At 43.3% G+C, this 72,089-nt stretch overlaps 1 protein-coding gene and 1 pseudogene across 1 annotated transcript; one reads left to right on the top strand and one right to left on the bottom strand.

The window, feature by feature from the left end:
* Positions 1–16,340: 16,340 nt before the first annotated feature.
* Positions 16,341–39,078, top strand: RBP1 (retinol binding protein 1). Its single transcript, XM_004037747.4, has 4 exons — positions 16,341–17,105; positions 17,606–17,784; positions 37,993–38,094; positions 38,828–39,078. Exons 1-4 carry the CDS (start codon positions 16,847–16,849, stop codon positions 38,879–38,881), a joined length of 594 nt encoding a protein of 197 aa, XP_004037795.1. The 5' UTR covers positions 16,341–16,846; the 3' UTR covers positions 38,882–39,078.
* A 21,294-nt stretch (positions 39,079–60,372) lies between these two features.
* Positions 60,373–65,852, bottom strand: LOC129532702 (actin-like; annotated as a pseudogene).
* Positions 65,853–72,089: the final 6,237 nt, after the last annotated feature.

Raw genomic sequence — 72,089 nt, 5'->3', positions numbered from 1 at the left:
TATTATATCCATGCAATGGGATACTGTTCAGCAATTTTACAAAGGACTAGTGATGCCTGCAACAACATGGATTAACCTCAAAATGAGCTAAGTGAAAGAAACCAGACACAGAAGATACATATTAAATGATTCCATTCACATGAAATTTCTAGAAAAGGCAAAACTATAGAAGCAAAAGCAGGTCAGGGCCTGGGAATGGCATTGACAGCAAGTGGGCACAAGAAAATTTTGGGGGTGATAAAAATGTTCTAAAACTAGATTGTGATGATAGTTGCACAACTGTGTACATTTACTAAGGCTCGTCAAACTGTGCCCATAAAATGGGTAGATATTGTGTTTTTAAATGACACCTTAATTAAGGTGTTTAAAAGAAAAATTCCCCTGAGTTTCTCCTGCTTGCATTTGAAGTGAAAACCCAGCTCCTCATGGGGTGGCCGCCTCCCCGCTGCAGCTCTTTCTGTCTCTGCTTCATCCATGGGGCTTCATCCATGGGGCTTTCACCCCACCCTCTTTCCCATGAGTGCTCCAGCAGGTGCTGTTCCCTCTGCCTGGCACGCTTTCTTGCTTCTCCACTTCCTTGGAGTAACTCAGAGTCTTCTTCAACTCTCTACCTCAAGTCACGTCTCACAGGAAGTCTCTCTGGCTCTGCCCACTGCAGTCCTAGCTCCCTGCCCTTCTCCTTGGGGACACTCATCACTCCTGAAACTATTGACTCTTCTCCTAAGTACAGCTTCTGGCTCATAGTGGGTGCTCAATAAATATTTCATAAAATAATGTCTGAATAATCATCTGAATTGTTCTGAGAAGTCCATGATAAACAAACCTGTTTAACTTTGTGTAAACCAGTGTTTCTGAGGCATGTTTTCACAAAGAACCCCCACCTTTTTTTTTTTAAATGGAGTCTCACTCTGTCACCCAGGCTGGAGTGCAGTGGTGCGATCTTGGCTCACTGCAACCTCTGCCTCCTGGGAAGAACCCCTTTTTATACACATATACTTGATAGTATGTGCAACACAATATTTAGAAGAACAGTTTAGTAAGTTACTGTGTAAAGTTTTTTTCTAGTTTTTTTTTCCTGCTACAAACAATGCTGCAATAAACACTCTTATGCATAAACCCTTAGAAGCCAGTGCTTTTGTTGGATAGATTCCCAGTAGTGTTTATTGCTATGTTAAATGGTATGTGTACATTTTATTCTAATAGATGTTACCAGATTGTAGACAGTAGATTTTAAGTAAGTTGATTTTTAAAAAAATAAAAAGCAGAATCCCATAGAGCTGCTTTAAAATTCTCATTTCCTTATTCCTTTCCAGAGAATCTCCTTCATTATCTTTGATACAAACATAAGCAAAATCCATTTCTTTATTTCAACAGATAATCTATGATGAAGAATTTCAGGAATTTATTTGCCACAGAGAGATAGCAATTCACGGGCAAACATTGTTCCTCGCATTTGCTGGGTGCCTAAGTCAAGGATTATTTTTAATTATTGGCAGAAAGGAACTCTTCAAACTGCCTAAATAAAGGAGGTGGGAGCATCAGGTATCATAAGAATGTCAAGAATGGAAGGACCCAATGACAGGACATATGATAGGTTTCAGGAGAACTGGGAAAAAAAGAAGAAATTGAAGTTCCCTCCTCTCCCCTCTCTCTCTCCCTCCTCCCCCTCTTCCTTTCTCTCTCCCTTCTCTCTCCCTGTCCTTCCCTCTCTCCCTCCCCTTCCCCTCTTTCTCCCTCTTCTTCCCTCTGTCCATCTCTTCCTCTCTCTCTCCTTCCTCCTCTCTCTCTTCTTTCTCTCTCCTTTTCTCTCCCTCTCTCTCCCTCCTTCTCTCTCTTCCCTATCTTCTCTCTTTCTCTTCTTCTCTCTCCTTCTCTCTCCCTATCCAGCAGCCTTAACATCTATGGCCAGATGACCCTCCCCCTTCACCCCTCATCTCAGTGTCATGATTCCAAATTCCCGGAGACATGTGCTGTCCCTGAATGGACTTGTTCATCCTTGCCCATGTGGCCATGACTGGCAGGTCGGGGCCATATGTTTCTTCTTCAAACTGTGGCAGTGACATTTCTGTAAAGGGGAAGAGTAAGTAGGAAGAAGGAAATGATAGGCACCCCAAACAGTTGAGTAAGTGCCCCTTAAATCACAAAGTAACCCAAGTAACCTGGCATTTTGTGCATATATCCTCTTACTCCTGTTTTGCTGGAGGCAGTAGACTAGGATGGCATGCTGGTGGCCAAACCACACCACTGGAGGGAGAAAGGAAAGCTGGCGGGGATGGCACCTACATGTCAGCCACTCTTCACTGTTCTCCTTCCACTGTGGGCATCCAGGACCTGAGCCTGGCTGGTTGGGCAGAAGCTGGGCCTGGATGAGCCTGACTTCCACAGGTGAGGGCAGAGGAAAGGGACTGAAGCTGGCTGGTGAGCCACCACCTTCAGCCCGATTCTGCAGAGGAACCAGGAAACTCCTGCCCAAGAGGCGCACTGAGCTCAGAACTGGGAGCATCGAGCCAGGCATGAGGGCCCAATCCTCTGCAGCCCCAGAACCTTGTCTCCAAAATTCAACTGGCTTCTTGGAAAAAGGATGGCAAATTTGTACAAATGGATGCTTGTGAGGATTGTGTGGATTTTCATCTCATCTCAAGGTGTCATCTCTTCCAGAGACCTGTCTTCCCTAACCAGTACCCTGCACCTCATTCCCATCAAAGCTGGAGGAGAGCCTCTCCTCTGTGCTCCCGAGCCCCTGTACATCTCCAGTCACATCTCCACTCATCCTGGTTGTCCCATTTCCGTGGCTGTCTCCTTGGCCTGACTGTGTACCTGGTGACAGCAGGGGCTGTGTTGGAACCAGCTCAGTGTCTCACAGTATGCAGACCAAATACCCCATGGAATGGCTTCTGGATAGTCTGGTGAAGGCCTGACATCCACTCCCCCTTCCTAACAACATCCTGAGTTCCTTTTAACAGCTTTTCTTCCTCATCTGGTGGAGCATTGCTGCATGCTCATTCCCAGATTTTAAATCTGAAGTACAGCAACAGACTGAAAAAGACTGGAGTTTGTTCTAGTGGCTGTGTTCTAACCAGAACCCAGTATGAGGTCACACTTGTTTTTCTTATTTCCCTCCCAAAAATGTTGTTTACTGCTTGATAATCCATCTAATAAATTTTCTTATTTCTTAAGTTCTCCAGAATCTGTTTCTGTTCCTTGCATCTTAAATAGAAAGAAGGGTAGGGGGATGATGGAAGAAAGGAAGTGAGGGAGGGAGGGAGGAAGGAGGGAAAGTAACTCAAACCCTGAGTGAATGAATGGGTGAAATAAGACCACAGCCTGGCTGGAAAGCCTGCCATCAGCAGGCCAGAAGTGGACAATGGTGATGGTTGCTGTGATGAGCAATACTGTTTTTCTGGAACAGCCAGACCAAGCCCAGACATTCACATCTATGTCAACACCGTGCCAGCCATGGAGATTATTTCAGAAAATTCTCCCCAGCCTTCACAAATGTTATCAGGCCCATGGTGTCCTCTGCCATCTCAGTTATGACTAATGGACATCTACTGAGCTCCTGCTAATAGAGACAGGAAGGCCAAGGCCCTGGGCCTCAGATTGCCCCAGATTGCCAGGGTCAGAGCACAGGGAAGTGGCCAGGGCAACTGAGCTATAAAGATATCTGGGCTCAGGTTCCCAACATGCAGAGAGCATAAGACTCACCTACAGAGCTTGGTAAAGATGCCATCTGCTGGGCCCATCCAGACTCTGATTCAGTAACCTGGAGTAGGCCCAGGAATCTGGGCTTTAACAACACCCCAGGACTCTGAGGCAAATGGTCTCTGTTTAGGAGACACTGAGAATTGAGAGAAGGAAGAAATGCAGGTAGGCGTGCCCTGGCAGCAGCAGACAGCTTGGCCTCTGATGAACCTCTGCAGAGCTCCTAGGGGATGGAGCGTATCTGCCCTTCACCCCCTCCCAAGATAATTCCTCCTAAAATATCTTCAAATTGTGCTGCAGTCACTCGGGTGTCAAAAGCATTCAATAGCTTCTCATCATCTCGAGAAAAACGCCTGGCTTCTCGGTCGACCTTTGAGCCTCTGAATCTCATCACTTCCTTTTGCTCCTGTCTGTTCTCTAGTTGTTTATCCATGAACCCTCTCCCCTGAACATCTTGAGATCTTCTCTGTTGCTGTAATAAATCACTGGCTTCCCACCTCACAATAGTTGCCCATACCATTTCTCTGATCTGGAATGCACTCCCCTCTCCTCCTATCCCCTCTTAGTACTATTCTGTCTTTGGGACCCCCTCGAGCCCCGTGTCTTCCAGAAAGCTCCCCCTCCTAACTCTGCTCCCCCTCCTCTGACCTCACGGCTTATGTTGGTGTCACTCTGTATTAGATAACTGAGGCAATATGGGGGTTCTCTGCCTCTGAATCAGGGAACGTCAGAGAGTCCATGAGGAGAAATCCATTTACATTGCCTGACCTGGAAAGATTGGAATGAAATGGGGTGCAGGCAGATTTCCAGAGCAAGTCTGAGTTGGACTCTCAGGTCTCCAGACCACCGCATCAATTCTCAGTAGCACACCGGGCATCTTGACCCAACCCTAAGCTCTAAGTTAACCAACTGTGTTCTTGCTTCATCACCCCAGTCCTCCCTGAGCCCCTTTCTGTGCTTCTCCTGCCCTCAGGTACACTGTGGTTGCTCAGACATCCAGAGGCCCAAACAAAATGGTTTTCTTAGTTCCTCAGGTGGACCCTAGACTGAGAAACAACCAACTGAAAGGTGTGAATTCAACAAAAATCACACCCTATCCCACACCTCCAAGGAGGCTACCCAAATAATGACTCCACAGTGTGGCAATAACAGAAAACAGTGTGGGCTTTGGAATCACACAGAACTGGGTTAGAATTAAGATTTTTTGACTTGGAACTATGTATGCGGTATTCAGCCAATTACTTACTCTCTCCAAATTTCATTATTTGCATCTGTAAAAGAGTGATAAGAACACCTATCCCATGCTGTGGTTCAAGGATTAAATTAGATAATATATGCAACATATTTGCTACATGGTGACCATGCAAACAGTGGCTGGGATCATCCTCATCATGGTCTTCATCAGGCTTTATGAAAAAAAATTTCTGAACCTTTCTTTTATGCTCATCACAATGTATCTCAGTGCTCCTGTGTCTTGCCTGGGGCCCCTCCACATCCACTATTTGGTCTGTCAAGGAAAATAAAGGCAAGTACTTTGTCAAGGGCCCCGGGAGTCTATGTGCAGATACAATTATTTTAAGATGGGCAGGATTTTGAATATGTTACTCCCTTGAGTCATTACCTTTTGCTGTGTAATGAACCACTCCAAAATTAAGTGATCTAAAATCAGAACCATTTATTACTTTTCATGAGTCTAACAGTTAGCTGGCACCTCTGGGCAAAGATCAGCTGATCTTGCCTGGGCTCACTTACATGTACAGTGGTGACCGGTGGTTGTCTGAGATAATGTGGGTGGCTGAGCCATGTGTCTATCACTCATCAGACCAGCCAGATGTGTTCACCTGGAAGCAGGTAGTAGTGTCCCAAGTGTCTGAGAACAGAAGCTGCAAGGCCTCTGGAGGTTATGCCCAGAACCGATAACAACTAATTGCTTCCACCACAAATTCTACTGGTCAAAGCAAGTCATGAGGCCAGCCCAAATTCAAGGGGTGGGAAAATATACCCCATCTCTTGAGGAGAGGAGCTGCAAAGCATTTGCTATTTATGGCCACTTCTGTAATCTACACAGGCCTTGAGCATTTCTCTGCATCCCTTGTGATTCTCAATCGTGCACTAAAGTGAAAATATCTGTTTTAAAATAAAGATGGATGGACAGTTGGAAGAAAGGACAGAAGGATAGTTATACATGCAATGCTCTATATGAACGAGTGAGTGTGTAGATAGGTGAATGGGTAGGCGGTGGGACAATTCCTGTGGAGGTGTATTATGTGGGTAGATAGAAGGAGGTTGTTGTGATAGAAGGTGGATTTGTGGCTGGGTGGGAAGGCGATCTTCACACCCCACTCTCATCCCTATAGCCCTGGAGCATGGCGACACAAGAACAAGACAGCTGTGCCTGTCATTGTATTAGCCCTGGCCATCTCCTGGCAGGCAGAACCCTCCCCTCCCCACCCACTGCACCCCTACGGTATGCTCCATTCCTGCTGTGCTGGCTGGCTTGCCACAGAAGCTCACTTATATAACTTTGTTTCCATAACCACATTTCTCTCCTCTTCTCCTTTCTCTTGTAGTGACACTCCTGTGCTTAAACCTTTTCAGTGGCTCCCTGTTTTCTACAGGATGGAACCCAAGTAGCTCAATAGCACCTGTAAGGCTCTCCATGGCCTGGCCCCGCCTGTCTCTCCAATATTTTCTCCCAGTGTATTGGACCATCTCATCCCTCCTGCCCCACACTGCTCCCCATTTGCCATGCTGAGCCACATTTGGTTATTCCACTTTCCCTGAAGATGCCAGCTTTCCTATGCCATCAACCACCATCTTAACCTTGAAGCACATTTTACAATCCTCTACTTGTTACATTTCTGTCTCCCACTGGACTTTGACTTCCTCAGGATTGTGTCTCACTCATGGCACCGCCCTCAGCATCTAGCCCAGTTTCAGGCACCCAGAAGGTGCCCAGAAGTGTTTGCTGAAAGGATTCATAAGCCCACAGCTTTGGCACCTTCCTCTAGTTCTTCTAAGTTCATGTTACTGTGTGTCCAGCTCTTGACCAGGTGCTTCAAGGAATACAGAAGGAATTTAAGACAGTCACTAGCCACAAAGCATTGGCAGTCTGGGTGAAGGAGCTGAAGCAGGTGTGAACAAGCACTCATGCATGAGAAAAATCTCTGTCCACCCAAGGCAGTATAAGCAGCACCTCTGGGAGAGCCCAGGGTTCTCCAGATTCAGAGTGGAGATCATGGTGGAGTTGGAACACAAGGACCTTGGTGAGTGGAGGATAAAGAGAAGATGGAGAATATTTGGGTCAGGAGATCTACAGGAAGGGAATCTAAGACTGGACTGTGAGGGCACAGAAGACAAAGCCACCAGCACAAGATGGTAATGAAAAGGGAAGTGGGCATATGGCTGGGAAAAGATGTTGGGGCTGGATAGTGGAGGACCTGCAGGGACAAGGAAGAGAAGGAAACTGACTCCTCAAAACAACCCTGTGAGGATGATGGCTCAGAGACATTATGTGACTGACTGACCCAAGACCACTCAACTAGAGAATGGTGGGCCTGGGACTCAACACCAGGCTGACTCTAAAACCCAGCTCTGTTCATTGCACTGGACTCTATCTCTCCAGAGGCACTGGCGCTTCATAAATATTATTATAATGCTACTGGGAATGTGTTCTCTGTTCTTGAATCAATGTGCTCCTGGCCTATTTCTTATCTTTTTGGAAGTACAGACTCTCCACAAGCTGCCTAAACATCGTGTTTATCCTCTGCTGCTTCTGAGGAGACAGGACAGATACTGAGGCCTTGAGGCTAACCCTGAAGGGGTGACTTTGGCACACTGCTCGAGGCCGCCCCTCTTAGTCATGGGTCAGCATGAGCCGTGATCTGGATTCACTCACAGGGAGGGCCTTAGAGGACTTGATCCCAGGCTTCCTGGAAATCAGTGCATGTTTGACCAGCTGCTCCCCTTTCATCTCTTCATTGTATAATTCTGCCCCAAGAACGTAAAAACATTGCTATGGCAAGATTTGTTCTTTTTAAATCTGGCCAGAGCCTCACTAAGGTGCATTAATCTTTAACTGTTTATAGATTTTTCTGTTTAGAATGTATGCCCTGTGCTTTCATTTCACTTGGGGATTCAAGTTCTACTCCTATATTGATGATGACTTGGGAGACTTATTTTCTCTCTGGGATTTCCTTCTGCAGGCTCATTTATCAGGTCCAGCAGGCCAGGATCCCATGGATCTCTGCTTCATTCCAGAAACAATAGGTAGTTAAGACATTGGGCTTTAGGATCAGACAAAGCCAGGCACAAACTGAGTCCCCGGCCCTGCCACTCTACCCATGTGTCCTTGAGCAACTTATAAAACCTCTCTAAACCTCATGCTCTTCTGAAAATGAAGACCCAATGGAGTTTTATCTTACCCAGGATTCTACAATCAACACAAAACCCATAAATAGTCATAACAATTACTTTTGCAAAGTCTAACTCTGTGCAAGAACTCCCATCTCATCTCACCCTCCCATCCCTCACCCTTTCCCATCTCCCCTTTTCTTCCAAGGCTAACTACCTGCTCTTCCTCTATTCACCTTATAGGACCACCTGCAATTCTCACCATCACCCATTGCTCCTGATTAGCTCAATAAGGGGGTGCGGGGTGAAATACACAAAACTACCATCTTCCTTAAAAGGCAGGAGGTGGGGAAGGCTGTAAATGTATATAATTCATACCTTTTTCAAATTTACTACTGGCCAAAAATACATTTTAAGAATTAAACCAAAGTGAAAACACCAAATTGAATAAATTTTCTGATAAGTCTTAAGCCCTCAAGGCCCAAGTACACCAAGTACTTGAGAAAAACTGCTCAAGGTAAGAGATTAAAAAAAAATCCTCCCTCATACCTCACCACTGGCTCAATGGCCCTATGGAAAGCAAAACAAGCACCTATGTGGATGAATAATCTGCTTACACCTCTCTTCTGTCTAAAACTAACTTGGCAATGGCTGCTCCTAGTTGCCAAGCTTCTCAGATAGCCTGCTCTACCTCCCACTTCAGTCCTTTTATGGGCATGTCATGGGATAGAGAGGCTGACTGGCCACCAGTAGGCAGATAAATTATACTGACCCTTACCCCAACTTTCAGCGACTCTAATATAACGAAATTGTCATTGACATCTCACTTGAAAATTCCTTTAGTAATTGCTTCTGACTAAAAAACATTCTTAGATCACTGTCATAGCATCATAAGGGACAGAATCATGACATTCTCAGTTGTTTCATCTATCATGTCTCTCATAGGTTGAAATGGCCACCTAAAGACTAAAATCAGACTGAAATTCAAAGGCTGACTGTTTCTGATTTCCTATCAGCTATGCCACTACCTGAGATGCTGTTTCTCAGCTGATCCAAGCCCTGAGCAACCAACCTGTTAGGCATCCATAACTCCACCAAAGTCCCCCTAGTCCCACTATCCGGGTTGATGGGCCTCTGAGACGCATAAGGTCTTCACCCCGCAAGATAGGGCTGTCAGGACACAAGGCAAGTTCTCCCTGGCACAACCTTGGAACTCATGTGTGGGCTTCTACCAGCCAATGGGTAACCCCTATCCCCAGTCCACATCTATGCTTGCCCTACTGACACCACAAGATTCCACAGGACCCATGTTCCCTCCTCCAGGAGGCACTTCTCTTGCAAATGGATCGATGTCTACAGGGCTGCAGGACTGGAGAGTCGAGACTGAGGTATATTTGCAGAAGGATGTTAGTCTGGGCGAGTAGGCTGGGATAGAAAAAGTAGGTGTTCTGTTTTTCACAAAACTGCCACAACTAATAGCAGTTGCCTCATTGAGTGCCTGGATCTGCCCACTGAACCATGTTGTCATCACTGTGGGCAGGATCCTTGCCAAGTTCCACCTGCTAAACCACCCTTTCCAAGGTGCCCTAGCCATCTAGTGGCAACCCAGAAGAGTCTGCCACATGAGCCTGTGGTTGAATAGCAGGAAGGCATGTGAAAGATGACCCTCCCTCCCTAAAACTGGACCCTGACATAACTAACTGGGGAGCCTACCAAGATGGTGGATAGATATAGCTGCTTATGGGGCCACCTCCCATCTTCCCAGATCCTTGGAAACCCAGCTGTACTCAGAGCCTGGTACATATGGCATTTCTGGTAGCATGTTACACTGAGCAGCCATTCACATGACATACATCCAGGAATAAGAACTGCAAGTAGAATTTATAAATACAACTTAATAAAACAAACCCGGAAGTCATATTTGTGTTGAGTAGTTGCATCCCACTCTGATAATTATTCACATGTACAGAGGGGATTAATTGAGGCTTTTATAATGCTAGCTAAATAAGAAAATGACTACTCACTTCTTGGTATCAAAACCCTCCCCCAGTGCAAATGCAAATTACCCCAAGATACCCTTTTTCACTTGCAAAAATCCAAGAGTTTGAAAACATCATCTGATGGGAAGGCTGTGAGGAAACAGATGTGTTCATACATTGCTGGTGGAAAGGCAAAATAATACAATCCTATGGAAGGAAATTCAGCAATATCTAGCAAAATTGCGTTAGGTATTTGCCCTTTGACATAGCAATTCCATTTCCAGGAATCTATTCCAAAAATACACTGGCAAAAATATAAAAAGATTTAACCCACTCACTGCAGCACTGTTTTTTACAGGAAAAGACTGGAAATTACCTATGTATCCATGAGTACAATACTGGTTCCAGAACCTATAGTATATCCACATAAGGGAGCGCCATGCAGCTGTAAAAGAGGAGGAAGAGGCCGGGCGTGGTGGCTCACGCCTGTAATCCCAGCACTTTGGGAGGCCGAGGCGGGTGGATCACGAGGTCAGGAGATCGAGACCATCCTGGCTAACACAGTGAAACCCCGTCTCTATTAAAAATACAAAAAAATTAGCCAGGCATGGTGGTGGGCACCTGTGGTCCCAGCTACTTGGGAGGCTGAGGCAGGAGAATGGCGTGAACCCGGGAGGCGGAGCTTGCAGTGAGCTGAGATGGCGCCACTGCACTCCAGCCTGGGCAACAGAGCGAGACTCCGTCTCAAAAAAAAAAAAAAAAAAGAGGAGGAAGCTCTCTGTATATTACCGTGGAGTAATCTCCAGGATGTTTTACTAAGTTAAAGAAAAGTGTATGTTATGCTACTATTTATCCAAAAAAGCAGAGCTGTATATATATATTTAAATTTATATCTTATAATGAAAGAATAAATCATAAAATAAAAGAGATAACCAATGGTATTATATAAAACTTTTTTGGATCCCAATTCAAACAAATACACTGAGAAAAAAAAAGAGGTAATTGAATACCTGCTGAATATTTGATGACATTAGGAATTAATATTTTTTTCTAGTCATGATGATGTTGTGGTTATATTTCCAAAAAGTGACTCCTTCTTAGAAGCAGTCATCCAAAGAAGTTGCATTGTCCATGCACTGCTATGCAATTATATGTTTTCAGCAAGATAATCTCAGAGGGACCCACAAAAGTGCGCCTTGAGAAGGAACTACCTTTGAATACCCACCAACCCAGACAGACAGAAGCAGATTATTACAGTGGAAGTAAGAACTTCCCAGTCCAATATCACTACCCCCTCTCCTTGTTTAGTACAGGAGGAAAAAAAAATAAAAATTTAAATTTAAAAAGCCCAGCTATCTGGGTAACATAAGAGAAGCAAAATGCAGAAAAATAATTTCCTATAGCTTTCTAGCCCAAAGTCATAAATTGGGACAGAAAGAATGTTGAGATCACATTAAGGTCTTGCTTATTATATTGACTGACATTTTTATTACTGGAATGAGATTTTTTTTTCCTTGATATGGTAGGCAGAATAATGGCTTTCCCAAAGTGTCCATATCTTAATCTCAAATAGGCTGGCTACCTTTTTAATGGCAAAAGGGACTCTGGAGATGTGATTAAAGATCTAAGATGGAGAGGTTATCCTGGATTATCTGGGTGGGCATAATGCAATCACATAGGTATCTATACAAAAGGCAAGGGAGTCAGAGAAGAAAATGTAAGGAAGGAAGCAACAGTCCAAATGAAGTGGCCACAAGCAAGGAAATGCAGACAGCATCTAGAAGCTAGAAAAGGTAAGGAAGAGATATTTCCCTAGAGCCTCCAGAGGGAATGCAATTCTGCCAACACCTTGATTTCAGTCCATGAGACCCATTTCAGACTTCTGACCTTCAGAACTGTAAAAGTTCTTGTTGTTTTAAGCTTTTAAAAAATGAGTTCTTATCTTTGAGAGATACTTTTTGAAATGTCCCCAGATGATATGATATCCAGTATTTGCCTCAAAATAATTTTGAAAATTGGGGAGTAGGTGGTGATATAGATGAAATGAGATTGGCTATGGGTTAATAATTGGTGAAGCTAGGAAATGAATCCATGGTGGCTCAATATATTATTCTCTTTAAGTTTACATACGTTCAAAATTTCCTATAATAAAATAAGAAAGAGAGAGAACAAAAAAAGGAGAGAAAGAAACCCATCTCTTGTACTGTATGTCATAATCTGAGAAACAAATATGTGATTGTATGAAGAGGGTCAGATAGAAAGTAGCTGACCCACTCTGCAGAACCATTTTCTACACAGAAATAAATCCACCAGCCACCCTTGAAAGTGGGTTGAAGATTGTGGGGCCTGTAGACATGGTATGTCATTTGCATGTTTGAATATTCATGAACTCATCAAAGAGGAGTGTCCTCAGTAGACCTCAATGCCCCTCAGCCTCTGTGGCCTCTTGACAAGCTCTCTCACTCCCCTACACAGGAAGGCAGCTTTGTTGGGCCACTCTCATCCTTTCAGACATTAACCTCACAGATGGCATGGTAATGGCTCGGAGATTGGAGCAGGGTGATTCTCCATCACATAACTCCGGAGACATATTTGAACACAGGAAAAAGGAAGATTTTAGAAGTCTCCAAGATAACAATGAGCCCTTGAGAAGAAAAGCAGGGACATGGTCTGAGAGACAGGGAAGCCAGATGAGAAATATTTTCTTATAAGTTGTAGAAGTATCAGGCCACCTTTCCCCTGCTAGGAGTGAATCTCTTGGCATGGGGCAGACCTGGCAGACAGGGTGGGATGAGACTGCAAGTCACCCCCTACCCCAGGATCTTGAGAGAAATATCTTCTGGGGGCTGGGGACAGAACCGCAGGGTCTGTTTCAGGACTCTCCTCCAACCCCATTGCCTTTGGGAAGCTCTGCCACCCCAACAACTGGGGACCCTGGCAAGCTGCTTGATCTGCAGTGATACAGGCATAGTACTGCCCACCTCACAAGGCAGGCGATTGAGGCATCATTTCATGGACCTATTTTTCTTTTTTCTTTTTCTTTTTTGAGACAGAGTCTCACTGTGATACCCAGGCTGGAGTGCAATGGCACAATCTTGGCTCACCACAATCTCGGCTTCCCAGGTTCAAGCAATTATCCTGTCCAGCCTCCCAAGTAGCTGGAACTACAGGTGTGTGCCACCACACCTGCCTAATTTTTGTATTTTTAGTAGAGACGGGGTTTCACCATATTGGCCAGGCTGGTCTCAAACTCCTGAACTCAAGTGATCTGCCCACCTCGGCCTCCCAAAGTGCTGGGATTACAGGGGTGACCCACCATGCCCGGCCCATGGACATATTTTTCTGAGCTCTGGTTTGTTCCTGTGGAGTTGACTGATCAGCTGAAAAATGAAAAGGCATATTTCCTTCCTATCCTCACAGGAAGGGCCTGCAGTGCCCCTGAGCTTCCCTCACTCAGGAGGTCACGCTGGAGATCCTTGGCTGTCTCCTCTCCTCCCCAACATGAAATTGTTCTTTGTGCCTGTCTAACTCACTCTATACACATGCCAGGGTGGTTTCCCACTGGCCTGGCTCTTCTTTGTGGCCTTGGGAGCAATTTGAGCCTCCAAGAATTGGTTGTAGATCTCTGCTGCTCTTCTTTAAAGCTATTGAATAAAGCGAACCCCATTAGAGGTGCCTGAGTATACTGACATCTCTTTCTCTCAGTCATTTACAAGTCGGCCGTTGCTTTGGCACTCTGGCACTCCATTGCTCACCTATCTCCTTGGTCACCTGGACTATCCTTCCTCCTCTTCATCTCTCTGATCCTGGCTGTCCTCAAGCTCCAGCTAGAGCCTCACCCCATCCAGGGAGCCCTCACTGATTGCAAGCCCACACAGACACCCTCCTTCTTCTTTACATACTGTGTTCAGTTACTCTTTCTTTGCTTCACACATCCCAAGTAAGATTAACCCAGACAGAAAGGAGCTCCAAAAAATACTTTTTGTTTCCAAATCGAGAACCAAATGGATTAAATCAAGCACAACAGCATGGGCTGAGGAAGGATAACTTTGATGGTAGCTGATGCTTCTGAAGAGCATTTCCCATTTCAACTCATTAGACTGATCTTAAAGCCCCAGAAGAGGGGCACAAACCAGCACCCAGGCTCTCCCTTGCCTTTTCCCTCCCTTCTAGGGCTCCTCTGGCTCAAACAGCAGTGGATCTGGAACAGTACTCAGTGCCACGCCCTGTAGATTCCTCATCCTTTGCTTCTCAGCACCCTGAGAGGTAGTCAGAGTGTCCCCATTTCACAGATGTGGTGACTAAGCCACAAAGAGATCAAGTATCTTACCCCAAATCACTCTGGTAGACAGTGACCCAGCTAGCAAGAACAGGCATTCTGCCTCTAAAGCCTACACATGCAGGCTACCCTTTGCTGCAAGAAATAGCACAGCCACCAGGGGCTGTGCCTGGGAGGAGACCCAGAAGGGCAGGAGCGTACTGACCCATTTGGAAGACTAGACAAAGAGGTGGACAGACAGAAACTGAGTGAAACTAGCTGAATTAAGTGCTATATGTTCAGCTGACCAGGTCAGAAAAGTGAGGTCAGGTGAGCAGAAGTTATCCAACATGGTCAGAAGAGGGAGGAGTGGCAAGCTTGTGGTTATTTGGGATGGACAAGAAGGACTGGAGAGGTGGGCAGGCCTCTGCCTCGAGCACGAAAGGGCCATTCCAAGCATGGCAGGGAATAAGAACAGACTGGCCTCTGCTGTGTGCCAGGCACTGTGCTGAGCATTTGGCATAAACCATCTCAGGTGATTCAGCATAAAGGGAGAAGTTTGGGGAGGATGAGAAATCCGGCTAGCTGGGCTGGATGGCATCAGAGAGCAGGGAGAAGAGTTTAGACTAGTTGGAAGTGACCAAGGAATGGCCAGTTCACTGCTTAAGCCTTTGACCAATGCTCCATTCTGGTAAGTCAGGATAACAAGAAAGCCCAAAGCATGGCTGGCCCTGGCGAGATGCCTTACAGAACCTGGGCCAGGCCCCATCCATCCTTGCGAGGTGTCTTATTGCACCTTCAGGTTGGAAAGACTGGGATAGGTTGCCCTGAGTGCCCAGCCAAGATGAGCCCTGGGCTGGCTAGGGAAGGACACAGAGCCAGTGCTTGTGTGAACAACTAATGACCTGACCATCCAGAGCCAGACAAAGAAGCAGTGGGAAACAAGGGCCTAGAGCTGGCTCTCAACCAGGGCTGGTTTACCCAGCACCCACACCCCAGTGCCTTTGACAATGTCTGGCGACATCTTTGTGTCTGGGTGCCACTGGGATCTAATGGGTAGAGGCCAGGGATGCCACGAAATATCCTACAGTACACAGGACAGGCTCCTGTAACAAAGACTTATGTGGCCTAGAATGTCAGTAGCACAGAGATTAAGAAACAAATCCTAGTCTAGGGAAAGAGGGTGAGAAGCGCTGAAATCCAAGTTGCTGCCTGGGAGGAAGCTGTCTCTACCCTGAGGAAGAGGCTTCTTTTCCTAATTCAGCCTGCACTGTGAGAACACATGTGAGCCCCAGGGAGGCACCCTGGGGAAGGTGGTGCTAGAGGGGAAGAAAATGTTATCTGCTGTCACTTAGGCTGTGATTTGTGCAAAAAGCGATTTAAAAGAGGTAGTCAAAAAGAGGGTCAAAAAGTCAGCCCATGTGATTATGTCATCTACTTGGTGGCAAATGCAGTTAAACCACTATGACATACCCACACAGGTGACAAAGGAGATGTGATCAAAGATTTTCATTGCAGTACTGCTTTTAATAGTGAAAGATCAGAAACAATATAGTTTGTCCATCAGGGGACAACCTGGATAAGCAATGGAATACTCCATAAAATAATGGGGATACTTTCTATGTACAGCTATGGAAAAGTCTCCAGAATATATTAAGCGAATAAAGCAAAGTCCAGAACACCGTGGAGTACAGTGCTGCCATTAGGTGAAACGGGAGGAAACATTAATAAACAGTATATTGCTTACATTTGCATAAAGCAGCAGTGGATCTCAAAGTTGATTGTGCATCAGAATCACCCAGAAGGCTTTTTTAGCCACATGCGCTTCAAATAACATCAACCATTTTACTTATTTATTTATTTATTGAGCCAGAGTCTCACTCTGTCGCCCAGGCTGGGGTGCAGTGGCACTATCTCGGCTCACTACAACCTCCTCCTCCCGGGTTCAAGCTATTCTCCTGCCTCAGCCTCCCGAGTAGCTGGGACTACAGGCGCCTGCGACCACGCCCGGCTAATTTTTTGTATTTTTAGTAGAGACGAGGTTTTACCGCGTTGCCCAGGCTGGTGTCGAATTCCTGACCTCAGGTGATCCGCCCGCCTCGGCCTCCCAAAGTGCTGGGATTACAGGCGTGAGCCGCCGTGCCCGGCATCCTTTCTTTTATTTTCGGGAGAGACGTGGAAAGTGCCCCAATTTTCTCGCCCGTAGTTGAACCTCCCAGCTTTCCTGACCCCAGCCACCACCGGCGCGAGGCTTTAGACAAAGGCCTGTAAGTGGCCTCTTTCCTTAATCACGCCAGCACAAACCCCAGGAGATTGTTTCCCAACTCCCGAGTGGCTGCTGAGTGTGAGAAGTTCATGGCGTTTGAAGGAAATCCCCAGGAGCCGAAGAGTTCGGCCAACAAAGCAAACGTCCCGTCTCCCGTCTCCTCTTCCTTTGTAGGGGAAACGAACTGAACGTCTGAAACGAAGGTGGTGCGGCCTGGACAAACCTGACCCTTCGACATCCCCCGCCCCTGCGCCCGCCCTCGCTAAGCGGGGAGGAGCGACCGCTACAATGGATCCTCCCGCAGGCTTTGTGCGCGCTCGGAATCCAGCTGTCGCCGCCCCGCAGAGCCCCCTGTCCCCGGAGGGCGCTCATTTCCGGGCCGCCCACCACCCGCGTAGCACCGGCAGCCGCTGTCCCGGCAGTCTCCAGCCGTCCCGCCCGCTCGTGGCCAACTGGCTCCAGTCACTCCCCGAAATGCCAGTCGACTTCACTGGGTACTGGAAGATGTTGGTCAACGAGAATTTCGAGGAGTACCTGCGCGCGCTCGGTAAGCGCTGCCCGCTGCGCCCTGGGCGCCCCGCCGAGCAGCTCCGGGCCGCTCCCTAGAGCCCTCCCGAGACGCTGCCTGCCTGCCTCCATCCCGGCGAGCCGCGGTCCGGTGCCCCTGGACGCCAGAAAGGGCGTCCTCGGCCACCGCTCCCAGGGCAGCCCCCAGGCTGCACACTGGAGAATTCGGGGTTGTTAGGTTAACCGGTGGCAAATGTCTGCTCGTTAGCCCTGGAGGTGGGTAATTTCATTAGTAAATCTGGGGCTGGGTTTGTTACTTTTTGTTTTTAAACGGTTAACATAAGAGCAGAAAACTTTGTTGGGGGCGGCAGGGGAGGCACAGGCAGGCTGTGCGCAGAGACAACGCAAAGCCAGCGGGAACCCTAACAGTGTTCGCGGGCGGAGAGGGCTCCTGGGGCCCCGCTACCTTGGGAACGGTTCTCTGAGTTTTCCTGCCAACTCTCTGGTGCTCTCTCTCTCCCCGTTCAACCCCCACCGCAGACGTCAATGTGGCCTTGCGCAAAATCGCCAACTTGCTGAAGCCAGACAAAGAGATCGTGCAGGACGGTGACCATATGATCATCCGCACGCTGAGCACTTTTAGGAACTACATCATGGACTTCCAGGTTGGGAAGGAGTTTGAGGAGGATCTGACAGGCATAGATGACCGCAAGTGCATGGTGAGGATTCGCGTCCACCCGGTGTCTCCTGCCCAGGGGGCCTGACCAAGGGCTGGGCTAGTTCATCCGAGAGGGGGCAAGGGCCTGAGGGACTGAAAACACTTCCCACTCTCAGCCCCCATGGTGGGCAGCACCAACTCATGAAGCATCCTGCTCTATCTACACTGGAAGGTGATGGTTATGAAGGCTGCCATGTGCTGTGTCTCCACTGCGTTCAGGCCCTCTGCCCGGTGCTTTATGCACATGGCTTCACCTAAGCCTCACACAGCCTTTGAGGGAGATATGAATATGCCCATTTTACAGATGAAGAAACAGTCTCAAAGAGATGACGTAACATGTCCAGAGTAGCACAGCTAGGGAGGGTCTGGAGTTCAAAGCATGTCTGTTGATTTCGTTCTCTGGCTGACTATGGGCTGGTGGAGGGTAGGAGGAAAGAAAAAAGAAACACAGGTAACCCCTTTGAAGTGTAAACTTTCAGTATGACTTAGTGTGAAGTCACTCCAGGAAGCTGGGGGCGCCTTGATCTCTGCTGGAAGCCCCCTGATCTGCCCATCCTTGCCCCAGAGCTGGGATTTGGCTCCTGGCCATCCCCTGCCCCACCCTGTCATCCAATGCCTACTGAGCATTCTTTGAACTTTGCAGCTGACACCTAGTCAGTAAGTCAGTGCCCCTCCAGCCCAGACCAGAGGAAACAGCAATGGGGGAAGAGGGAGGGCCAAGAGCTCCCTCCCACAAGGGTGGGAAGCTCCTGACCCAGGACATCCCAATTAGTACTGCCACAGCAGACGCCGGAAGGCCAGCCCCAGGCCTCCATCAGCATTATCTGGTTGCTGGGAGGTCAAGGTACTCTTGTTCTCCCTTTTATAGTCTTGGGTTCAGAACTGGCTTATGTTCATCCCAGGAGCCGCCTTGCTTATTGATGGGGTCCTCACCCACCACCTCCCACCATTTACCAAGGGTCTTTACTGCTGGTCTGCTGTGTGTCCAGCACTGTGCTAGTCATCTTACAGCACAGCACAGTGAGGGAGGGATAAGTAACCCCATGTTATGCAGTGACTGAGGCTCAGAGAGAGGAAGAGACTTGTAAGAGATGAGACTTGAGCCCTGGGCCTTCTGATGTTGAAGCCCACAGTCCTGCTTTCTGCCAGCTTCTCTGCTGGTAGTCTGTGCAGAAACAAGATAGCTGAGGTCTGTTAGGATTGTAGTTGAAGGGATGCCCATGTCTGGGAATAGGCATCTGGAGCCTGGATGACTCATCCCCCCACCTTGTCTATTCATCTGAAGGCAGTCAGGACTGGTATCTGAGTCTGCTGTTTGGAATGATGGGAAAGAGGGAGTAGTCAGCAGGGAGTGGCCTTGGAAGGACCACTAATGGGAGAAAACACCATTGTTGCAGAGAAATGTCAGGTTGTGCCTTTAAAAATCTCAAGGACTCTTAATCTGCAGGAAAGACTCACAATAGGAAAGGAGACCTTCAGATCGCATCTGCCTTTCCCATTACTGCCCAAGACCTGCTCCCCGGCACACCACATGGAACTTTGCTCCTTAAGAATAATCCTTACCCCCACTCACTATTGTGGAACTCACAGATCACATCGAACCTTTATTTTGGGTCACCACAAATCTGGCATGTGCTGGCTTGTACTAATTATCTTCACTCTTTCCTTCCTTTCTTCATCCATTAACACATGAAACATTTATTGATCACCTAGTAATACTAGCAAATGCAGTACTCATCAAGTGCTTACTATCATGCCAGATGCTATTCAAACGTTACATTAGCTGACTTAATCTTCGCAACACCCTTTCAAGCCTCATTTTACAGATAAGAAAACCACTGCAGGATTTCTTGCTGTGTGACCTTGGGGAAGTGCAGAGGGAGGATTTTAGTTAACCACTGCCCTGAACATACTGCTTCCCTCACGGGCTGGTCACCACGGCAGGCACAGGACAGCAGAGCATGTCACAGGCCCTGATGTCCAGGAAAGCAAAGTCTTTGCAGTGGAGGCAGGCACACCAACACTTGCAACACAGTGTGGCAAAGAAAAGCACAGGGTGGGAGTGAGGGGATGGGGACTACCCAGAGAAGGGGATCCCAGAAGAATTTCTGAAAGAGGTGACTTCTGTGCTTCATTGTAAAATAAAGCAGGGAGGTGGAAGGGAGGGTTTTGGATACAAAGGAAAGGACAAGGGCCACCTTTTCTTCTCACTACAGCATCAGCGTCAATCGCGCATCAAGCAGTAGTCGAGCAGACCGTGGAGATTCAGCCACTGGACGAATCCAGTGAAACTGGTCTAGGATGCATGGTTACTATCACTGCCCCAGGACTCAGAGATGCCCACTCTCAAGTAGATAGCCATTCACTCACCTGTTGTGGCCTGTTGGGAGATGGAACAGCCCGTCTGCTCTGCTCAAGCCTTCGCCTAGCCCCATGCAGTACAGAAAATCCCTTCTCTCTGGGCTGGCCGCTGGGTGGTATGCTGCTTTGGACTGCCGGAAGGACATGGCTGGATGGGGGTAGGATGATAGAATTAGAGCAGCTGTCAGGCCTGAGACTTGTGAATGGAGGGGAGCTGGGTACCCAGAGGCTACCAGCTGGGCTCTCTGAGGGCCACCAGGGGTCCTGGACAAGGTGGTTGCCAAAGATAACTTTCACTGCTACCCCCTCTGCCTCACACACTGGGCACCCATCAGCCAGGAGCAGTGGCCCAGAGGAGTTTGTTCCCAGCATATTACAGGAGTCCCATTCTCACTTGGGATTGGTCATTCATCTATTTTTTTCATTCCTCTCTGGACACCACAAGCATCTCATGGTGCTTCCACTATCTTTGCAACCCCTGTGTCAATGAGACAAATCACACACAATTCCTGCCCTCATGGAGTTCAGTGTAAGAAGGAGGCAAATTGAAGCAGCCAATCATGACGTAGTGGACACTGTGCTGATATAGGCAGAGAAGCACTCCCTGCTTGGTCTGAGAGGTCAGGGAAGGCTCCAACAGGAATTGGAGACTGAGCTGTGGCTTAAAGGATAGACAGGAAGTAGCCAGGCAAACAGAAAGGGGTTGAAAGAAAGGCCAAGGCCGAAAGCTGTCCCACACCAGGCCCTGGGCTTGGCCCTGGGGTCGCAGAGGCAACAAGGCCTTCTGGACACCCAGGCTGGTGGAGGAGACAGGCACATCTTCAGGCCATTACAGCTCAATGCTTGATGGGAGCACGGTGGGCTGGGGAGCACACAGCTGGGAGTAGGAAAGCAGTGGTCAGGGAAACTCCCAGAGGAGGTGACAGCTGAGAGGGGCCTTAAAGGACTAATTAGGGCAGATGTGGAGAAAAGGATAAGAGCTTTCCAGTAAGCGGGAACCACATGTACAAAGGCCCAGGGTCAGAAAAGCCTGGCTGGGAGGGAGTTTCAGAGGTGAGAGAGGAGCAGTCTGTGAAGACTTCAGCATGCCTGGAGTGCAAGATGTGGCTGGGAGAGAAGAGAGCCAGGAGAACCTGGCAGGGAGACTTGATGTGACCCTGACAGGCCTCTGTGAGTCCTTGCTGGGAGAGGTGTGGCCAGGCTGACATCCCTCCCCAAAGGGCAGAGGCTCTCACTGGCTGAGAGATCTCTGATCCTGCCTCTTTTCCATGGGAACCTTATCTGTATTCTAGAACTGCAGCCAGAGGGTGAAACCCAGCCTGCAGATGTGTTTTGTTTGGCCTGTACAATGTTTGAAAAACTTCAGAGTCAGTTGCCAATAACTGCCAAAGATTGTAAGATTTCACAGAAAATCCATATTTCTGGCTGTTCTTAACAAAAACAACAAGAAAAGGAAGGGCCCTGGAAACACTGGGCACCTGTTTATTCCTGCACTGCGTGGATCCCTGGAATATGCTGCAGCTGCTCCCTTTAGATGTTACATTTCCTAGTTTACCACAGTCTTCAGCCCATCCTGTTACCTGAAGTCAAGGATCAAATGGCCATTTGTCGCTGTTTGCACTGTGGGTTCCTTTAGAGCTGTGGATCCCAAAGCAGAGACAGCAGCAGCAGCATCACAGGGAACCTCTTAGAAATACAGATTATCTGGCCACACCCCTGGCCTACTGAATCAGAAACTCTGGGAGTGGGGCCAGCTATCTGTGGTTCAATAAGCCCTCCAGGTGGTTCTGATGCAACTAAAGCTTAAGAATCACTGCTCTGGAGTAAAGAAACATACTCTGTTCCTGTGTCTCTATAAAAAAATGGAAAAACTGTAAAATTAGGTGTAGAGGGCCATGGGCATGTAGAGGGCCAGTTTGGCCCATCACCTGAGTCCTATGGACATTGCAGTCCATGCCCAGAACCACCTGAAATAGCTCTGTGTTCTCTCCCCAGGTGGAGGGGTGGAGGGACTCAGATCTGGGTGGCTCTGCATCACTAGGCTCACATTTCCAGTCTGATCTAATCAGATTTTATGTGACCGCAAACAGCAGGCACTATTTTGGTAGAGATATACAAAGTCTGGGCTCAGCTGAACAGACACAGGGCTTTTCTCCATTGCTTCCTGCATGCCTTTGTCCATAAAAATGTGCGATCAGGCCCAGCAAGGAACCAGCAGCATTTGTTGAATATAACACATATGTGCTTTGGCAGGGTGGGAGCTCTTGAGAAAGGAAGGTGCTCTGACTTCAGATAGTGTTTTCTCACTCCTGAGGAAGCGAGTGCCTCAAAATGATTTGGTTCTTTGTCTCAAAGTCCCCCCAGCATGAGCAGGTTTTGTGGGAGAAGACTGAGCCTCGGCCAGGAATCACAGCCGTGAGCCTGGCTCTGCGGGGGTGGCAGAAGGGCCATTTGTCATCCCCATGTCCAGGTCAGGTTTTTCCTGGAGGAGATGGCTTTGTTCACTCGGGGAACTGGCGCCTCCCCCTATGGCTGGAGCCTCAGCTTCATATCCATCGTTGAACTTAGGATGACCCCTCCACAGGGCCTGCCTTCTGCTCCCAGCCCTCCGCCCCTCTGTCGCTTTCTTTGTTTTTATTATAAAAGGAAAATATTCAAATAGCACAAGAAAGTATGGGCTGAAAAGGGCCCCTTCCCCCACTTGGCCTGATTCCCACTTGGTGGATCTGTGCGGAAATCTTCCTCAGACTTATAATTGATCTATCTATTGATTAGGCAGTTGGTCAAGGTCTCTATCTAAAACCAAAAGAAAGAAAGGAAAAGAAAAAAAGGAATCCACTTCTCTACATATTTTTTTAACTCAGTGATATTTCTTACACATTTTTCCATATCAGCACTTACAGATTTTCTAAGTTCTTTTTTAACCGTCTATGTTTCCTTTCCTTCCCTCCCTTGACTTCCTTACTTACATCCTTCTATCTCTCCACCCATCCATCCATCCAGCCATCTAATTATATATGGTAATACATGAAATCCACCAAAGTACTGTTGACACTTTGGTTTAAACTCTTGCCAGCTTTCTGATCCTATTCTTGACCCATTAAAGAGATTTTTTGATTTGTTTTAAAAAACACACACACACACACAATGCCACTGGCTAAATTAACTCCCTGGGCTGCAGCGCTGAGAATGCCGTTGGATGTGGGAGCCTCTGAGAGCTGCCCCTGCCCAGATCAGGCACCCGGCATTCAGCTGGGCCCTTTCCAGGCTAGAAACACAGGATCTCTTTCATGTCTTAGCTAAAGTTCTCCGACCTTTGAAATCGGTGTCAGCAGCGTGCTTTTGAGGATTACAAAAAGAAGAATTAAAGCAACCCAAATAAAATTCACAAAGTAGCTTTCAAAAATCACACTGCTTTGTTGGGTTTTGGGTTTTGTTAGGCAGGAACAAAGGAAAATAACATGTACTAAATCTTTACTAAGTGCCATGCCTGCCCCAATTGCTTTTTGTACTTTTTCTCCTTTGGTCCCCACAACAAATGCTGTTCAGTAAGTATCATTATACTCATTTCACAGATGAGAATCTGAGGCTCAAAGAAGTGAAGTGCCTTTTTAGCCCAAGGTCACCCTTGGGCTAGCTGGTGGCAGAGGAAGAATTCTAATTAGTCTGTTTATAAAGCTCTCTACCCCAAGGTCTCCCACAGAGCTTTGCTGAAGGCCAGCACCTCAGTTCCTTATTGTGAGCCTTCTCACAGTCTGAAGGTAAACCCAGGCAGTTTTGACAAGGCCTAGTATGAGTGAAAGGAGCACCGGTATTAGGGTCAGAACATCTATTTGAATTCTTCTCGATTATCTGACAGCGGCCTTAAATGATTAGACACACTGCCTTTGTTTTCATATCTGCAAAACGGGCATCGTAATTGCTGCTCAGCATGTCTCACAAGGCAAAGTTGAGGACCATAGAGATCGTACAGGGCACATGAGCTTGGGAAGCCACAATACTATGTGAGAACAGGGCCAGGGCCTGTGATACCCGAGACTGAGGGGCATGGCATAATCACTTACGATGGCCAGGTATTTACTGAATGAATTACAGCTGTTTGTTTTTCTGACCAACATTGTTCCTCCACCTCCCACCCAAGAGAAGCACTGTTTTCTTTATGGTGGGAATTACTCCTCCTCAACCTTTTGGGTCCTGGTGGGGCTGCAAATCATAGTACCCTGTCTCTTCTGGGACGAGCACCGTCTGCCAGGGTGATCACAGTGTCCCGTGGCCTGTCACATACTTGTGTATGTGGCCCAAGCTGGGCCAATCACCATTTCCTGGGAGTTAATTTAGGAACCCTGAGAGACAGGTGAGTTCTATTCCATTAAAGGTTGATGAGCTGTTATGATGTAAGCTTGGTGTTCTCTGAGGCCAGTCCCCTTACCCCACCTTCCTTGGCTGCATGGAAAAATCCAATTGAAGGAAAGTAAAAGATGAGGCCAATAGAGACAGAGAGAATGCAACATTAGAGGGTTACTAGAGTTCCTGACACACCATTCCTAGATTTTCCATGTACTTAAACCAATACATTTTTTTCTTTCACCTTAAGCTATGTGAATTGGATTCCTGCCACTTGCATCTGAAAACATCCTAAGACATTCAAACTCCAGATATCAAGCGTTAAGACCCACATAAGTAGTTAGAGCAGTGGTTCTCAAATTTAAGCATGCCTTACCCCTAGAATTTCTCATTCTGAAAGTCTGGGGTGAGGCTTGAGAACTTGTTTTTCTAACAGGTTCCTGGATGATGCTGATGCTGTTGGTTCAAGGACCATGCTTTTGATAACTACTAACAAAGAAAAACAAGGAAGCAGGCTGGCCTGTGCCTAGTTTCCTGTGATTTTTCTCATCATGATTCAATGTAATAAGCCTGTGCTGGGGTAAAATGTGCCTAGTTCTAGGGGATGAATGAGAATAGGTAGGTGTAGCTCCATCCCAGGATCAGGGTAGTGGGGGATGAAGACTGCCTGGGGACATCAATCTTGCAGCAGCCCACAGTGGTTTGCAATTGAGGGTCCAAGTAAGTGATACCAATAGTGTGTGCAGCTGGACAGGTGTGAGGTACAACAGAGCAATTAGGAGCTTTGACTTTGAGATGGACCTGGATTTGAATCCTGGTTCTGCCATACAGCTGTTTCCTTGGCAAGGGTACTTTATCCCTCTGAGCTTCAATGTGCTCATTTGTAAAAGGAGCCAAGGGTAATACCCACCTAATGGAGTTATGTGAAAATTAAATATGGTAATGAATTATTTCTGTTTCCTGTTGCTGTGTAACAAACCACTCTGAAACTTAGTACCCTAACTCAACAACATTTATTTTGTTCACAAATCTGCAATTTGGACAGGGCTCAGTGGGGATGCCTTGTCCCTGCTGCCTGCCCTGCCAGTGGGGAGGTAGAGGATCCACTTTCCAGATGGCTAACCCACACTCACTCTCTGCTGGCTGCCTGGGCTTCCTCACTACGTGGCAGGTAGTTTCCAAGAATGCAAACACCATAGGGTGCCAGCTACCTTTAATACAGGGATTAGTGAGCTCTTCCTTTCTTCCTTCCTCTTCCCACCCCTTCCCTCTTTCTTCCCTCTGTCTTTCCTGAACTGAGGGTCCAAGGATAGCATAGGAATACTCTGGGAAAGAATGGTATAAACAAGATGGGTGTGAAGGTGGGGATGGCATGGAACCCAGGCTCCAAAACCTACCTTTGCCAGCTTTACAGTGGAACTGGTCCTGCACTAAGAAAATAAAAAATAATAATAATAATCTTCTCACAATGTGCAATAAATCAGAAAATCATCTTACTCTTTGACTCAGGGACCCCACTTATGGGATTATATTCCAGGAAAATCACTCTATTTGTACAAAGGTATCTGTTAGTCACTCTGTGATAATAATTCTCAACAACCCACAGAAGCATAACCACTATCTCAGGGCCTACTATGCGGCAGGCCCTGCCCTGTCATTTTATGTTTATTTAATCTCCTAACAATCCTGGATAGGAGGTGCTACTCTCCCATTTTACAGACAGGGAGCCAAAGGTCCTGCCCAGGTTCACATTACTGGTTAACCATAGATTTGTGATCTCAATTCAGATGTCTCTGATTCCCTACTTTGTATGGTTTTTATAGAACAGGCTGTCTCCTGCTGGTATACCTAAATATCAAATAACTATGGGTGGTTAGAAAGACTGTGGCTTTTTAATTCCATAGACCACTATGTAGCCGTGTAAATGATCACTATGAAGATAAATGAAAAGTTTTTATAGGCATTCAGTCACCAAGTTCCATAGATTCTGCTTCTTAATGTCTCTTCCTGTTTTTCTTCATTCCCACTGCTCTGAATATCTCATGCCAGTAATAATAATAACAATTAACATCTCTCGTGCTTACTGTGTGCCAGGCTCAGCGCTTTCCATGGATTATTTCATTTAATTACTGCAGTATCTTCACGTTGATCTCCATTTTACCATGCTCAACACTTCAGCCCATCCCTCCCTTTCTAAAAAGGGAATCTGATCATGCTACTCCCCAGCTCAAAATTCCCAAGGGCTTCCCAGTGCTGATGGGTAAAAGCCAGATGACACTCAGGCTCTTCAGATCATGGCCCTGCCTGTCTCTCCAGCCCTATTCCCTCCCTCACTCCTTATGCTTGGCCCCATCCCATCATTTGTCAGTGCCTTCACTTGCCATCCTCTTTGCATCCCTCTACTCACTTCCCTGAGGTATTTCTTTGCCTCTTCCTCTGGGAGGAGAATTACCCACTGGTCAAGACCCAGCCCAGGCTTATCTGCTCTGTTGATCCCATCCTGATTCCCCATCCCACCACTGTGCCCTTCCTTTGCCTTGCAGCCTCTCTCTTCAGGTGCTGCTTTTAGGGCACCTGTGATGCTAGTTAATGTGTCTGAGATTCTACACAGCAGCAGCCACACCATCATGGGCTCAGTGGGCTCCAATGTGTTCATTAAATGAATGTTAAGTGAAAATAGCAGAACCTCAGAAACATAAATGGTAGTCATTGACCATATCACTGCAAGATGCAATTGCCATTTAATAATAGCTCATGTTTATTAGGTATTCCATGTGCCAAAAATTCTTCTAAGCACTTTCCATGCATTAATTCTTTTAATCCTCACAATAATTCTATGATGAAGATGCCAAAATTCTTCCTATATTATACATGAAGAAAATGACTCAGTCTGACTGAGTTGTAACTGGTTCTGCTCTAGAGCTAGACCAGCCGGACCAGCCAGACTGTCATCTTTGGGATCTCATTTCTGCCCCTTACAAAGTGGGTGGCCTTATGCAAGTTACTTCACTTCTCTATGCCTTTACTTATCTGCGAAATGGGGATAATTATGAAATAGGGGATACCTGCTTTGTGGTAAGGATTAGATGAACGGTGTGTGGGAAAACCTACAGTGCAAACTGCCCCATCAGTATGAGCTGTTATTATTAATCCTCTCACACTGACCTGTGACCTCCAGAAGACAAATTCTGGGGGTGGTCACATGTATGAAGGGATACCTGGCAAACCAGAGAAGAGCTAGCAGGATTATGAGAGTGGAAGCTGGCCTGAAAAGGCACCTGCCTCTCCATACCCACAGGGAACAGGATGGACTAGGCCAAGAGCAGAGAGGAATTATTGCTTACTGCGCATTTTGTGTGTCCTGCACTGAAATAGGTCCTTGAAACCCCTTGTTTCATTTCATCCTGATGGCTCTGCTCTGTGGCTGGGCTCACTAGCCCCATTTTGCAGATGAGGAAGTGAAGGCTCAGAGAGGTGGAGTAAATTGCTTTGGTCACCCAGCAAGAACGAGGTGAGAACCTGCAGTTCAGGTCTGCCTCTACCCAAGGCTATCATTGGGTCCCTCCTGAATGCCCAGCTTGGCAGGCAGGCAGCTGTCCCATGACTGGGCCAGACTAGGCCCGCAGCATGCCAGGTGATATTCAATGGCCATAATATTCATGCCAGCAAAATGTTCATGTGGGAACAGTAGGCAGACCATGGGCTCAGAGCTGGGCAGAGGGGATTTAAACCATGTCTTATACTATTCCTAGTTGTGCGCCTTTGAGTATAGAGCGTAAGCACTCTAAGCCTTAGAGACTCAGGGTCAAATCACTCCAATGGCTAACCCCTTTCTATAAGGCTTACCTGTGAGGAAGAAACAGCCACATTGCTCGGAGAAAGCGTGGTGTTCACTGCAAGAGTGCCACTAGAATGCTTTCTGCTATTCATTCATTCAACAAATGGTAACGCACATTTTCTCTGCCATGGATTCTAACATGGGGGCTGGTATCCTGCAGTGAATAAAAGGATCCCAGACCCCAAGGAGTTCTTCATCAAGAGATCCTGACATGCTTACTCTTCCCTGGTTACCTGGTTACTGATCTAGCACCTCTTATCTTCTGGGAGCCATTTATTTCTATTTGCCTTGAGAGAGAGAGATATATATAAAATAGAGGCCAGAGATTCCTGTGGAAGGGATGAGGACTTCAGTGCCCCTCCTAAGCACTCTCTGACAGGATGTCCCCTCTCTTATTCTTATTCTCCCACCCTACCCCCAACTTCCACACCCCTGCCTGTGCTGGTGGAACTAATAACACACCAATTGCTTGTACTGGCCCCAGGTAGCAGATCCAGCACTGCCTGCCAGGTAGGCAAGCATCTGGATTTTCCATGGCACCAGGTTTGGCCAGCTGGAGCACGAAGACATACTGTGAGGAAGAAGAGAGGCTGTGAGCAATCTCCCCAGTAAATTCTGGGTCAGAGGTACAGGGTCAGCCTTCATGGGAAGGGTCAACCCACAGAGTTAAGCTGGGCAAAACCTATGTAGAAACCTCCCTCATGCAGACCCTGCTGTCCCTGATTTTCCTGCAACTGCCTGGGCTTGTTCCCTTTGCCTGGGACTCCCTTGTTCCTCTTCTTCCTCTTTCCACTTTTTTTTTTTTTTTGAAACGGAGTTTCACTCTTGTTTTCCAGGCTGGAGTGCAATCGCGTGATCTCAGCTCACTGTAACCTCTGCATTCCGGGTTCAAGCAATTCTCCTGCCTCAGCCTCCCAAGTAGCTGGGATTACAGGCACACGCCACCACACCTGGCTAATTTTGTATTTTTGGTAGAGACAGGGTTTCACTATGTTGGTCAGGCTGGTCTCAAACTCCTGAGCTCAGGTGATCCATCCGCCTCAGCCTCCCAAAGTGCTGGGATTACAGGTGTGAGCCACTACACCTGGTTCTTCTTTCCACTATTTGCTAACTCCTGTGGTGTTTTCTGGCATCACTTCCAGCATTATTTCTAGCCTTACCTCTTCCAGGAAGCCTTCCCTGATGGGCCTCTGTCTCTACCTTAAAGGCTGTCAAGGTGCCTTCTGACTTCCATAACCTCCAGCACTTGTCTACCAGTACTTACCATTCTGCTGGAATTCTCTGTCTTCTTACCTTCTTCCCAGATAGTCTGTGAGCCCTCAAGAGCAGGCCACTGACCTTACTTCCCTCTCTCCAGCACCTACAGCTGGTGCATAGGAGGTGTGAAACCCATGATTGCTGAATGCTGTTCCCTTGCACAGAACCACGTGGTGAATTCCTATTGCTCAGTCAAGGGTCAGTTTAAATCAGGGAACTGCAGAGCACAGTCATCAAGAGCATGAGCTCTAGAGCCAAATCTCATCTCCCCACTTCACTTCACGGCTGGGTGAACTTCAGGCCTCAGTCTCCACATTTGTAAAATGATGAGAAGCATACCTGCTCTAGGAGGTTGTCAGGAGTCAACTGGTATGACATATACTTTGCCTAGTACCCTGCCCAGCACATAATGTTGGGCATTATCATTATCATAACAACACATGTTGTTATGATATTGATTATGGTGACTGATAATGACAGCAATGCTATCACTCCCACCAGGGAGCCTTCCCTGACCCCCCAGGCTGGGTTGCGGGCCGTCATCCATCCCAGCATATAGCACAGAGGTGTCATTGCCTTCTCTCCAGGCTGAGCTACCCCATGGCAGAGCTTCTGTGCAGCCCAGCCTTAGGGCCACCCTAAGTGCTAGGTCCCTGGGATGAATGAGTGCAGTTCCACAGGGCCCTGTGACCTTCTCCAGTCCTGTTCCCAACTCCTTATCCAGAACCTTGGCCTTGAGCACTCCAGTGGTTTAAACTGACTCTAGGAACTTTCTGAATTGTTTAAGGAAAAATAACTGTAACATGTCAAGGTTATTAGTCTTAACATTTTCTCATTTTGTCTTAAGAATTGTGTTACCATTTGCTGTTAGCTTTTTCATGGTATTAGAATTGCATTCTTTCATGCTCACAAAAGCCTTGTTGTGGCTATACTATTTATAGTGATTGCTTTGAACACCTATTATGTCTCTAATTACTCGTTCACATTTTAAGGCCTTATTAATTTAGTTTTAATCTGCTTTTAGAGTGAAACTGGCTTTTCCTCTTGAATGTGCTGACTTTTGATTCCAGCCCCCCAGGAATGGATCAGAGAAGAGGAGCCGCTACCCACCCACTCATCAGCCTGGCCTCAGGGGCAGCTCATGGACTTTTTAGCCAGAGAGAACTGGGTTCAAGTTATGGCTCAAGCCCTAACCCGTTGGTGATGGGCTGGTTACTTATAGAAGCCTAATTTTTATCAGCTCTAAAGCTTGAAGATTTAGTGAAACATTGTGGAAAGCTCCCAGCACAGTACCTGGCACCTGGCAGGTTCTCTGTCATCTCCCCTACTTTTCCCTCCTGATCACTTATTTAACACAAGCACCAGATGCTGAAAACCCTCTAATTGTCCCAGGAACACACATACCCTCAAAGGGAGAAGCACACTTTCAAATCAAACTCCAGGATTTGCATCTTTTAGAAATTTACATTATGCGGAGAAAGTATCTACTCACTGTCTGGTTTTGAAATTTTACCCCAAATTGAAAGAGCATGGGTTTTGGCGTCAGACCTGGGTCGGTCCTGGCTCTGGCCTTTGCAGGCAGTATCACCACGGGCAAGGCTTCACCTCTCATAACCTGGCTGTGGAACCACAGAAACAACAGAATTCAGTCCCAGCCCTCCAGAGGTGGATCCGTAAACAGAGGGACTACTAGGGCTGGGTGGAGGGCTGTGAGTGATCCAACATCCCCTGCTCTTGAGAGTGGTGTTTTGGCATGGGAGTGTTAATGAATGTCACAAGTTTCTTGATACCAAATAGAGTTCCTACCATTTGCAGGTCATACCGGTCACTGCCAAGAGATGGTTCTATTTAGTGAGAATTGTCTGGCACTCCCAGTATAAGTCACCTAAGTGGGGCAAGTGGGCCTTGAAACATCCCTGGGAGACACTCACTCAGGCTGCCTGTGGGAGCTGGGCTTTTTGTGTCACTCTCCCATGCAGCAGTGACGGCTGGGGTTTCTAAGTGGTCAGAGGAGCTGGAAAATGGCTTCTGAAGTAACAGTCCCTTGTCATAGTGGTACAAAGATGTCTTCATTCATCTGTTGGCACATGTCTCTCTGGGTAAACTGCCGGCAAGGCCAAAGTGATGGGGGTTATTATTAGTTTTTAATAGAAAAGTTAGACTGGCTTCACTTTCCAACCAGCTTCCCTAGTTCCAGCCCATTTGCAGACTTTTGGGTGGTCTGTGGGATGAAAATTTCTTGTAAGGAGGTGAGCTGAAGATGGACATCCCTCCTGGTTGCTCTTGGATTGTCTGGGCTTCATTTCTAAGGTGGTCCCAGAGCCCATGTGGGGGTTGGGGGAAGCAGCATTGTCTAGCCCCTTTGGTTTGTACCCATGTTCACCCCACCCCCACAGCCACCTGCCTTTTCTGTGGGACTTGAAAAGCATCAGGAATATCTTCCTACCTGAAATTCTTCCATTAGACCCTGATTAATTGGATTAATCTAGGAAACCAGATTAAATGACCATTTAACGACCCTTTCAGATCTGGCTGAATCTTTGTCCCCAAATGTTCACTGCTCCTGATCTAGCAAAGAGAGCTGGCTGCTGACTTCAGAGGGAGGTCATGGAATAAGTTACTGGGTCCTAGGGAAAGTTGTTTTCATAAGTTCTACTTTGTGTCACAAGAAAATGAATTATCATTGTTTGTTAGGCATTCACCTTCCAACATTACTTATTTCCTTTTCCCTGTCATTTGTGTTTAAGTGATAGTCCCCCTCCTCGGCTCCACACCTCCTTTTTCTGTTCTTATGACAAATCAGATTCTCTTTGAAATAACTAGTCTGTTCCCACAAGATAAAAAACTTAAAATGAAAAATCCAGTCCCACCAAAAGTTAACATGGGGAGAGTGGGAGAATTAAATCACATTGCTGAGCCATCCCAGCTATCAGTGGGGGTCTTCAAACAGATCTTCTGCTTAAACAAAGACCAGTTAACATATAAAGGAAGCAGGCATCGTGGTGCCAGCAGGCAGCCCCTGCAGGTCTCCTCATGGATCCCAGTATCCTAGAAAGAGAAGGAGCTTCCAAAAACTTGGCCATGGTGAATAGCATGTCAATCACTGCTTCACAAATCTCCAACTCTTAAAAAAAAGGCTTTCATTATTGTTCAACATTGACAAGGAAACCCATCTTTATCTAAGCTCTGGGCATCATGATTACCATTACCTAGTGCCTGCTATATGCCAGCCCTATGCATTTTCTGTATATTTTCTCAAATCCTCAGAACAACCTGGTAAAGTAGGTGCTTTGTTTATCTAATGCCATGTAACAAACCAGCCCAAAACTTAATAGGTTAAAACAACAACCTTATATTCTCATGATTCTCTTGGTTAATTGTGCAGTTCAGCTGCCTGTGGCTGTGTTCAGCTGAAAGCTCAGTTGGGGCGCCTCAGCTCTTCTCCAAGTGGCTTCTTTCCCATCCTCCAGGGCTTCTCCTTGTGCCCTTTCTCTTTGGCAGAATATCCTGGACTGCCTAAACATATAGCAGCTGGGTTTCAAGAGGGGAAGATTCCAAGAGGACAAGCCCCCAGCATACAAGTGTTTATAAAGGCACTACTTCCATCATGCTTGTTCACGTCTCACTAGCCAGAGCTATTCACGTGGCCAAACCAAGCCGATGTAGGAAGAGAGTTCACAGGGGTTTGAATATCATGAGACTCGGGAGTCACCAGTGGAAGAGTCTACCACAGTAGGTATCGTTTAGCCTTCTTTTGCAGTTGAGGGCACAGAGACTCAGAGAGGTTAATCCAGTTGCCCAATGTCATCCAATAGTCAGGAACAGAGGACCCAGCTCTCTCTGATACCATGTTCTTTGCTGCCTATACTAAGTCAACCTGATATAGGTTGAGGTGGTATAGTAGGAGGCGGGCAGGGACCAGGAGCCAAGTATAAATGGCCAGTAAGCTTCCAGGATTCTTTAACCCAGAGGACAGCCTGACCAATTCCCTGGCCCACCTGCCCTCCTGGATCGTTCTACCCAACAGCACAGGCAGCAAAGACAGGCACTGAAAACATGCTCCAGGCCACAGTCTGGGTTTTTCAGTCTGATATTCTGGCCCCATCTCCCCACCACCCCCCAACAACCTTGTTCCTCCTCTCCTTAACTCCAGGATAGTCTTCTACAACACTGGCTTGTTGTCATTTCTCCCTCATCACCTCCTACCCCTTGCATCCTTTTTCACTCTGCCTAGAATGCCCCTCCCATTTTTAGAAACTCCTTTGAGGCCGTGACAGCCTGGGCACTTCTCTGTGGGGACCTCTACAGGCAGAAACCTTTAAGACCTCTTTCTGACTCCCAGCACCCATACCCCCACAATGGTTGGAATGAACTTAAGGGTGTTCCTCCAGGAGTCTGCTCAGAGTCTTAGCACCATGTCCATGTGTTTTTCTGCAGCCCCCAACGATTTTAGCCACCATCTCATGGGCAACTGGCAGGTGCCCTGCCCTAGACTGGGAAACAAGTGGGCACCAAGTCATGCAAAGCCCATGCTCCAGCCCAGATTCTTTCTCTCATTTACTAGGTGACCAGAGAAAGTCATGGAACCTCTCTGAGCTCAGCCACCCCTCTACATCCAATACAGACAAGAATAATCTCTGCTTTGTCCAACTCCTAGCACTTTAGGAGGCCAAGGCAGGTGGATCACCTGAGGTCAAAGAAAATAATCTCTGCTTTGTCCAGTATCAGAGTCAACAGAAGCTTGGGGTTAAGAAAGGCTTTCTGGGAGACTGATGCAGTATGCATGTGATAGGGATCCTTCCCTTTAAGAAGCCTGGTTTGTAGGGCTCTCAGAAAGGCTCCTCTACACCCCAACAGACTTCTGCTCTCTCTATCCCTCAGTCTGTCAAGCTGCCTGAAATTCTGCCATCTGTCATTCTTTTGGGCTAAGGTATTATTATTGTTTATATCCAGATGGCCCCTGTTAAAAGATGCCAGCAATCTGGAAATGGTAACACAGTAGCCCCAGGAGCAAAAGCCTGCTTTACCATTAATAAACATCTCTCTCATGGTCATTCTCTGACCCTGGTGTTGGAAGGTAAATAGGTGTGAGCTTTCTGGAGATAAAGTTGGCAATACTCATCAAAAGCTTTACAAATATGCACACTCTTTGATGCAACAATTCCTCCTCTGGAAATTTCTTCTAAGGGAACAATGTGTTCAAAACTATGTATACAAAGAAGTCTTATTTATAGTAGCACAGAATTATAAATAAATAACTTAAATGTCCAAAATAGGTAACTGGCTAAATAACAGTATGTATGTACAATCAAATACTATCAGGGACTGTTTTGTGGGCCTGTGACCAAGGCAGTCCATCAGGGCCCCAGGCTCAGAAAGCCCCTCACTTGGTTTAATGCTCTGCTGTCACCAGCTTAAAATTCTTAATGATTTTGAGCAAAGAATCCCTCATTTTCATTTTGTGGTGGACCACACACACACTATGTAGCTACTTCCTAGAATATTACGTAGCAATTAAAATAATGCTTACGGAGAATATTTGTTGAAATGGGAAATTGCTTCAATAAAATGAAGAAATGAGGATACGAAACCATAAATGATGCAATCCTAATTTTGTATAAAACAGAAACATGTAGATAGATAGATAGATATAAAAAAAAAGAGTGGATGGAAATTTACCATACATTGTAACATATACAATGTTAGAGCAATTATCTCTTTTTTTTTTTTTTTTAAGACGGAATTTTGCTCTTGTTGCCCAGCCTGGAATGTGATGACATTATCTCAGCTCACTGCAACCTCCACCTCCCGGGTTCAAGCAATTCTCCTGCCTTAGCCTCCCAAGTAGCTGGAATTACAGGCATGCACCACCATGCCCAGCTAACTTTGTATTTTCAGTAGAGAAGTAGAGACGGGGTTTTACCATGTTGATCAGGCTGGTCTCGAACTCCTGACCCCAGGTGATCCACCTGCCTCGGCCTCCTAAAGTGCTAGGATTACAGGTATGAGCCACCACGCCTGGCCTAGAGTAATCATCTCTAAAGAAACAAAACTACATGTATTATTTTTATTACCATTTTCTTCTTTGGTGTTTTTTTTTTTTTTTTTAATTTTCCAATACAAAGACTATGACTATACTTCCTGACTAATATTTCCAGAAGAGGCAAAAATGTATGTCATAGCTGAAAACAAGCAATTGTCTCTTGTGCCTCTGAGTGAATCTGGAACCCTTCATATGCACAGTAGCTTTCTGGATAAACACATGAAGAGAAGATCAGTTGATGAGGAAACCAAGTGTTCTTATGAGCTTCTTGAAGCTGAGGACTGATTTCTGGGTCCCCGCTTCCCTCTACAGGCCTGGGATGGAAGGAGCACGGATAAGTGAATGGGTGTCCTGTCTTATTTATGGCATGAGGTCATGAGTAGTCTTTACCCATGACATGTCTCACCACACATTAACCACACTATGTTTTGCGTTCTCTCTAGCCTGGGACTAGACTGTGCCCCGAGTGAATTTCTGGATCAGAGAGAGGATCTGCCCCCCAAGTCCTTTTATGCCCCATTTCTCTCTGGAGCAGAGACCAGACTTACTCTTATGCAAAGCTGGGGGAGCACATGTGGCTCCACCAGCCTCCCTCGTGCATGTGTCGCATTGCAGGCTTCACCCCAACAGCAGGGGGCAGTAGTGATCAGCAGGCCCAGGTGGGAGGCCTGGGGTGGGGAGGTCCTCCTGCAGGGAGGGGCCCCACTAACGCCACACCCATCTCCCATAAGTCTCCTCTCCCAAATCCTTTATTCGGCTGTTGCTGACTGTCCTGACTCAGCTGAGCATGGCAAGGAACACAAGGATCCTAGAACCTTAGCTCTCTACATTCAAGGCTTGAGTTAATGTCCCCATGTGACAGATGAGAGCACAGGGGCCCTGAAAAGGGAAGGATTTGCTGAGAGCCACACAGTGAGCAAGGGGCAGAGTGCTGAGCACTACTGTGGGGAGGCCAGGCTCATAACACAGAACTGCCCCATATGGGACGGCTATTCAAAAGAAGGTGGGCAGCCCCAAATATGAGTGATGCCCACTGCGCTTTCTGTGTGCCCACATCTGCGACATGTGTCCCAGTCTAGGGCACACTCATGGCTATGCTGGGATGTCAGGACCACCTTGCCTCTGAAGTCCAACACTTTTTTCAGCCCCGTGTTGCTAGGTGGGCCTTTCCTGCTCCACTAAGACTGAAATCTCCCCAGGACACAGACTGGGCCTCCTCCTCCTGCCTGTCTTCCCTTCAGCATGCCCAGCACATGGCAAGGCTCACAGTGCTCAGGGAAGATGTGGGGGTTCAAATGTGGGGTGTAGAGGGTGTCACAGTGCTCATCTGTGCTCTGCCAAGCCCAGGCTGGGCTGCGGGATCTTCCTCGCCTTCCTCCTCAGTTCCCTGGTGCCCTCCTGATGAGCTCCTAAGCGTACTTCCTGCTGTCCCACCTCAAGCCTTCACCCGGTGGTGGGCTACTGGGAACTCTTCTCCACAGCACCTCCTTTCCTCTCCTTCAGCTCCATTCTTCTCTCCTTAGAGCCCAGCCCTAGTGAATCCCACTCCCTGGACTCTCACCTGGGCTCCCACAGCCTCTGGCCTGTAACCCTGGTGACCATGAACACTTCAAGAAGCAATTTAGTCCATTGGGGTGGGGACCTTCAGAGCCCTACAGATCTGTGTTCAGACCTGGTTCTTCCACTGAACAACATGGGTGAACTTGGCAAGTCCCTTAACCTGATCTGTGAAAAGGAGATGCTAATCCATGCTCACGTGGATAGGCATGAGGCTTCAGAGACGGCACAGAGAGTGCCTGGCAGAGCAGGTAGGCAGCTAACAGCTGCCATTTGTACCTTCACTGGGTTATTTATATCTAAGGTCATTCTCCCTGTGAGATGAAGAGCACTTTGAGGGCAGGGGTGGGGTCTTTTTGGTGTCCCAGGACTTAGCATAGGTTGAAACAATGAATGGATGAATGAAGTGTCTGGGGATGGTCAGGGTACACTCTGAGAAGTCTGCCCCTCACCATAAGATTCTGGAAAACATCCTTCACCCCCCACACCCAGCTGTGCTCAGCCCTCAGGCCCTCCTCCCCACCTTAGCCCCATTCTCACTGCTTGCAATGACAGCCCCACTCCAATGACTTTTTCCCTCCTAATTACCCTTTTAAATAAAATTTATGAAGGTTTTCATACATTTTAAAACTGATTTACACACTTTAATAAAAGCATGTGATGGACAGGGAGTATTAGGCTGCAGATTTTCTACAATGAAATTGACGTGAGCACATCCCAGATTATCAAGTTTGGGAGCTGCCCCCTCCCCCAGCCTCCAGGAGCTCCCGGCTTGCTCAAGATTGACAAATGTGTCTCTTTCTTGGCAGACAACAGTGAGCTGGGACGGAGACAAGCTCCAGTGTGTGCAGAAGGGCGAGAAGGAGGGGCGTGGCTGGACCCAGTGGATCGAGGGTGATGAGCTGCACCTGGTAGGTTCCTGGGCTGGGTCAGGCTGGGTCCCCAGAGGCCCTGTTCATTGTTGAGGTCCAGATGGACCTTGGAAAAAGGCACCATGGATTGGCCTTGGTTCTGTTCTGAAGCTTCTCTTCCAAGGGCCTGGAAAAGATGCCTGCGTGACTTTAAAAACCAAGCAATGTATTTTCAAGGTCTAGGCTGACCCAATCATCTAATTAGAGGGACGAGGTGAGGAGTTATACCCATTAAGCATCAGCAATGGGCTTTTGCATTCTATAACTCTATTCTCTCAGAATAGGAATATGGCTCTTATTTTAGAGATGAGGACCTGGGGGCTCTGAAAGATTAGATTACATGTCCAAATTGCACATCTAGAAAGTGACAGAACAAACATTTGCTCCCAAATGATGTATATATTCACCATGCCAAATTGTATAGGCCAAAGCCAAGAAGGATTCTCTAAGCTTCTCTAAGATATGATCTCAATCTGGGTCAGCGGGAGGTGATTCGGGAGGGGAAGCGTCAAGGGGTCCTGTTGGTCAGCTCTGAGCCACATCCGTTCCTCTCAGCCAGCTCTGTCTGTAGGGTGCTGCAGAGCACTCCACTATACAGTTTAACTGTCTTTCCAAACAATTGGTTACTTAAACCAACTCTTGGGGAAAAATAACAGCCAATGAGTATTTTTAGAGTTCTTGCCGTAAGTGTGACTCTGCTCTGGCCAATGACCAACATCTGCTTTTGTTTCAGGAGATGAGAGTGGAAGGTGTGGTCTGCAAGCAAGTATTCAAGAAGGTGCAGTGAGGCCCAGGCAGACAACCTTGTCCCAAGGAATCAGCAGTGTGGATGTGTGGGCCAGGATCCCCCTCTTTGCACAGCATGAGGCAAAAATGTCCAGCCACCCCCAGGCATCTGTTAGCAGAGTCTGTCTCTTGGCTTTGTCACTTTTCCTTTTCTTAAAACAAAGCCATGCCAATAAAGTGATCTGTGTTCAAAACGTCTGTTTGGGGGAAGTTTCACTGCCCACTGTGCTCACTTTTTCTCCAGGGCTTCTGAGGCCAGCTTCTCCTAGTGCCACCCATGGGCAGAGTGGATAAATTCAGCCACATGTCCTGAAATTGCACCGTGTTTCTCTCCAGAGGCACAGGCTTGGGTCTAGAATGGGAGGTGGGAGAGTGGCCTGACATTCAATCATTTGTGTATCAAGTAGCTACCATGTTATGTATCTAATTGTGGCCAAAGTATAGTGAGTGCCACAAAAGCAGGAGAAGATACCTTCCACCCTAGAGATCCAACCAACAGAGAATGTCTATATAACTGCACAGTACACCAAGGAGATGCTTCATCATTATTTGTGAATGAAATGGAACTGGACAGAATTTTAAGCCCAAAGCATAAAATTACTTAAACATAAGTAATTACCTATTGGATTTAATTTCAGAGACGTCATGAGATGTCACCACCCTCAGACCATCCACCCCATCTATGGGCTGGTATCAGCCCTTTCTTTTCACTATTGTAGATGAAGCAGAACTTGCAATTCCCCCTGAAAGAGACAGAGCAGCCTCATGTTCACACTAAAGTGTAGGAGATTGCTAGCTGCACCTTTGCATAAAGAAACACAAACAGGAGTGAGGATGTGAGAGATCGTGGATAGGGAAAACAACTGGAAAAGAGAAGACACATGGAGGACTCCCTTCGTGAATCTGACAATCTGCCCAGACTATGCCCTACTCCTTGACAAGAGTTAGGAGTCAGACCAGCTGAGTAAAAATCCCAACTTCAGCACTCACAGGGCAACAACACTCCTCTGGACTTCACTTCTCCAGTCAGAAAACCACAAAACGAACCTGCCTCACCTACTGCACAGGTGGGTTGTGAAACTTATAATCTGCAAAGCACTGGACCAGTAGTTCTCAGACCTGGCTAAATGTTAGAACCACTTGGAGAGTTTTCAAAATTCCATATGCACAGGCCACTCCCTACAACCAATTACATCTAAATGTTTCAAAATACCAGGCATACTATGTTGTTTGCTTATTTTTTGAGCGGGTCTTATTCCGCTGCCCAGGCTGGAATGCAGTGGCACGATCTTGACTTGCTGCAACTTCCATCTCCTAAGGCTCAAGCAATCCTCCTGCCTCAGCCTCCCAAGTAGCTGGGACTACAGGTGTGTGCCATGATGCCTGGCTAATTTTTGTGTTTTTTGTATAGATGGGGTTTCACCATGTTGCCCAGTCTGGTCTTGAACTCCTGGGCTCAAGCAATCCTGCCTCAGCCTTCCAGAATGCTGGGATTACAGGTGTAAGCCTTTGCACCGGCCATTACTTATGTTTTTAAGGTTCCCCCAGGTGATTTTAATATGCAACTGGAGTTGAAAACCGGTGCCCTAGACCAGTTTCAGGGTTCTCAACTGGGGGGTCATTCAGTGCTCATTCCACCCCCAGCTTTAGAGATATTTAGCGATATCTGGAGACATACTTTATTTCGCAACTTGGGTGCAGGGCACTATTAGCATCTATTTGTTAGTGGCTACGGATACTGCTAAACATCCTATTATGCACAGGAAAGCTCTCACAACAAATAATTATCCCACCCAAAATGTCAATAGTCATGACATTGAGAAACCCTGCCTCACACAAATGTAAGAAATGCTTTTTTTTATTATAGGAATCATTTCCCTAGCCTAGAAAAGGAAATGAAAACTCAAAATTGCACAATATTCTGTAGACCCCTGCACCGTTGTGGCCCTGGTCTCTGTCCCTGAGGTTGGAAAACTCAAAGGTAAAGAGTCTTATAAAGACCATTCATTCATCACACACATATTTAATGAAGATCTATTATGTGCCAGGCACTAATCTTCTTGGGCATGCAGAAATGTTTGAAACACCGCAAGTTACCATCCCATCCCAGGTATTGCAACTTCCATCACACCTCCACCCCCAATGCATAAAAGCCTCACCCAACAGTTAAGTTCTGATGGAGGACTCAAAATTACGGCCTTGTTAGCCTAAGTGTGCACGGAATGTAGGAGTTGTGGCCCTACCCTCAGGAACCTCTGGTCCCATGGGAAGATTCAGTCCCACGCTGATTGAACAGCTTGAATACTGGGACTGATCTTAGTGGGCAGTGGGGAGCCACAGGAGGTTTTTGAGCAGGAAAGTGACATGATCATCCTCTGAGCAGAATTAATCAGGCAGCCATTCTCTCAGTAGTAAGAAAAAAAAAAAGAGTGAGGAATACCAGTTAGCACAGGACAGTCACATTTAATTCGAAATTCACTTCATATGAGATTAATCTTCCCAAAGAAATACATGTAAAGTAAGAGGAATGTTTCCTATTTTACATAAATCTATAACCACAGAAACAGACTTTTGGCTTTAATGCTGCTTTTCATTTTCTCAGCACTATCCAAAATTTGCAGAGGGCTTGCTCCTAAGTTGGCGGCAGCATGCATCACGGGGGTCGTTCGGGCTTATTGGTGGCATGTTAGCACCTCTCACCTCTGGTCCAAAGCTACTGATGTTCACTCCATTTTTGAAACACTACTGCAAGTTCCACACTTAACCAGCACTTGGATGCCATTGTTATAGGATATAAAAAAAGATTTTCAATTCTAACAGCACCTGATAACATAACTGGGCATTAATAAAGAAATGACTCTGTGAATTTCCAAAGCATGGCTGTGATGCCCACGAGGACTGACAAAGGATGGAGGTTGTGTATTTATCAGCTTACCTGGTACCTCTAGGCTGTGGAAGTAGAGTTAACCACATCTGACAATTCACTGGGCCTGCCACCTTGAAAAGTACAGGATTTTTGACATTTTTGAACTGAAAGTTACAATATTTCAAAACATACTCTGAGTCTTTATTTTTTATTTATTTATTTTGAGACAGAGTCTCATGTGTCGCCCAGGCTGGAGTGCAGTGGTGATCTTGGCTCACTGCAACCTCCGCCTCCCAGGTTCAAGCAATTTTCCTGCCTCAGCCTCCCAAGTAGCTGGGATTACAGGCATCAGCCACCATGCCCAGCTAATTTTTGTATTTTTTGTAGAGACGAGGTTTTGCCATGTTGGCCAGGCTGGTCTCAAATTCCTGGCCTCAAGTAATCTGCCCGCCTCGGCCTCCCAAAGTGCTGGGATTACAGGCGGGAGCCACCACGCCTGGCCTCTGAATCTTTATTAATATATATACATTACATAACTGCAAGTTTTAAAAAAGTAGGACTGTCATGTGAAGTAACTCTGGCAGGATGCACTGAAGCTGAGCCCAGTGCAGTAACAGGCCCTCAGTGAGGAAAGGCAGAGCGTGAAGTGGTTGAGTGTCCAAGCTCTGGAGGCACAGGGCCGGGGTTAAAATCCCAGCTCTGCCACTTCCTAGTTCTGTGAAGTTAAGGCAAGTCACGCAAACTCTCTGTGCCTCAGTTTATTCATCTGTAAATTGAGGCTAACTACTCCTCATAGATGTTTTGTAAGGATTAAATGAATCTAATACATGTAAGCAACTTAGAGTAGATATATTTTATTTGCAAAGAGATTTGAACAGTGTCTGGTATATAACAAGCCGATTTACATGTGGGGTTTTTTTTGTCTTTTTTTTTTTAAACGGGCCTGAGAGGCACCGCGGGGTGGAATCCTCATGACTTTTTGCCCACAGGGCATGGATAGAAACTGAAACCCAGGGAGAGCCAGGGAAGCATTTAACAGAAATTGAGGAGGGAGATTAGTGGGTAGCCTGGCTAGGGCGGGAAGCCCCCAGACACTGTCTCAGTAGCAAGGAGAGGGGCTAGGACAGAGCTTTTACCTCCTGAGGATGCAAACCCAGCTGCAGGTTGTCTGCCACCCCTCTCTCTACACACACACAAGATACTAGTCAGGACATTGGAGCTTCTGATGCACAGACACCATGACCCGAAATCACAGAGCTGGTGGGAGGACAGACTTTGGACCCTAAACTCCCAAGACTCCTAAAATGTTCCCTGGGCAACCTCCAAAATCTTTCCACAAGAAAAACATGGCAAACTGAATCCCAAGGGCCTCTCTGGAAGCCCTAATGTATAACTTCTGTCTCAATTAACCAGGGCACGACTATTGCTCCTTTCAGGAGCAAATTAAACAGCTCAACACTGCGACTGCACCTGTGTAACTCTCCTAGCTGTTCCCTATCCATGCCAACACTGCCAGGAGCAATTTCCCACACCACCTCACCCCCCACCTGCAGATCTGGGTCTCTCTCAACTCTGAGTCCCCAGGGCCTTCTCCTCTTCCTCAGCCTGGCCCCACATCCCACTCTGAGCTGAAGACCTACAGGACTGAGTCAACTTAGGTAGCGGGGACTTGCTAATCATCCACTTCAGCAGAATGGGCTTCCCTCTCCAAGGAAGTTGGGACAAGGATAGGGATGGTTGTTCCCTTGTTTAAATATATATGTGTATATATATATCTATATATATATATACACATATATATTTGATTCACTCTGAGAGGGACACTTAACAATGACATTTCCTATCCCCCCTCCAATTATCAAAATAAACCCTACCAGTCCTTCAGAGACAACCAACAGCCCAGAAGATCCCCCTTGTTTGAGCGCTGAGCCTCTCAAAGGTGATCCTGGCCACGTCTACTTTCTGAAACAGGTGCCCCCAATAAAGAAATACTAGATCAGAATTACAAAAGTTGCAGATTATTTTAAGTGATTACATATAACAAATTAAATACAACATAACATAATTAGGTGGTGCTAGTTCCAAGATAAGCATGGGACTTATAAAATTTATGAATTCGTAGTGTAACTGGGGCAGTCTGGTCCAATCATCATGCACAGTTTACAGGCGGAGAACAACTTCATTCTGTCCCATCGCTGTCTCTCTTCAACCTTTGTGTGTAATTTCATTTGGAGATAATATCAAAAGTTGCAAAGTCTTTCATGAATGTGATATCTGGGCCAAATAGTCCCTGCCTTCAACACTGCATTCCCCATTGGAGGCCCTGTTTGAGCTCCTAACATTTAAGTCAGTCTTACCATCTTAGACACATCTAGTAGTCATTGGTCTTGTTTGTGGCTGCCCACCATCTTTTGAACAACTCTCCCATGTTTGGGGAATTTCCTTCCACCCAGCTAGGAATTCCATCTCTCCTAGGTATTAACAGCAGGATGAACTCACTTTTTCAGCTGATCTTGCAACCATGCTTCAGGCATAAGGCTGAGGTTCCCCTAATTAGATGCACCCCAGTGAAGAGATTTGGAAAGAGAGCCATGTGAGGAGGGTAGATTATATGGATTTGATCCTTTGGAAATGGTGGCAGCAGAGGAATGGCTTTGGGACAGCACCAGTGGTAGAGCTTCTGATTCCTGCTGTCCAGTGTCATGGGCATTATCTACACTGGCGGTGGACACTGGGTAGTACTGCAGTGTAGACTGTGTATTGCTCCCTGATGCATAGCCTTTAGGCTTGATCCTAGAGAGCTGTGGGATACCTAAAATTCTGTAATTCCTTTTCCACTTGAGCTATAGTGCGTTCTGTTTGCAATAAAGCACACTGACTGCCACACCTTTTGATGGGTATCTGCCTATCTCATAGCCCTCTTCTCTTCCCTGAGACCAGCCTCTCATACCCATGGTGCCAGGCAGGAGAGGAAGCTGCTGCCATGTCTGTTCTTTCCAGCCTGGCCCACAGCCATAGCTGATTGACCAGGTTAGATAGACACCTGAATCATGACAGCCAAACAGCTCTCCCCTGGAAATCTGGAATCAGAATTCAGAGATGCTGGTGAGTCTCTGTTGTTGCTCAAATTGAGGATCCAGAGCCTGAGTTTTGGTGGGGCAGGAGGGGAAAGGAGTGTTCTGTTGACCTGTGTATACCAAGGCAGAAAAAGCTGGTCTGCAGAGAGAAAAATAAAGCAAATATGCAGAGAGAAGCCTGCAATGGCAGTTTCCATGTTCCTGGTGGCTTTTTAGATTGTGGACACAATAATCCTTTGTCAGGCCAAGTGACACTTCCCACTGGAAGACCTTAAGACTTATTCCTGTAGCTTCATATCACATTTCTCTTTCAGGCTTAAGCCAGTAGAATTTTGTTACTTTAAACTATAAGAATATTTTCTAAAATAGCCACTAATTTGGTAATTATCACGTACCTCTTGAGATTTCCCAAGATGGTTGTCTTGTATTGCTATTTTTTTCTATAATGTTTATATAAATATAATATTATATATAATATACACTTACACTTTTTATTATATGAGTCTTATACATACAATAGCTTTGTTTTACACATAATCATGTGAGTTTGTGGGGTGGGGAGGCTACACTTAGCATATCTCTGCCATACATACCCTCTCACCTTCTTGAAGTAATTATATCAATTTTTTTTTTTTTTGAGATGGAGTCTCACTCTGTCACCCAGGCTGGAGTGCAATGGTACAATCTTGGCTCACTGCAACCTCTGCCTCCCAGGTTCAAGTGATTCTGGTGCCTCAGGCTCTGAAGTAGCTGGGACTAGAGGCGCCTGCCACCACACCTGGCTATTTTTTATATTTTTAGTAGAGACAGGGTTTCACCATATTGGCCAGGCTGGTCTTGAACTCCTGGCCTCGTGATCTGCCTGCCTCAGCCTCCCAAAGTGCTGGGATTACAGGAGTGAGCCACCAAGCCCAACTCAATTTTTTAAATTACTTCAAATACATGATCACTTGTAAACATGGTTAGCTCTAAAGTGTGGAACTTAGAGGGCCAGGAGGAAAAGCATGACACTTGACTTTTACTTTTCATTTTATATCATGTTATATGATTTAAGTCATTTTAAAATGAGAATATATTCTCTTTATAATTAAGAAAAGCTAATACCTCCTAATGAATGAATGAATCAAGGCAGTGATGTCATAAAATAGAGAGGCAACCAGGAGGTGCTTGTGCCTCCTACAACACAGCACCTATGACGTGGTCTGCCAAGAGGTCAACTCTGAACCTGATCAAGACTTTGGATCTAGCTACAAATTTACAGAAAATGCAGAGATAGAGGGACAAATTAAACGACATTATAGGGATGCAATCAGTAAAATGTAGACTGAGAGAAATTCTACAGAAGACTGGTTTCTTCTCGAAATAAATTGCAAGGAACAAAAAAGAAACCAAGAAGGAACCCATAGACTAAAAGAGACTCAGGAGACATATCAATCCATTGTACTATATGGCCTGCATTTGAAGGCTAATTTGAACAAATAAACTGTAAAAACAAAATAAACTTAAAAAAGATAATTAGGGAAATTTGTAAACTGATTGGATATTTGATATTACCGAAAATACTGTACTGCTAAATTTTCAGGTGTGACAATGGCATTAAGGTCATGTATGTTAAAAGTTCTCTTTTAGAAATATATGCTAAAATATTTATGGGTAAAAGGGCATAATGTCTGGGATTTGTTTCAAGATAACTGAGGAGGAGAATAATAGCAGGAATGGAGTTGAAATGAGACTTGCCATGAGTTGATAAATTTTGAAGCTGGGTGATGGGTATATGGAATTCATTCAACTACCTTGGCTGCTTCTATAGATGTTTGAAATATTTCATGATTAAAAACTTTTTTAAAAGCAAATTAAAATAAATAAAATTTAAAATAAATAAGCCTGAACAAAATCAAACTCCATCTGGCTTCACTGTGAATCCCCTTGCAGAGCTGGTTGGCAGGGTTAGGCAGGCACTTTCCACTGTAGATCAAAGTACGGAAAGCAATCACTTCTCCTGGAAGGGAAGATGGAGGGTGAAGCTGCTTGTGAGTGGAAGCTGAGAAGCTGCAGTGCACTCTGGCCATCTGGTCTCCCTCAGCTCACAGGTGCTCTGGTTTCTAGGGCTGCACTGGGAAATGTGGTGCCAGCACCATGACTACAATACATCTCCACTCCATCTCAGCTAGCTTGCTCTACCGCCCATCTGCAGCCAGCTTTCTCTGGCATAAACCATCCACATGGACCTCTGTAGCCATGGGGCTGTTCAGAGATGTGTGGGAATGATGGATCATCTGGAGCCAGATTCAGGTTCAGGTGCCCCAGTAGTCCAGGAGTGGCGGTAGGAGGCCACATCAAGGCAGTGGAATGGAAAGGAGAGGTGTTTGCAAGCAGCAATGCTAAGGGAGAATCCAAAGGACTTATTGAATGATCACATACAGAGAGAGAGAGAGATGGGGAAGCAGAAGAATCCAGAAAAAAATTCCCATCAAAAGTGCAGGGCAGTTTATTTCCTTTATATCCTTCGGTCTTCACCATGAGTGTAGTGGACCACTGCCAATTTGCTTGTTGCACCTCTGTTCCTGAGGCCAACATGGAGGACTGCAGGGCACAAGAGATGAAGAGGTGCTTCCTTATTTAAGCAGCAGGAGTCAGTCCTTCCTGAAGTCAGTCCTAACCCTGTACTTTTTACTTATAAGTCAATAAGCAACCCCAACCCTTAACTAGTATGAGTTGGGGTTCTATTATTTGCAACTAAAATAGTCCTAACATAACAGTCTTGTGAGATAAATATTATTATCCCCATCTTCTTGATAAATAAATTGAATCTCTGAGAAGTTAATAAAATTGGTTAAAAGTATGCACTTATATATGTCAAAATAAGATATTCTTTCTTCCTAACCCATTTTTTTCTTTCCTCATTCATCTTTTATTTGAACTACAGAATAAGAGATTTTTGTGAGCATTGAGGTTATATAACAGGAGGTAGTCTCAGTGTTAACCAGAGAATTTTCCTGTAGACATTTAAGTTTGTTTGTTTGTTTGTTTGTTTGTTTGTTTTTGATACAGAGTTTCATTCTTGTCACCCAGGCTGGAGTGCAATGGCATGATCTCAGCTCACTGCAACCTCTGTCTCTGATTCAAGGAATTCTCCTGCCTCAGCCTCCCAAGTAGCTGAGATTACAGGTCTGCACCACTACACTCAGCTAATTTTTTTTTTTTTTGTATTTTTGTACTTTTGTATTTTTGGTAGAGATGGGGTTTCACCATGTTGGTCAGGCTGGTCTCAAACTCCTGACCTCAGGTGATCCACCCGCCTTGGCCTCCCAAAGTGCTGGGATTACAGGCGTGAGTCACCACATCCTTAAGTTTTAAAACTTAAGTACATTTAAGTTTTAAAACTAGAAGGAACTAAAGCCCCCTCCAATGCTGCCTAGGACTTCTAAGATCTAATCTGGCACCCACCACCCCACTACCACAAACACACCATTCTAACAGATCCTAGACCCTGGAGGTGGGAGATAGGAGGTGAGGGGAGCCGAGTGGTAATAAGACTTAAGTAGATGAAGACAGTGGAGAAGGAGGATAGAGACCTAGAGGAGAAGAGAGCTGAGGTGGTGTTAAAATATTTTGGCAAATTCTTTGACACAGCTTCTTCAAAAGGTGCAGACTAATTTCCTTTCACTTGAATGTGGACTGGCAGCAGAAGTAATAGTGTGTGACTTCCAATTCTAGGTCACAAGAGGTATAGCTTTCTCCTTGCTCTCTCTTCTGGACCACTTGATCTGAAGGAAGCCAGCCACTAGGTCATGAGGACATTCGAGCAGCCCTGTGGAAAGGCACATGTGGAGAGCAACTGAGACTTCTCACCCACAGCCTGTGAGCCACCATTAAGAGAAGATTCTCCAGCCCAGCTAAGCTACTCTTAAATTCTGGACCCAGAGGACTGTAAAATAATAAATATTTGTGTTATTTCAAACTACTAAGTCTTGGGGTAACTTGTTACAAAGCAATCAATAACTAATAAAGGAACTCTCAGATACACAATCAGGTTGGTTTCTGGAACCAGGAAGGACTGCTGTGCCCTGTCTTGTGAACCCCATGTGTCTGGCACACCAGTTCACAGCAAGACTTTCTTTCCACTCTGCAGGGTTTTGTAGGCAGAACTAAGAGGCAGCACTGGGATTGGCACCTGGGTCTCTGTGATGCCAAAGACTCTTCCCTTCTCATGAGGCCACATTGCACAGTCTGGGTGCCAAGAAGCTACAAAAAGGGGACCCTGTAGCAGGTGGCGGAAAGAGCTAACAAACCTCAACTTGTTCTGAATCCTAAAGAATCCAAAACTAAAGGATAGAATAAGATGCCAGTTCTCCTATCAACTTAATTACTTAATTAACTCAGTGGAAATGTGATTAAGGTAGAGATTGAGATGAGATCATACCGGATTATGGTGGTCCCTAAATCCAATGAGTCTCTCTTTATAAGAGATAGAGACACACACACAGAAGGAGGCAATTTGAATATGGAGGCAAAAACTGGAGTGATGTGTTCACAAGACAAAGAATGCCAAGGGTTGCTGGCAACCACTAGAAGACAGCAGGGACCATTGAACAGATTCTCCCCCTGGAACCTGCAGAAGGAACCAACCCTGCCAACATCCCGATTTTTTTCTTACTTCTGGCCTCCTGAACTGAGAGAATAAATTTCTGTTATTATAAGCCACGAAACAAAAACACCAAGACAAACAAGAACAAGAACAACTACAACAAGAGCAATAACCCCAATGAAATAAAATAAATAAATGAGAGCAATATCAGATAACAATTTCAAAATGGCCTTGGGGGATTGAGATATCTCCCTGAAGTCTTTCATTCCTCGGTAAATGTGTGTTGACCACCGGCTCAGTGCTGAAACCATGACCGGCCATTCACTCAGGAAATGTCACATCAGGACAAGGGACTGAATGAGTACTCCAGAGGGCCAGTGCTCCAGGAGCTTGCTGGCATCTAGAGGGCACTGTGAGATGCAGGAATCTAGAAAGACTCCCTGCAAGGGGGTTAAATACTTCCAAAGCTAAGGGGATATTTCTAGCAAGCACAGATACACAACCCCAGGTGTAGCACTGTAGGCTGGTCCATTGTGTGGGGGCATTACCAGAGGGAAGAAATATCTTTCTGCTTCTAAAAGAAGAACCTTAAGGGAGCAAGGCCTTAATCCAAAAAAGTGCTCTTAGACCCTCTGTGATGTCTCAGACACTGTGAGAAGTGGCAGGGGAGAGAGTTTCAGGGAACTTCCAGTGCCCACAGTAGCACCTTAATTCCTGTCATGTAGCATCTGCCCTGCTCATTTTGGTGTTTAAAGCCCCCTGAAGTCCCTTTTCTGAAAATCTGAACACTCTCTTTCTGTTTGAGCTAGGCTTGTCTCCTGAAGTGAATGTGATGGCTCCTGCACGACATTATTTTCCTTCCCATTTTCTCCTGAAAAATGCCTGATCCTTCCCTTTCTAGCAATTCTTACGAACTTGCTCAAAAAGTGCTTCCTCCAAGAAGCCCTCCTTGAGTCACTCTTTTCTAACTAAGTTTACTCAATTTCAGTTGGTTTGGTTCTGCTGAAATCTTGGCAGACAGGGGCCAAGTCAGGTTGCATATCAAGGAACTCTTTCTTACTGACCCATTTGATGACCACAGGGCCTCCATTAGACTTTCTCTAGCCAGGCAGGACCTAGTCTCATGCTGTTCACCTCTCCCTCTCTGCTGCTCCCTGAGTTCTCTAAGTTACTGGGTACAAAACTGTGCAATAAGTTAATTAATAGCCTGAACTTCACACAGTGTGTTTATCAGCCCAACCTTGATCATGCTTACATTTATGGCCCTTCTATGAAGACCTCCAGACCGTGTTAAGAAATATTCCTGCCACGCAGCCATAGGTGGGGACCTTTGGCCCACAAAAGAGGCCACCTCTGAGAGGGTGCTGTTCTTCAGATGAGGTGGGCATTGCATCACCTAATCTGGGGTATGAAGATAATGCTTGCATATGTCTTCAGAAAATCTCTGCTGTTTTGCACTTTGGGACTCTTATTATTTTATAGCCCCTGATTAATAAACCCTCAAGGTTGCTGTAATCAACCACAGATTTTTCCCCCCAAGCCCTACCTATTCTTCAAGACTCAGCTAAAAGCCCTACCTAAGCAAGATGACTTTCCCTTTGCCCTAGATAACCACTGCTGGCTAACATTATATCATTAATAAATTTTATTCTTTTTGTGTTCTACTTACTCCCTTAAAAACCTTTGAATTAAACTGTAAATCAAAATTTAAACAGCAAAATGGTTGGAAATTGGTGATAATATTAAAACTACATGGGAAAACTATTTGCAAATTACATATTTGACAAAGGACTAATATCTAAAACAATATGGAACTCTCTAAACTCACCAGTTAAATAAAAAAAAAATCCAATAAGAAAATGGGCAAAAGACTTGAGTGGACATTCCACCAGTGAAGAAACAAAGATAGTAAACATACACATTAAAAGATGTTTAACACAATTAGACATTAAGAAAATCCACATTAAAACCACAGTGACATACCACTAAATACTTGTTAGAATGGCAAAAATTAAAAATACTGATAATACTAAATGCTAGCTGGTACTAGTGCAGAAATAGACACATAAACCAATGGAACAGAATACAGAACCCTGAAATAAAACTGCACACCTACAACCCACTGATCTTTGACAAAGTCAGCAAAAATAAACAATGGGGAAAAGATACGCTAGTCAATAAATGGTTCTGTGAAAACTCCCTAACCATATGCAGAAGAATGAAACTGGATCCGTATCTCTAATCTATACAAAAATTAACACAAGATGGATTAAAGATTTAAATGTAAGACCTCAAACTACAAATATCTGAGAATAAAACATAGACATGCACTTCTGGGCACTGGTCCAGGCAAAGAATTTATGACTAAATTTTCAAAAGCAAATGCAACAAAAACAAAAATTGACAGTTGGGACCTAATTAAACTAAAGAGCTTCTGCACAGCAAAACAAAACAATCAACAGAGTAAACACACAACCTACAGAATAGGAAAAAATATTTGCAAACTGTGCATCTGACAAAGAATCTATAGAAAACTTGAATAAATTGGCTGGGCGCGCTGGCTCACGCTTGTAATCCCAGCACTTTGGGAGGCTGAGGCAGGCGGATCACGAGGTCAGGAGATCTAGACCATCCTAGCTAACACAGTGAAACCGCATCTCTACTAAAAATACAAAAAATTAGCCAGGCATGGTGGCAGGTGCTTGTAGTCCCAGCTACTCAGGAGGCTGAGACTGGAGAATGGCGTGAATCCCGGGAGGCAGAGCTCGCAGTGAGCCGAGATCGCGCCACTGCACTCCAGCCTGGGGACAGAGCGAAACTCCATCTCAAAAAAAAAAAAATAACAATAATAATAATAATAAGCATAAGGACAATAGGAGGAAGAAATTGCTAAAGCAACAAGCAGAAATTAATGACACTGAAAACAAAAATAAAACAAATCTAAGAGTTGGATATTTAAAAATAAAGACACTACTACCTGATAACCAAACTAAGAAAAAATAAGAAATCACAAATACATAAAACTAAAAATAGAATGGGGAAATAGCCACTGATACAGAGGAAATAAAAGTAAATACAATTATTTCCTCAAAAAATGGAAAATTTTCAAGTAAAATAAGAAACACCAAAACAGGTCCTAGAATAGGCAGAAAATCTAAAGAGACCAATTGCCTTAGATGAAATCAAGAAAGTTATCAAGGAAATATCCTTTCCCACAAAAGCACCATGCCCAGATGGCTTCATAGGCAATTTTTAATTAAATCTTCAAGGGGCAAATGATACTACTGCATTTTTTTCTTTCAAGGTTTCGTGTGTGTGTGTGTGTGTGTGTGTGTGAATAACTTTGTTCCTTTTTGTCTTTGTTCTTTCATTCTCTCCACTTTAATGTTAGCATATTTTTACAAGATGTGCATTGTTCCATGGTACTATATTTTTAACTTATGTAAATGAGATTGTGTTATATATATATCTCATTGTGTTTCCTACATTTTTTTTTGCTCCATTCATTTGGGAGGGGGGTTCATTCATGTTGCTCTGTACACATTTAATTAATTGCTTCTAGTAGTTTTATAATATTTCATGATGTACATCTACCACATTTTACCTCTTCACCTTGCCAGTATGGGATACACAAGTTCCTACAATGTCCCTATACAGGCCACTCATGGATCTATGTGAGAATTGCCTCAAGATATGTACTCCAGAAGTGGAAGGGTCTAGGGAATGCATAGACAATGTGTTTGACTGAATAGGGCCGGACTATGTTTGAGGTGGCTGTACCATCTACACATCCTCAAGCTCCCATATCCTTCTGTCCTGTGTATCACTACCACACTTGGAATTATCCACCTTCTACCTTTGGCTGGTTTAACAACTATAAAGTTATACTTCATTATTGTCTAATTCACATTTCCCTGACTCCTAATAAGTTTGCATACCATTTCACATATTTGTTAGAATTTTGAGTTTTACCTTCTGTGCTTGTAGTAGATATTATTAATATTCATTTGTTGGTTTGGATATTGCAACTGTTTTCTCTCATTCTGTTATAAATTAGCCTTCTCAGTAGTATCCTTTGTTGAACAGAAATCCTTAATTTTCTTTTAGAATGTTAGAAATTTCTTTACTATTATATTTGGAATGTTAGAAATTTTTCTATTTTTTTCCAGAAACTCTTAATTTATATGTAATAAATATATTTTTTTGCGTGATAGTTTGTGCTTCTGAAGTTTTGTTTAAGAAGTCTTTCCTTCTTAGGTACAGAAATAATCTCCTACATCTTCTTAAAATGTTGTAGTTTTACCATTCACAGTTAGGTCTTTAATTCACATAGAATGCACCTTTGTATGTGGTGTTGGCAAGATATCTGGTCTTATTTCTCTCTGTATAATGAACCAGTTTGCTCACTCTCTGTTCCTCTCCCATTGAATCATAGTGGCACTTTCACTGTACACTAACTTCCCACATACACAGTGGTCTGTCTCTGAACTCTGTATTTTGCTCCACTGGTCTGTTTATCTAAACTTGTGTCAATATCATTGTGTATTTATTACTTTGGCTTAGTAGTATATCTTAATATCTGGTAAGATAAATCCCCATCCTTCACTGTTCTTTATAAAGACTTAGCTATACATGGACTTTTATTCCTCCATATGAATTTTAGAGTGAATTTATCATATTCCCAAAAACATCTACATGGAATTTCATTTGGGAATACATTGAGTTTATAGATGAATTTGTGGGCAATATAAATCTTTGCAATGTTAAGTTATCCAATCCAAGGGCATAGACTGTCTCCCCCTTTATTCAATCATCTTCTGTGTCCTTTAATGGCAGTTGTAAGATTTCTCCTTAGAGATTATTGTGTGTTTTTGCTTCTATTAATTCCTAGACTCTTTGTAGATTTCTTGCCCTTATGAATAATTTCTCCCTCTTTTATTATATTTTCTAGTAAGTTATGGGTTGCATAAGGCAATACTATTGATTTTTATAGGTTGCTCTTATATCTGGCAAACTTTCTGAATTCTCTTATCAGTTCTAGTGGATTGGGTGTTGACTGTGATTTTTCCTAGGTAAATGATTATACCACCTCAAATAATGACAGCTTTAAATCTTCACTTCCAACCCTAACCACCTCTTATGTAAAACAATCTAGGACAGAGAGAGGAAAAAGAAAAGCTTCCAAATTTATTTTACAAACCAGTACAGTATTCATACCCCAAGCAGACAAGATAGTCTCAAATTTTAAAATGATATATTAGCCTTATTCATAAATATACATGTAAATATTCTAAATAAATATAACCAAATATAATCACAAAGCACATTTAAAAATATGCCATAAACAATGGTGTTAATTCCTAGAAGGTAAGGAAGATTCAATGTGATTTATTATATTAATATGTTAAAGGAGAAAATCATACAATGCTGAACATCTATTATTGATACTAACTTAAAAATGAATGCTGAGTAAAATAGATATGGATGGCTGACTTCTTAACAAGATACATTAGACTAAAAACTAACAAATCAGTCTTATCGTAAAAACACTACTAAAAGTATTTCCACTAAAATCAAGAAAAAAACAAGCTGGGTAAGGTGGCTCACACCTGTAATCCCCAGCACTTTGGGAAGCCGAGGCAGGCGGATCACCTGAGGTCAGCAGTTCGAGACCAGCCTGGCCAATATGGTGAAACCCTGTCTCTACTAAAAATACAAAATTTAGCCAGGCATGGTGGCGCACACCTGTAATCCCAGCTACTTGTGGGGCGGAGGCAGAAGAATTGCTTGAACTCGGGAGGTGTAGTTTAAAGTGAGCCAAGACAGCGCCAATGCACTCCAGCCTGGGTGACAGAGCAAGACTCCATTTCAAAAAAAAAAAAAAGAAGAAGAAAACAAAAATGTCCACTGTCATCAGTATTATTAACTACGTTTTTGAAAGGTTTAGCCATTGCATTTAGACAATCAAAAGCAATAAAAGTATAAAAATTGGAAATAAAAAGAAAAAACTATCAATATCTGTAGATGATGCAAATGCATACATAGATAGTAGTCTCATGAGGCCGTCTGCTCCTCAAAACTAAAAAGAGTTCTGGAAATCCTCACTCCTTATACTGATATGATCTGAAAGTTGCTTAAGTGTTTCCAAGTCAGATACCTCTACCTAAGAATCAATGCTTTGAAGGGTCAGTATTTGAAGTAACCTTTTCCATAAGACTCTGAGCCTGTCCTTCTTTGTTGAAGACACCAACCCCAGCCTGTAGCTAATAGGAGAAACTTCAATAAGCATTAGAGTAAAACAAAAACCACTCATGAATGACAGAGCTATAATTATTTTATTAATTTTCAAGTGTAAAAGGACTGATGAGAATGTATAATAAAAATAATGCAAGAACAATGCAACAAGGAAAGTTGGTTGATTGGTGGCATGCAAAACAAAGATAATAAAGCCATTCACTTGAAAAAAATGTAAACAAATATCTCCTAGGGTAATGATTAAGTCTACTTTTTAAGAAATTAGTGAATGTCATATCCACTTTATAAAACTAGATGAGTATATTTTATAGAGGAAAAATTATTGAGCTACAACATACAATAATCCTTAGATTTAGCATGTAAATTGCATACCAAGAATATCAAGAAAAGAGATTCAGTAAGTCTGGAGTAGGGCTTAGACTTCTCTATTTCTATAAAATTTTGTGAGTATATCTGTGCATTGAGAACCACTGGCCTAAAATTATTTGATTCAAGCTTTTTAAAAAATGAAAAAAGGCTGTGGCCAATTAATATTTTAAACAACAATTGAAATGCACTATTGCTCAATATCATCAGGTAAAACACTACTAAGACTCAGACAAATATAGGAAAATTCAACAGAACTACTTTATAAGACTTTTTGATCAGTGTTTTCCTTAAAATTGAAACATATACAGAAAGCAAGGCATTGATGAATACCTCATAAGGCATAAAGTTTCTAAAATATTTATATTAATAGCATCTGACCTATGCAAATTTAATCTAGGGAACACAAGACAGATCTTCTGATGTGAAAACTCTTCCATGCAACACACAAAAGCTAATCATTTCCAGTATCTCTTTTTATAAAGTAAAAGAACAAATCTTTTTGATTTTCTAGGAATCCTCTGGGAAATCTCAAAAACAGTTTTAGGTATAAAAGATGTCCTGCAAGTTTTATTTTATTTTCTTCTATACTTCAGGTCTGATTTTTGAAAGGCAAAAATCAAAAAAGCTGTCAAAGATTTGGACACTTGATTAAGATAGGTTCATGAGTGCCTGAGAAATAGTATTTGGTTTCCTATTAAAGTGACAATAAGACATTTAAAAATGAATATACAAGGTAACATGGTTGTAAAGAACCCTACATGAAAGAAAAAACTTACTTTCATAAATAAGGGACTTTTTTCCTCTTCCTCTTCCTCTTCCTCCTTCTTCTCCCCTGCACACCCCCACTCCTCGGCCTCCCCCTCCTCTTTTTTTTTTCTTCTTCTCGTTTTTCTACTTTTTCATAGATAAGAGCATAAAGTTAACATACAGAATGTACAACTATTCAGGTGAGTCACAGAATCTTTGCTTTCTAGGCAGATTAACAGAAAGTAAATAGGGCAACCAACTATCCTGGTTTCTCTAGGACTGTTTTGGTTTTAGCGCCAAAAATTTCACATCCAGGAAACCCTATGGTTCAAGGCAAATCAGGAAGGTTGGTTACCATAGAAAGAATAACCATTCACATTGTAGGAAAAGACAATCAGTAAATCAAGGAACCAAGCCCATCAAGACTGAGTGAATTTTGTAGAAGTTTTAACACATTTAGTAGCTTAAATATTAAGCTTTGACTTTGAAGTTTTAGCCTTTATTATGCTCTTTCATACTCTGGTGACACTTTTATTCTAATGCAGATATCAGGGGGTCCAGAAGTTTAAAACTAATTTTATAATAGTATGAAGCTCTTATTTATGATCACATGCTATATATTCATCATTGCCATCTTTAAATAAATGAATAAATGGACATTTTAAATATTTCCCAGTTTTGATTTTTAATATAGTAAATATAAATAGTTGTGATCACATATACAAAAGCTCTTTGAGGTCCTCAATAAGTGTGAAGTAATCTGAAGAACAAAAATTCCAAGAACTGCTGCTTATGGAAAAACAAAAGCATATTCTCAGTTGCATTTTTCTGTCACTATTGTTCCCAGTGCGGTTGTAACCACTCATATTAATTATAACTTTTAACTGAAGTAATTAACTTCTATTTCACAGAAAAGACAAGAAAGTGGATAATTAACATCTTTCTGTCATCTCAAAGCATTTAAGCAGATTAACAAAATTCATAATACAACTTTTTGTAGTCTCACGCATCCCTGTGTAGCAAAAGTGAGCACATTTATTAACATGACTCATTGTTACAGCTTCTCTAACATACAAAAATAAGTAAAATTATTCTTAATAATATATGTGTCAGTGTCCTATCCTACTTAGAAAGTAACTAGATATCTATTGATTACATATTAATTTATTTAATATCGATATAAGGCTTAAGTTACCTAGAGATCTTAAAAATTATCTTCAACATGACATACTATAAAACACAATTACTGTTGAAATAAAAAGTGTGTCAGAATAAGGATTCACTTCACTTAGACATAAATTTACATTTTTTACAATCTTAAACATTACATAAAAGTAATGTTAGCTTATTTGATCAGTTAAAAAATAATAAGAAAAACATACCCAGGTAAAATAAGCTGTTTGCTTATATTATGCTTAATAGTGATAAGTCAGAAAAGACAAAGCTGTTTTTATTAAACTCACATTGGTAAACTAGTCATTTGCCAAATATTTGCTTAATTATGTGAATTCAGATTCTTAAAAGGTTTCTGAGTTAGCTTCAGGAAGAACCAATTGTAGCACATTTTTATAGCACATTAAAGTATTAGAAATTTAATTAGCTTATGTTTTAGGGATTTTATATAGGCATTTATATATTCTATTAACCAATCAGAACAAATATCCTTTAACTTAAAAGACTTTGTAATCTTATTTACTTACACCCTCCAGAAACAGGAATATATATACACACATTGAGAGGTAAATGCCTTTCCAAATTACAGACAGAAAGCTCATAGCTTCAATTCTACAATTTTAGCCACAGGTCAAGTAACACAAGAGACACAGAAATTTAAAAACAAAAAGCAAATTTAAAGACCCTTACCAATCCAGATATCAAAGAGATATTCTCCTTCCTAGTGGCCATGCAATTTCTAATTGATTTGTTTCAAAACAGACAAACATTCAAACGAACAGAAAACAAATTAAAAAGACTAACAAACCAGATTCTCTGTCATCTCTTACCCAACAACGAATAGGTATCTATCATCTATCTACACAGATCACCAAATAGCCAGATCATAAGGCCAAACTCCCAGTAATTGCTGTCACCAATGAAGTATAACCTACTGGCTGGAAAAGAATCAAAAACAAAACACAAAATTAACTGATAGGAAAAAAATTCCTGGGAATATAGAGCTGGCAAAGTTAAAGTTCTATTGCCACTTGGGATTCACCTTAAGGAGCCAAGAAAAAATGTGTCTTGACATAAGCTGCTCATAAAGTATACTTCTGTGGGCACAAGAATAAAGATGGTTTAAATCCACAAAAGCAAAGAAAGTGAAAAAAAAAAAACAGATAAGTGACAGGAAAACTTGGCTCTGATCAGGAGAACTTATTGTGCATCTCAGCAGGAACTCCAAAATTGTTCAAAGATATTTTTTTCCAAAGGTACAGTCAGAACTCTCATATAAATATAAAATGAATACTTGGCAAATATTTTTAATTAACTCATTAATTAATGGGGGAACCAGTTAGATGTTACAACTGATTCAAATGAGGATTTGACTTGAAGAGATTTACATTCCCTACTGGAGAAAACCTCTTTGCATTGTGGTCAGGATTTAAATAAAATACCTATAGATTGAAAATATTTATATTATGCTCAGTTCCACAAGTTAACTTGTCTTTCTACAGAATTGGGAAATAGCTTACTCAAAGACAGCCAGAGGCAGAGAGAACCTGAATGAATGAGCTAGACAGAACACTCACTAACATTTTTTTACCCATTGAAAAATGTTCCAGAGCTATTCACAAAAGAATACAGATGGCATAAATCCACAAAATGAAATAAAGTGAAAAAGAAGAAACAGCAGATAAGTGATGGGAAAACTTGGAAAAGTGGTTGGATGAGTAGTAACTGACTGAGTAGAGTAAGTAAATGGAATGGAAATGCAAGTGTCAAAAAGGATTACGACAATGAGAAGCAATCCAGTTTCCCCACAGAACCCCTGAGAGGCTCAGAAGACAGAAGCACCAAATGTCCTAGAAGGCAGGGATTAAGACTAAGAGCAGGAGAGTCAATAAAATACTTATAAAAGAAACAAAGGCCAAGCACAGTGTTCACCTGTAATCCCAGCACTTTGGGAGGCCAAGGCAGGTGGATTGTTTGAGGCCAGGAGTTCCAGCCCAACCTGGCAAACATGGCAAAACCCTGTATCTACTAAAAATACAAAAATTAGCCAGGCATGGTGGTGCATGCCTGTAATCCCAGCTACTCAGGAGGCTGAGACACAAAATTCGCTTGAACCTGGGAGGCAGAGGTTGCAGTGAGCTGAGATTGTGCCACTGTACTCCAGCCTAAGCACAGAGCAAGACTCTGTCTCAAAAATAAATAAGTTAATTAAATAAAATAAAATTCCAGATTTTTACCTCTGTCCCATCAAAAAAATTGACTATGCCTGCCCAACTCTATCAAAAAATACAGGTTTATGTTCTAGGAAATTATTCCAGTCGACTTCTGTATTCTAAGACACCAAGCATAGCACAGCCTCCTTGAGTTGAGATACAACCTAAACAGAAGGACTACTGTAAGAGGATGAAGGGCTCCAGGATGATATCTTAAAAAAAAAACACAAAAACAAACAAAGAAAAAGTCTTATTCAATGTGCTTGATTCTAGTCAAAGATGTGTATTAAGTTGAAACACATAAAATTGAAAATATTCAACGATTTTGGGCCTACAAAAACTACCAATCTACCAATTTCAAGCAAACAAAAACCTGAGGCTATTGTTGACTCCAGGAAAAACAAAGAGTTGACAGGAATGGAAATCTAATCACAGTAAATTATTCAGCTCAACTACAAATAACATTTAAATAGTCAAAATAATAGAAATACTGAATGTTGACCTACCCCAAAATTAAATAATACATATAGAGAGCCAGTAGAAGGCATAAGTATATATGAGGGAAAGGAAGGAGGAACTATTATAAAAGAGATAAATCTTCAACATCCATTGACAGAAGTCAATAGAAAATGTCTAAAATTGATATAATAAAGAAAAGTAATATAAGCATATTATTTAGAAGTTGGAGGTAAGTGCCAGAGAAACAGCTAAGAGAGATGAAAACAGTTGTTTCTGGGAAGCAGGAACTCAGTGAGTAGAAGTGAGATGAAGGACTTCCACTTTATTATAAGCCTTATATACTTTGACTTTTGTAATAACTGTATGCATTGTTTGGGGGAAAATAAAACTATTTTTAAAGTATAATACAGAAAGCTAAAAAGCAACAGGAAACTGAGGGAAATACTTCTTTTTTTTTTCTTTTTCTTTTTTTTTTTTTTAACAGCAGCACTTTTATTTCTACTTACACAATGACGTGTTGCTGGGGACTGATGTTCTCACATAACAGTAGAAAACCAAAATTCATTGTCATCTCTTTAAAGAATCCAGAATTGCATACAAAAAAAAAACCTTACATAAATTAAAAGGATAAATACATTTACAGGTATAAATGCAAACTACTTCCAACTCAAGGCAAGTAACAGTCCATGGTGTTCTAGCAGGAAAACATCAGCTAAGAAAGAAAACTGGGTCCTATGGCTTGGACTTTTCCAACCCTGACAGACCAGCAGGACAGAAACAATTGGTTCAGGAGCCCATGCGAGCCTCTAGAGAAATTCCAGAACACTCAGCCCTGACACATTAATACCCTGCACAGATCAGAGACTGCTGGCCAGACAGACTCGCCAAGCCACAGACTTGTCTTCCACAAGCATGTTCTTACCTCAGCCATGAAGTGACCAAACCACATGTATGTACTAAGGGTTGAAGTCAAAGATATGTACAGGGTATTAAACAAATACCAAGAGGAACAGTTAACTTGAATACAAGGTCAAAATCAGCAACAAGTTCTACAATCCAGTGCTTTTATCAGATACAAGCTTCAAGGACAATTTCTTTGTGAAGGCTATTCCAGTTTTGTGAGGCTAGCATGAGGTGTATGCGTTTGCCAAGGGCAAATTTATACTTCTGAATTAACCCATGCAGCAAATGCTACACATCTGTTCACAGTCCATTTAGAAGCATTTGTGGTGGACGATGGAGGGGCCCAACTCATCATATTCCTGCTTGCTAATCCACATCTGCTAGAAGGTGGACAGTGAGGCCAGGATGGAGCCACCAATCCACACTGAGTACTTGCACTCTGGGGGCATGATGATCTTGATCTTCATGGAGCTGGGTGCCAGGGCGGTGATCTCCTTCTGCATCCTGTCGGCAATGCCCAGATACATGGTGGTGCCACTGGACAGCACCGTTTTGGCATACAGTTCTTTGCAGATGTCCACGTCACACTTCATGATGGAGTTGAAGGTGGTCTCTTGGATGCCACAAGATTCCATGCCCCGGAAGGCTGAAACAGTGCCTCCAGATATCAGAACCACTCATTGCCGATGGTGATGACCTGGCCATCAGGCACCTCGTAGCTCTTCTCCAGAGAGGAGGAGGATGCGCCGGTGGCCATCTTGTGCTCAAAGTCCAGGGCAACATTGCACAGCTTCTCCTTGATGTCACACACGATCTCCTGCTCAGCCATGGTGGTGAAACGGTAGCTGCACTTGGTGAGGATCTTCATGAAGTAGTCAGTCAGGTCCCAGCCAGCCAGGTCCAGATGCAGGATGGCATGGGGGAGGGCGTAGCCCTCATAGATGGGTACCGTGTGGGCGACCCCATCTCCAGAATCCATGGCAATGCCAGTGATGTGCCCAGAGGTGTAGAGGGACAGCACAGCTTGGATGGCCATGTACATGGCCAGGGTGTTGAAGACCTCAAACATGATCTGAGTCATCTCTCTGTTGGCCTTGGTCATCAGCACAAGGGGGGACCTTGGTCATCAGCACAAGGTACTCCTCTGGGGCCACGTGCAGCTTGTTGTAGAAGGTGTGGTGCCAGATCTTCTCCATGTTGTCCCACCTCATTGGTGATGATGTCATGCTTGATGGGGTACTTCAGGGTCAGGATGCTGTGCTTGGTCTGGGCCTCATCGCCCACATAGGAATCCTTCTGGCTCATGCCCACCATGACACCATGGTGCCAGGGGCACCTGACAATGGAAGGGAACATGGCTCGGGAAGCGTCGCCCCAGCAAAGCCAGCTTTGTACATGCTGGAGCCAGTGTCAATGAAAAGCACGGCAATTTCTTCTTCCATTGTGACCGGCAGAGGAGCGGGGTGGCAGAGTGGTGGGAGAACAGAGTGCATGGGCTGGTGGCAGTGACTGAGACCCTGAGGGAAATATTTCTAACAGTTATACAGTAAGATGAATTTCCTTAATTGTATTAGTCCGTTCTCACATTGCTATATAAAGAACTACCTGAGACTGGACAATTTATAAATAAAAGAGGTTTAATCGGCTCACAGTTTACAGGCTGTACAGGAAGCATGGCTAGGGAGGCCTCAGGAGACTTAGAATCATGGCAGAAGGCAAAGGGGAAGCAGGCACATCTTACATGACCAGAGAAGGAGGAAGAGAGCAAAGTGGGAGGTGCTACACTTTTAAACAACCAAATCTCGTGAGAACTCATTCACTATCATGAGAACAGCAAGGGGGAAATCTGCCCCTATGATCCAATCACCTCCCACCAGACCCCTCCTCCAACATTGGGGATTACAATTCGACATGAGATTTGAGTGGGGACACAAACCTAAATCATATCATTAATATATAACAAGTTTTAAAAATCAATTTAAACGAGGCTAAAACAACCCAATTTAAAATGAACAAAGGACAAGAAAAGGCAGCTCACAAAAAAAGAAAAATGGTTCACAAATATTTGGAAATATTCTTAATTGTACTTATAATCAAAGAAATTCACATTAAAACAATAAAGTACATTTTTACAAACCTATCTGTTTGGCAGACAGATTTAAATCGTATTGATAATCTCAGGGTTGCCAAGTATGTGACAAAATAAGAACTCTCATTCACTGGAACAACCTACACAAAAACCACTTTGACATTTTCTATAATGTGCACAAAAATATATGTTCAAGATATAACAGAATAGCACTGTTTGTAATTATAAGTAATAGAAAGCAACCCAAATAACCTGTGCCTATGAATTGGATGGCTAAATTAATCATGGTACCTTCAAGCACTGGGATACTATGCAGCAGTCAGAATGAAGAAGCTTTCTCTGTACTGATATGGAAACTTTGCCAAGATACATTAAGTAGAACAGGATTGGAGGAGGTGGCCCAAGATAGTTGAACAGAACCCTCCATTGATTGTCTCTACTGCAGGAACACCAAAATTGAACAACTATCCACACAAGAAAGCACCTTCATAAGAACCAAAAATCAGGTGAGTGATCACAGTACTTAGTTTTAACATCCTACCAAGGAAAGAGGCACTGAAGAGGGTAGAAAAGATGGTCTTGAGTTGTCTACACCACTCATCCACCATTCTCCAGCAGTACCTTGTGGTGCTGAGAGAGTCCGTGTGTTTGGAGGAGGAAGAGTGAAGTAATTGTGAAACTTTGCATTGGAACTCAGTGCTGCCCTGTCACAGCCAAAAGCAACACATGACAGAATTCAGCAGGTTCCCATGGAAGAGCATTTGGATCAGCCCTAGCCAGAAGGAAATAATCCATTCCAGCAGCTGGAAACTAAGTTCCAGCTAGCCCCACCACTGTAGGCTAAAGTGCTCTGGAATCCTAAATAAACTTAAAAGGCAGTCTCAGACATAAAGTCTACCATTCCTGGGCAAGTCCTGATGCTAGGCTGGGCTTGGAGCCGGTGGATTTGCAGTGCATGCAACCCAGTGAGACACCAGCTGGGGCAGCCAAGGGAGTGCTTGCATGACCCCTCCCCCAACTCCAGGCAGCACAGCTTGCAGCTCCAGCAGAAACTCCTTTTGCTTAAGGGCAGAAAGGGGAGAATAAAGAGGACATTTGTCTTGCAAATTGGATACCTGCTCAGCTACAGTCTAATAGGGTAACAGGGCAGAGTTCTGAAGCCTCTATTCTAGGACCTAGTTTCCAGGCAACATTTCTAGACCCACTTTGGGCCAGAAAGTAACCTCCTCCCCTGAAGGGAAGGACCCAGAATTCATCACCTGGTGAATAAACAGCCCTTGGTCCTTGAATAAACATTAGCAGCAGCCAGGCAGTAGTTGCCACAAGCCTTGCATGAGACCCAGTACCATGTTGGCTTCAGGTGTGACCCAGCACATTCTCAGCTGTGGTGGCCACAGGAAGGTAATCCTGCTTGAGGAAAAAAGAGGGAAGAGTAAAAAGAACTTTGTCTTACAACTTGGATACCAGCTCAGCCACAGTAAAATAAAGCAACAAGTAGATTTCTAAAGTTCCCAATTCCAGACCCTACTAGCTCCTGGATGGCATTTGCAGACCTACTCTGGGTCAGAAGGGAACCCACTGCCCTGAAGGGAAAGAGCTCAGGCCTGGCAGGATTCACCACCTCCTGGTCACTAAAGAGCTCTTGGACCTTGAATAAACATCAGGTAGCCAGGCAACAGTCACAACAGGCCTTAGACAAGACCCAGTACTATGCTGGCTTCAGTAATGACCCAACACAGGTGCAGTGATGGTGGTCTTTGGAGTGCTTGTGTCACTCCTCCCCAGCTCCAGGCAGCTCAGCAGAAAGAGAAAAAGAGAGACTTCATTTGTTTGTTTGTTTGAGGGAGAGTGAGGGAAGAAAACAAGAGGCTCTGGCTGGTAATCCAAAAAATTCTCTCAGATCTTACTTAAGGCCACCAAGGCAGTATTTCTACCAGTCTGTAAGAGTCACAGCATTACTGGACTTAGCATGCCTCCTAATGCAGTTATGGCTGCAGTGACCAAAGACTTAGATCACAATACTCAATTCTCTTTGAATACTTGGGAAACTTTATCAAGAAGGACAGGTGCAAACAAGCCCAGACTTTGAAGATTAGAATAAATACCTAACTCTTCAGTGCCCAGACATTGATAAACACCCACAAATATCAAGACCATCCCAGAAAATATGATCTCACCAAATAAACTGAATAAGGCACCAGTGACCAATTTCAGAGTGACAGAGATAATTGACCTTTCAGACAGAGAATTCGAAACAGCTGTTTTGAAAAAGCTAAGCAAAATTCAATATAACATAAAGAATTGAAAATCCTATCAGATAAACTTAATAAGAGAAGGAAATAATTTTTTAAAAGTCAAGCAGAGATTCTAAAGCTGAAATATTCAGCTGACAAATTGAAGAATGCCTCAGAGTCTCTCAACAGCAAAATTGATCAGGCAGAAGAAAGAATTAGTGTGCTTGAAGACAGGCTATTTGAAAATACAGAGGCAGGAGAGACAAAAGAAAAAAAGAATAAAAAGAATAAAGTACACCTACAAGATCTATAAAATAGTGCCCAAATGGCAAATCTAAGAGTAATTGGCCTTAAAGAGGAGGTAGAGAGAGAGGGATAATGGTAGAAAATTTATTCAATAAGATAATAATGAAAACTTTCCAAACCTGGAGAAAGATATCAATATTCAAATACAAGAAAGTTATAGGATGCCAAGCAGATTTAACCCAAATAAGACTACATCAAGACATTTAATAATCAAACTCCCAAAGATGAAGGATAAAGAGGGGATCCTAAAAGCAGCTAGAGAAAAGAAACAAATACCATACTATGGCGCTCTGGTACACCTGGCAGTAGACTTTTCAGTGGAAAGTTTATAGGCTAGGAGAGAGTGTCATCATAAATTTACAGAGCTGAAAAAAACCCTTTTATTTTAAAGTAGTATATCCAACAAAAATATTCTTCAAACAAGAAAGAGACATAAAGACTTTCCCAGATGAACAAAAGCTGAGGGGTTTTATTAACATCACACTTGATGTTAAAAAAAATACCAAAAAGAGTTCTTCAATCTGAAATAAAATGACATTAACAAGCAATAAGAAATCATCTGAAGGTACAAAACTCACTGGTAATAGTAAATACACAGAAAACTATAAGATATTATAACACTGTAATCGTGGTGTGTGTAAAGTACTCATATCTTAAGTAGAAAGGCAAAAGGATGAACCAAGCAAATATAATAACTACAACAACTTTTTAAGACATAGTATACTAAGACATAAATAGAAACAACAAAAAGTTAAAAGGCAGGGGTAATGAAGTTAAGCATTTTTATTAGTTTTTTGTTTGCTTGTTTTTACAATCAAGAGTTGTCATCAGTTTAAAATGATGGGTTATAAGATGTTATTTGCAAGCTTCATAGTAGCCTCAAATCAAAAACCTACAACAGATACACAAGAAATAAAAAGCAAGAAATAAAAACACATGACCATAGAAAATTACTTTCACAAAAAGGAAGACAGGAAGGAAGGAAGGAAGAAGACTACAAAATAACCAGAAAACAAATAACAAAATACAGGAGTAAGTCTTTACTTATCAATAATAACACTGAATGCAAATGTACTAAACTCTTCGATCAAAAGACAGAGTGGCTGAATAGATTAAAAAACAAGATTTTATGATCTGTTTCCTGCAATAAACACACTTCATCTGTAAGACACAGATACACAGATAGACTGAAAATAAAGAGATGGAAAAAGATATTCCATGGAAATGAAAACCAAAAAAGCAGGAGTAGCTATATTTATATCAGACAGAATAGATCTCAAGACAAAAACTATAAAAAGAGACAAAGAAGGTTATTATATAATGATAAAGAGGTCAATTCAGCAAGAAGACATAACAATTTTAAATATGTATGCACCCAACATTGGAGTACCTAGATACATAAAGCAAATATTATTAGAGCTAAAGAGAAATACATTCCAATACAATAATAGCAGGAGACTTCAACACCCTACCTTCAGCATTGGACAGATCATTCAGACAGAAAAAATCAACAAAGAAGCATCAGACTTAACCTGCACTATACACCAAATGGACCTAATAGATATTTATAGAACATTTCATACTATGGCTGCAGAATACACATTCTTCTCCTCAGCACATGGATTGTTCTCAAGGATTGATCATATGTTAGGTCACAAAACAAGTGTTTAAAAACTCAAAAAAATTGAAATCATATCAAGTATCTTCTCTCACCACAAGGGAATAAAACTAGAAATCAATAGCAAGAGGAACTCTGGAAACTCTACAAACACATGGAAATTAAAGAATATGCTCCTGAATGACCAGTGGATCAATGAAGAAATTAAAAGAGGCATAAAAATATCTTGAAACAAATGAAAATGGAAACACAGTACAGCAAAATCTATGGGATACAGCAAAAGCAGTACTAAGAGGAAAACTTACAGTAATAAGCACCTATATCAAAAAAGTAGGAAAAACTTAAACAACAAATGATGCATTTTAAAGAACTAGAAAAGCAAGAGCAAATCAAACCTAAAATTAGTAGAAGAAGAGAAATAATAAAGATCAGAGCAGAAATAAATGAATTAGAAGGTCCTAGCCAGAGCAATCAGGCAAGAGAATGAAATAAAAGGCATCCAAATTGGAATAGGAAGTCAAGCTATCTCTGCTTGCCAATGATATAATCATATACCTGGAAAACCTAAAGACTCCTCCAAAAGACTCGTAGATTTGATGAACAAATTCAGTAAAGTCTCAGATTGCAAAATCAATGTATACAAATAAGTAGCACTGCTATACACCAACAACAACCAAACTGAAAATCAAATCAAGAACTCAATCTCATTTATAATAGCTGCAAAAATTAAAATAAAATACCTAAGAATATACTTAACCAAGTAGGTGAGAGATCTCTACAAGCAGAATTACAAAACTGCTGAAAGAAATCATAGATATGATACAAACAAATGGAAACACATCCCATGCTCATGAATTGGAAGAATCAATATCATGAAAATGACCATACTGCCCAAAGCAATCTACAGATTCAATGCAATTCCTATCAAACTACCAACATTATTTTTCACAGAATTAGAAAAAAAAATCCTAAAATTCATATGGAACCAAATAAGAGTCCAAATAATTAAAACAATCCTAAGGAAAAAGATCAAATAGGGACCATCACATTACCTAAGTTCAACTTATACTACAAGATTATAGTAATCGAACAGCATGGTTCTGATATAAAAATAGATAATTTAGACCAACGAAACAGAATAGAGAACCCAGAAATAAAACCTAGTATTTACAACCAACTGATATTCAACAAAGCATACAAAAACATAAATTGAGGAAAAGACACCCTATTCAATAAATGGTGCTGGGAACACTGGATAGCCACATGTAGGAGAATGAAAGTGGATGCCTATCTCTCACTATATACAAAAATGAAATCAAGATGGATCAAAGACTTAAATAAAATACCTGAAACCATAAACATTCTAGAAGAAAACTTAGAGAAAACTCTTCTGGACATTAGCCTAGGTAAAGAATTTATTACTAAGACCGCAAAAGTAAATGCAACAAAAACAAAAATAAATAAATGAGACCTGATTAAACTAAAAAGCTTCTGCACAGCAAAATAAATAATTATCAGAGTAAACAGACAACCCACAGAATGGGAGAAAATATTTGCAAGCTATGCATCCAGAAAGGAATATCCATAATCTACAAGGACCATGGAATACTATGCAGCCATAAAAAATGATGAGTTCATGTCCTTTGTAGGGACATGGATGAAATTGGAAATCATCATTCTCAGTAAACTATTGCAAGAACAAAAAACCAAACACCACATATTCTCACTCATAGGTGGGAATTGAACAATGAGAACACATGGACACAGGAAGGGGAACATCACACTCTGGGGACTGTTGTGGGGTGGGGTGAGGGGGGAGGGATAGCATTGGGAGATATACCTAATGCTAGATGACGAGTTAGTGGGCGCAGCGCACCAGCATGTCACATGTATACATATGTAACTAACCTGCACATTGTGCGCATGTACCCTAAAACTTAAAGTATAATAATAATAAAAAATAATAATAATTCACTTATTAAAAAAAAAGCAGCAAGAAAAAAAGTAATCCCATCAAAAATGGGCAAATGACAAGACATTTCTCAAAAGAAGATACACAAATAGCCAACAAACATATGAAAAAATGCTCAATATCACTAGTCATCAGGGGAATGCAAATTAAAACCACAATGGTATACCACCTTACTCCAGCCAAAATGGCCATTATTAAAAAGTCAAAAAAAGCAATAGATGTTGGAATGGAGGTAGTGAAAAGGGAATGTTTATGCACTGCTGGTGGGAATGTAAGTTAGTACAACCTCTAGGGAAAAAAGTATGGAGATTTCTTAAAGAACTAAAAGTAATCCATTAATAGATCCAGCAGTCCCACTACTGGGTATTTCCCCAAAGGAAAAGAAGTCATCATATCCAAAAGATACCTACACACATATGTTTATCACAGTATAATTCACAATTGCAAAGATATAGAACCAACCTAACTGCCTATCAACCAATGAGTGGATAAAGAAAATGTGGTATGTGTATATGTATGTATGTATGTGTGTGTATATATATGACGCCCTGGAATACTACTCAGCCTTAAAAAGAATGAAAGCTCTCTTTTGCAGCAACTTGGATGGAGCTGGAGGCCATTATTCTAAGTGAAGTAACTCAAGAATGGAAAACCAAATATGGTATGTTCTCACCTATAAGTGGGAGCTAAGCTATAGGTATGCAAAGGCATACTGAGTGGTATAATGAACTTGAGACTCAGAAATGGGGAGAGTGGGAGTGGGGTGAAGGATAAGAAACTACATATTCGGTGCTATGTACACTACTCAGGTGATGGGTGCAGTAAAATCTCAGACTTCACCACTATACAATTCATCTATGTAAACAAAAACCACTTGTATTCCAAAATCTATTGAAATTATATATTTTTGAAAAAATAGAAAGGAAAATAAATACAAGAGTTAATGAACTGAAGAAATAAGAGTCTTCATACATTGCTAGCAGAAATGTAAAAAGGTGTAGTCACTTGGAAACATTTAGAAGTTCCTTAAAAAGTTAAATACAGAATTATTTCTATATCAGCAATTCCACTTCTAGGTATACACCCAAGAGATATTAAAACATAGGACCACAAAAAAAACTTGCAATTGAATGTTTATAGCAGCATTATTTCTAGGAGACAAAAGTAGAAACCCAATGTTCATCAACAAATGAATGGATAAACAAACTGTGTTATATAGATACAATGGAATATTATTCAGCTATAAAAAGGAACTAAGTACTGACATATGCTGCAACTTGAACCTTGAAAACATTATGCTAAGCAAGAGAAGCTCGACGTAAAAAGACATATATTGTATGGTTTGCTTTTTGATCCAGCATAGGTAAATCCATAGAAATGAAAGCAGATTGGAGGTTACCAGAGGATGGGGAGAGGGAGGAATGGGGAGTGACTATGTATGGCTGTTTTGTGAAGTGATAAAAAAGCTTTCAAATTAGAGCTGGTGTTTATACAATATTACGAATACACTAAATATCACCATATTGTACTTTAAAATGGTTCATTGTATATTATATAAATTTCCCCACAATTAAAAAAACTTTATATAGAAAAATATAGAGCTCATTTTTTAAAGAGATATATTTCAGGAATTAATTTTTAGCCTTTTCCAAAATTGTTCTTTTAAAGTTACTTACCAAATAACTAACTTATTTGTTGAGCCCCTGCTACACATTCAGTATGATTTTTCTTCCTACTCCAATGGCATTCAAATTTGGACTCTTCTCTTGATGCTCTAACATTGAAAGCAACCTATCCCTTATAAGAAAAAAAAGAAATGAATGAAATGAAAAAAATACAAAAGATCAATGAAATAAAAAGTCATTTTTTGAAAAGATAAATAAAATCAACAAACCTTTATGCAGACTAAGAAAAAAGATCCAAATAAGTAAAATCAGAGATGAAAAAGGAGACATTACAACTGATACTACAGAAATTCAAAGGATCGTTAGAAACTACTATGAGTAACTATATGCCAATAAATTTGAAAACCTAGAGGAAGTGAATAAATTCCTGGACACACACACCTACCAAGATTGAACCATGAAGAAATTCAAAACCTGATACACCAATAACAAGTAACGAGATTGAAGCCATAATAAAAAGTCTCAGCAAAATAATGCCTAGGACCTGATGGCTTCACTGCTGAATTCTACCAAACATTTAAAGAAGAACCAGTATCAATTCTAGTCAAACTATTCCAAAAAATAAAGGAGGAAGGAATACTTCCAAACCCATTCTATGCGGCCAGTATTATCCTGATACCAAAACCAGACAAAGACCCGTCAAAAAAAGAAAACT

This window comes from Gorilla gorilla, chromosome 2, assembly GCF_029281585.2.
Source record: "Gorilla gorilla gorilla isolate KB3781 chromosome 2, NHGRI_mGorGor1-v2.1_pri, whole genome shotgun sequence".
In the NCBI taxonomy this organism is placed as follows: domain Eukaryota; kingdom Metazoa; phylum Chordata; class Mammalia; order Primates; family Hominidae; genus Gorilla; species Gorilla gorilla.
This window is presented reverse-complemented; position numbering and strand designations above follow the sequence as displayed.

What these genes read in the sequence shown, in the direction of transcription:
- RBP1 (XM_004037747.4), top strand. Translation starts at nt 16,847, where the DNA reads ATGGATCCTCCCGCAGGCTTTGTGCGCGCTCGGAATCCAGCTGTCGCC. An exon ending in GGAGTACCTGCGCGCGCTCG is followed by an intron (nt 17,106 to 17,605) that starts GTAAGCGCTGCC and finishes CCCCCACCGCAG; the next exon opens with ACGTCAATGTGGCCTTGCGC. An exon ending in AGGGTGATGAGCTGCACCTG is followed by an intron (nt 38,095 to 38,827) that starts GTAGGTTCCTGG and finishes CTTTTGTTTCAG; the next exon opens with GAGATGAGAGTGGAAGGTGT.